Below are 69549 nucleotides of genomic sequence, written 5' to 3'. Positions count from 1 at the left end.
ACCCAGTGGATGGGCTGTTGGTGGCAGCAATTGGGAAATTAGCTGCCAGGCTGAGGAGGCAGGTCTGAGAGCCGGAGAGCAGGAAAAGAGAGGCATCAGGGAGTTGGTCTGGTGCCTTCACAGAGAGGCACTCCAGGACCGCTCTTGCCTGGGGAGGAGGCTGGTCAGCCACACAGGGGCGGCTCTGTGGAAGTACCAGGGACTCACTGCGCAGGAGCTCAGCAGAACCCCTCCTCCTCAGCATCATCAGTCCCTCCCTCCCTCCCGCCCTCCCTTCTGAGGCGTTTCCATCTGGACAAATATGTTCAAACACCGTGACGTGTGTTCTCTTCCAGGGGCTACCCTCACCTCTCTGCTCTCCCTCCCATGCTGGCTTCACTTCTTCCCTCCCAATCGCCTCCCAACCCAATTCTCAGAACTGCTTTTGTCAAGATCTCCCATGACCTCCATGTGGCCCAGACCAGTGGGCATTTCCCGCAGTGATATTTGGCACAGCTGACACTCCTTCACTCCTTTATTGGGATCTGTGATCACACCCTCTCCCCGTTTTCCTTCTGATCCCTGACCACTCCTCTGCACTGCTCAGAGCTGCTCCTCATCCGATCTCCACACATTGAGGGTCCCCAGAGCTCAGCCCTGATCCCATGGTTGAAAATGCTGCCCGTAATTTGGTCATTTACAAAGGTGTATGCTCACTCTTCTTCAAGTTTCAGTCATCTACCTGAGGTCAACACGTGGGTGTCACATAGAATACAGCCAGAACCAAACTCTAGGGTCTACCGATTCCAGAATGTGTTTCCCATCTTCTCCACCCCAGCAAATGCCACCATCCATTGTATAGCTCTAAACCCGGCCACCGTCTTTTTTTTTTTTTTGCGGTACGCGGGCTTCTCACTGTTGTGGCCGCTCCCGTTGCGGAGCACAGGCTCCGGACGCACAGGCTCCGGACGCACAGGCTCAGCGGCCATGGCTCACGGGCCCAGCCACTTGGCGGCACGTGGGATCTTCCCAGACTGGGGCACGAACCCGTGGTCCCCTGCATCGGCAGGCGGACTCTCAACCACTGCGCCACCAGGGAAGCCCCAGCCACCGTCTTTGAACTCACTCCCACAGCAAGTCCTGACATTTCTACTTTCAAAACAGCTATCGAACCCATCCACTTTTCCTTGTCTCCACCACCATCTCTCACCTAAACTACTTTACTCCTAACTAATCTCCAGGCTTCCACTCCTGCCCTTGGTAAATCTATATGCTGCACATCATCTAAAAACATAAACCAGCCCCAGCCCCTCCCTGCTTGACACCCTTTGCCAGCTTCCCATTGTGCTTGGAATAATACCTAAGCTGCAGCCCAGCCTGTCCCCTCAACATCATCTAAACCACCCTTCCCCTCGCTCACTAGGCTCAGACGCACTGTACTTCTTTCTGTTCCTCAAATGTGCCAAGGACTTCTTGTTTCTGTGAATGACATCATCTCCATCACCCAAGCAGAAAAGCTCACCAAGCATCTTGGTCTCACCCCTCTATCCATATCCAGTTTTGCCTGAGTCCTGTGGACCTCCTCCTGACACTTTTATTCTTCGTCACCTTTCCTCCAGTGCTCCTAGCTATAGCCTCCAACAGGCCTGCCTCTCCAGCTTGACTTTTCACCACAGCCTCCTGACTGGTCTCCCTGCCTCCAGCCTCAGTTGTGACCTGACCCCAGCCACAGATTGACCCCGATCGCTAAGCCCAACCTCAGCCACTGGTAGCCTGGTCTCTGAGTGAGACTGGGGCTCAGCCATCACCAGGTGTCTCCAAATGCCCCTGTGTCCTAGTGACAGGCACAGAACTGGTGCTTGATACATATTTGTTGGATGAATGAATTCTAGGGGAAGGCTCGGTCAGTCCTACTCAGCTGTGCTAGCTGAGATCATGTCCAAAGGTCATGCTATTAACCTACCTGCCACACGGCAGCTGGGAGAAGAGTAGGGGATTCCCAGATCCTAAATTGGTTGTAGAACATCTGACCTAGGGCAAATTAAATCCTCTCCTCACTCAATTGTCCCTTCAGTAGGATGGGAAGGAGTGAAGCAGCTAGTTTCTTTCTCCCAGAAACACTGTACTATACTCAGTATAAAATGTTTCCGCACCCCAGTTCTCCTTGGACCTTCACAGCAGTGCCATGAGGCAGTGGGGATTATCTGCCCCTATTGTACTGATTTTCAACACAGCCTGAACCACCCTTTTAAACTGCAAGTCAGATAATGACACTCCTTTGCTCAAAGCCTTCCCATGGCTCTTGATTTTACTCAGAGTAAAAGCCAAGGTTGTGACAATGGCCACAGGATCTGACCCCGGAACTTGCTGACCTCATGTCCTGTCATGTTCCACCTTAGTGGCGCCGCTCTAGCCACACTGGCCTCCTTGCTGTTCCTCAGCCATGCCGGGTGCATCCCCACTCTGGGATCTTTGTTCTGGCTGTTCCTTCTGTCCAGGGAATCCTTCAGCCAGACACGGGCTGCATTAAACACCTCAAGCCTGTGCCCAAATCTCGCCTTGTCAGTGAGGCCCAGCCCAACACCCTATAAAGTACTACAACCTGCCCCTATCCTGCTGCTGCAGTAATACCTTTCCTTTTCCCGATCTCTGGCACCACTCTTTTTTTTGTTTTTATTGGGGTACAGTTGTTTCACAATGCTGTGCTAGCCTCTACTATACAGCGAAGTGTGTGCTATACAGCAGGTTCTCATTAGTTATCCATTTTATATATATTAGTGTCTGCCATCACTCTTTTTAAAATTAATTAATTAATTTGGTTGTGCCAGGTCTTAGTAGCGGCCGGAGGGCTCCTTAGTTGCGGCTCGTGGGCTCCTTAGTTGTGGCTCACCAGCTCCTTAGTTGTGGCATGCGAACTCTTAGTTGTGGCATGCATGTGGGATCTAGTTCCTTGACCAGGGATCGAACACGGGCCCCCTGCGCTGGGAGCATGGAGTCTTAACCACTGCGCCACCAAGGAAGTTCCTGCCATCACTCTTTAATAAATAAACTTACTTGTTTGTTTCCCACTAGAATGTAAACTCCATAAGGGCAGGGATACTTGTCTGCTTTGTTCATTTATGTAGCCCAAGGACCTGGCACAAAGTAGATGTGCAATAAATAATTGTTGAATGCATGAGTGAGTGAAAGAAGTGAAGTAAGTGGCTTGCCCAGGCCAGGCATAACAGGTACAGGACTGTAGCCCAGGCCTGCTCCTTTCCCACAAAGAGGACCTTTTCCAACCCCTTGTTCATGGCCAAGGTGTGCTAGGGTCCCCGTACAGAAAGGATGGCCAGGCCATCCTGGGGTGGTAGATAGGGCTGGACATGCACTGCCTACCACCTGGGGTGGCTCTTTCCTCTCAGGGACTTTGGGACTAAGGAGGAAAACAGGATGGCAGAGGTCCTGGGGGATTCCACCTCCTGGCTCACCCTGGTGATCTGGCAGGAACTCACACCTCTGGGTCTTGGAGTGCCCAGACCAAGGGAGAACAGGCATCTCAACCTAGACTAGCTTAATGGGGACACCACAGGAGGAGACTCCCAGGATGATCCAGAGTGGGAGGGGGAGGCCCCCTCTGGCTCTGTTGAGCAGCTCCAAATCTCTGGGTACAGGCAGGGTCCCGGATTCAGATGCAGCAGATTTGCAGAAAAAAATTTATCACTGAACTACCTAACATTTATTGCACACTTAGTCTCTACATCAGGCATATGTATACTAATTCATTCAATACTCCTAACAATCTAATGGTTTAGGTTCTGTTAGTATGCCCATTTTACAGGTGAGGAAACTGAGGCATGGTGGAGTTAAGTAATTTGCTCAAAATCACATCCTGTAGTGGTGGAGCTGGAATTTTTTTCTTATCAAAACAAAACTTTTGATAGTTTCTGAGAAATTTCAAGGAGGCTTACAACACACATTTTGTGCTCATGCTGTGAAAGAGCCCACTGTCAATGTAATAATGTGTCAATAATGTGATGGGAATATAGTGTCGTCTTAGCAGCTAGCACAGTTCTTATATAGGAGGAAATTGGATTTGTACACAATTGCCTTTATGTTTTTTCTAAACAGTTATTATTCAGAATTTCAAACATACAGAGAAAATGTACCATATACCCACCACCTAGATTCACCTATTGTTAATTTTATCTATTATCTTTCTTTTTTTCCTATTTTGAAAATAACTTGCAAACTTCATGTCATGTCACCTCCAAGAACTTCATTCAGCCTTCGGCCTCTAAAAGTATATTTTTCTAGCAGACTAATGTTCCATTATTGCATCTAAGAAAAGCAGTAATAATTCCCAAGTATCAGCTAACATTCAGTCCATGTTCAAATTGCCCCAGCTTCTTAAAAATATTTCTTACAGGGACTTCCCCAGCGGTCCCATGGTTAAGACTCTGCGCTTCCAGTGCAGGGGGTGCGGGTTCGATCCTTGGTCGGGGAACTAAGATCCCACATGCTCTGCGGCACGGCCAAAACCCCCCAAAAAACAGGGACTTCCCTGGTGGCGCAGTGGTTAAGAATCTGCCTGCCAATGCAGGGGACACGGGTTTGAGCCTCGGTCCGGGAAGATCTCACATGCCGCGGAGCAGCTAAGCCCATGTGCCACAACTACTGAGCCTGCGCTCTAGAGCCCGTGAGCCACAACTATTGAGCCCTGCACGCCACAACTATTGAAGCCCGCACGCCTAGAGCTCGTGCTCTGCAACAAGAGAAACCACCGCAGTAAGTCTGCGCACCGCAAAAAAGAGTAGCCCCCTCTCGCTACAACTAGAGAAAGCCCACGCACAGCAAGGGAGATCCGATGCAGCCCAAAATAAATAAATAAATAAATAAATTGTATTTTAAAAAAACCCAAAAAACCAAACCAAATAAAAATCTCTTACAGCTTTTTTCCCAACCAAAATCTTGTCAAAATTTACAAATTGCATTTGATTGTTACGTTTCTTCAATCTTTTAAAATATAGAACCCTCTCCACACCCACACATGCACGTTTTTTCATGACATTGACTCTTCGATGGGTACAGTTGTTGTTTGTAGACTGTCTCTGAATTTGTCTGTTTCCTCATAGTTTTATTTCATTCGTTCTTCTGTGTCCTGTAAACTAGAATTTAGGTCTAAAGGCAGATTCATTTAATGATTTTTTTAGCAAAGATACTCCCCAGCTGAGTATCTTACCCCATTAGGAAATACATAATGTTATGTTGCTCCACCACTGGTGATGCTAAAAGTTTGATCATGTGGTGGTGACAGCAGGGCTGCACCATTGTAGACTGCCTTTTTCTGTAAACAACCAGCAAGGACTTTGGGGATGATACTATGGCATGTGGATATCCTGTTCTCCCCCAACCCTTTGTCTCATGGTTTGGGCATCTATTGGTGGTCCTTGCCTGAGTTAATTATTACACTGGGGGTTACAAACAGGTGATTTTCTAATTCTGTCTTTTCTTTTACATTAGTTAGCTTGCATTCTTCTAGAAACAAGGGTTTTTCCTCATCAGCTGGGATTGAACTGTATAGTTCCTTTTAAAGAGGCGGGGTAAATTATTCTTATTGATGCTGGAATTGTCTCATATGTGGTTGGCAGGTGCCTCTTCAAGTTGGCTCCAGGGTCCTTCTGACAAACTCCAGCGGTCTTTGAGCACTTCTTCGCTTTCTGGGAAAAAGAGATGTCTCCGACTCACCTGTGTTTTCCCTTTCTCAGCCCTGGGATCTGCCATTTTGGAACTAGAATGTGAATCCAGCAAGTTGGCCTCAGAGCTCTTTTGTTTAGACCAGTCCCAGCTCTTTGTGACCTTGGGCCAGCTCCTTTCCGCTTTCTGAGCCAGACTTTCTTCATACGAACAGTGGGGGAGCAGAATCCTGCCTTAACCCTGGATACCCCTCAGGGTGTGGCAGATACCAAGCCTTCCTTCTTCCTGTCATTCTGTCTCCATCCCATGCAGGAGGGTAGGTAGGATGGGGCTGCTCCACCGGGCAGCAGGGCCTGTGTGACAACTGAGACCTCTTACCCTACTAGAAGCAAAGGAGGGAGCCATCATCCAGCCCACCCTCCTAGCTGGAATCGTCTCCAGCCTCCTGTGGGCGAGGACAGGATGACCCTTGGGGTCACCCTCAGCTTTGGCCTAAAGCTGCTTCGCAAGGAAAAGGCATTAGACTACCATTTTGTTATCACAGTCAGTTTAGAATCAACTGACTTCGATGTTGAATGGAGTTTTACTTCATATCAAAGTTATAAATTCACATATTTAAATAATCAAATCCTTCTAAAGGGCTGGCTGTGAAAAACAGCAATTCTTTACCTTCCTTTTCATACCACTTTAAAACGTTTTTAGCTGATTCATTTGGTATTAACCTCCATATCTCTAAATGACTACTGGTATCGTTACTTCCAGATTGTTTCAGTTTTAAACATTATCTTGTTGGCTTTTCACTGTGGAAGACCAAGATTTAGCCCTCTTTTCTCCTCTAAGTGACTTTTCCTGACCTCTCGTCCTCCCAAATGCCTCTATTGTATGTTTAGTTAGGTCAGTATTCAAAGTTTACTATATTATGACAATGTAAATGCCTTTTATAGCTGCATTATGTAGTATAGTATCATGACTATTCATTTCCTATATAACTTTTGTTTTCCCAAGAGTTAATAGTTGTCTTGGTTTTTCATTTGCTTAATTTTCTGTGAAATTATCATAATTCAACCTCATACTCTCCAAAAAAGGATCTAAGTCACCTCTTAGTATGTTCAGACCTATCAGCTATCTATCAATTTTATCTTGTTGAAGAAATGTCTTTCAGAGCCTTTGGGCCTGATCCAATATGGATATGTTGCTTTACTCCTGGGATTTTGCTGTACCATCATTCTGGGGATCCCCATTCCCTCTTGTGAGCTGAATTTCAGTTTCCTGTGTCCCAGGTCTTCCTTTATTTTTAGTGAACACCTTCATTTTGGTGGAGCATACCTTCCTGAAGCTTTCTGAGGAAGAAAAAATTTTTGAGATACCTAATGTCTGGAAATACCTTAATGAGACCCTCCTACGTATTTAGTAATTTGGCTCAGTAAATATTCTAGGGTGGAAATCATTTTCCCATCGAATTTTGAAGGTGTTGCTCCGTTATCTTCTGGTTTCCAGGGTTGCTCTTAAGAAGTCCAAAGTCATTCTGATTCCTGGTCCTTTATATCTGTCTTGTTTATTTCTTTCTGTGGAATCTTCTTTTTGTCTTTATTTTTCTGAAACTTCACTTGATGTGCCTTGGTGTGAAATTATTTTTATACTTTGGCCCTGGTACTCACTGGGCCCTTTCAGTTTGGAAATTTATGTCTTTGAGTTCTGGGAATTGTACTGAATTTTTTCCCCTCTATTTTCTCTGTTCCCTATTTCTGGAACTCTGATATTTGGCTATTGGGCATCCTGGACTGGTCTTTAATTCTCTTATCTTTTCTATTTCTTTCTTTTTATCTTTGTGGTATACTTTCTGGGAGGTAAAACACACACACACATACATACACACAAAACCTTTATCTTTTACCTACTGGTTGTTTAATATCTACCCTCATATGTTTAGTCTTTAAGAGCTTTTTTGTCGTTCTTCTTCTAACAGTACTTCTATCTTTATAGCATACTATTCTTGTTTCATGGGTGCAGTATCATCCTTTACCTCCCTAAGGCTATTAATGAGTGTTCGCTTCCTGCATGGTTTTTGGGGTTTGGTTAGTTGTTTTGTTCACTCTCTTTTATGTTAGAGGTTTACTTCAGATGTCCCATGACCCTTGATGGTCTAAAAAATCAAGTGGAAGCCGTGACCCATGTGAAGGGCTTATTCACTGAGGGCTTCCCTATAGGGTTATCTGGCTGGGTTGTTTCATTGTTGAACCCCAATATCAGAATCTTTAGGTCATTCCTTGTGGGATGGTCATACTCTCCAGGGAAGCCTTCTCTCATTTATTGCCTGGAGAAAGAAGGTCTGGCTTCTGGCATTCTGTGAACTGGGTCAGAGAGAAGGCTGGGACTCTCAGCTTTAGAACTGGGCCCATGCCCTGCACTGTGCCTAGGGATAGACTTCCAGTCCTCTTTCAGGGAGGGAGGGATAGTTGGGGAGGGAGAGGACATGGATATCCAACTGTTTTCATAAACAGACTTCCAACGAATCTTCTTTTTAGCCCCACCTGTACTCCCACCCAGTGTGCCTAATACCTCAATTCCTGAGCCTGTTCTATCATGTAAATTGGTGGCTTCTCAGCTTTTCTAGCTGCAGGTTTAGGATTAAGCTTTCTGGGGTCTGTTAATGACTACCTCCAATCCACCTGCTTTCCAGCTTCCAAAATTTTGCACTGTTTTCTCCTGTTCTCTTTGTCCTTATAGATTTACACTAAGAAAAAAAAAAGGCAACTCTTCGCCATTTTAGTGACAGAGCCAAGTGAAAGAGGAAGCAAAGCTATATATGTGTTCTAGCGATCATTACCAAGAAATCTGTTTTTAAATTGAGCTATAAATTTCACATAATAGTCAAGCTTTTAAAATGGTACAATTCAGTGGTTTTTCCATATATCCACAAAGTTGTGCAACAATCACCACTGTCTAATTCCAGAATATCTTCATCACCCTGAAAGGAAATCCCATACCCATTAGCAGTCATTCCCCATCCCCTTTCCCCCCCAGCCCCTGGCAACTGCTGATCTACTTTCTGTTTCTATGGCTTGCCTAGTCCAGACATTTCAAATAGATGGAATCATACAATATGTGGCCTTTTGTGTCTGGCTTATTTCATTTAGCATGATGTTTTCTTTTCTTTTTTTAAAAAAATAAATTTATTATATTTGGCTGCATTGGGTCTTCGTTGCTGCATGCAGGCCTTCTCTAGTTGCGGCGCATGGGCTTCTCACTGCAGTGGCTTCTCCTGTTGCAGAGCATGGGCTCTAGGCATGCGGGCTTCAGTAGTTGTGCCACGCAGGCTTCAGTAGTGTGGCTCACGGGCTCTAGAGCGCAGGCTCGGTAGTTGCGGTGCATGGGCTTAGTTTCACCATGGCATATGGGATCTTCCTGGACCAGGGCTCAAACCCGTGTCCCCTGCATTGGCAGGCGGATTCTTAACCACTGCACCACCAGGGAAGCCCAGCATGATGTTTTCAAAGTTCATTTTGTGCCATGAATTAGTACTTCATTCCTTTTTTAAAAAATAACAGTTTTATTGTGATATTAATTCTTCTTTATGGCTAAATAATATCCCACTGTACGGATAAATCACATTTTGTTTACTCATTCATCAGTTGGTGTATATTTGGGTCGTTTTCACTTTGAGGCTATTATGAATAATGGTGCTATGAACATTTGTGTATCCACTATGAAGTTTTTGTGTGGATACGTGTTTTCATTTCTCTTGAGTAGATATCTAGGAATGGAATTACTGGGTCATATGTAACTCTATTTAACTTTTTGGGAAATCGCCCAATTGTTTTCCAAAGTAGCTGCACCAGTTTACATTCTTGCCAGCAATATATGAGTTCCAATTCCTTCACATCCTTGTCAACACTTGTTATCTGTCTTTTTGATTATAGCCATTGTGGTGGATGTGAAGTGGTACTTCACTGTGGCCTTGATTTGCCTCCTAACGACTAATGATGTGGAACATCTTTTCATGTACTTATACCATAAATTTGTTCATTTATTAATGAAAATTTAAACACACACACAAAAGACATAAAGATTAATAAAAAAAAATAAGGTCTACAAGCCACAGATAGTCAGAAATAAAACCATGCCAACACAGTTAAACCTCCCCTGGGTACGCTTTCCCAGTCCCTCCTCATTCCCTCCCTGTAGAGGTACCTGCTTTCATGAATTTGAACGACACAATTTGAGCATCAGGAGGGAGAAGGGTAGAATGGTTAAAATCATGGGCTGCAATTCCTGGATGCACGATCCTGGGCAAACATGTAGCCTCTCAAAAGCCTCAGTGTGCCTATCTGTAAATGGAGATAATAAAATAAAACAGCCCTCAAAGGGTTACTGTAAAGATTAAATGAAACAAAGCAAGCAAAACGATTAGCACAGTGCCTGGCACAAAGGAGGGCTTGGTAAGTGGTGGCAAATATTAGTACCAGAGCCTTAGAACCATGGACTCAGGTTCATAAAATGCTTGAGTTAGAAGAAAGCAGAGCGAACAGTGAATCCAACTTTCCTCCTCCATTTTGAGATGACATAACTGAGGACTGAGAGAAGGAGAGGAACTTGTCTAAGTTCACAAAGGGGGCACAGCCCCTTTCTGCACCCACTCATCTATAGGTGAGAGGGGAGACAAACAAAGCATTTTGGGTATTTTTTGCTTCAAAGTGATTTCCTGTCTAGGGAGTGAACATTTGCCTGTTTCTCAAAACATCCAAAGAGCCTTATGAATCCACAGGTCTGCCCAGAAACAAGTGATGAGGGCCCTGGGCAGCCAGTGGAAGCATGCTGGCCTTTCCACCTGCCTGGGGGACCTCCCCCGACTCATCCTGCCCCCTTAAAGGAAGCTTTGCTCAAGTGGGGGGTATTTCCAGCTTTGTGGCTTTCACTTCCACTTCTACTAGGTGGGCGGAGTGCCCTCCTGTGGACGAATCAGATTCCTTCTCAGCCCCAACTTCAAGAGGTGAGCCAGGGGCTCAGCGTCCTAGACAGGCAGGAGGCAGCAGCAGCAGCAGGAGTGGGGAAGACCAGAGGCCGGAACCATGGAAGACCAACGCGACCTCATCTCCAACCATGAGCAGGTGCCCATGCTGGGCCAGCGCCCCGGAGCCCAGGAGAGGTATGTGTGAACGGCAGGAGAGCGCACACAGACCTTGGGCCGCACAGAGTGCGCAGGTGCTACAGGAGGAGCAGTAGACCGGGAGTCAGAGGAGGCATGGACTTGGGCTCTGACCCCAGTGCTAACTGGGTGATTTTGAGCAAGTCTCTAGCCCGCTCTGGGCTTCAGTTCTCCCTCCTGTAAAGTGAGGGAGCTCCTCTAGGACAGGGGTTTTAACTTTCTATGCATCATGCACTTCTCTTCTGAAAATCAAGAGAGCTCTGGACTCCTTCCCTAGAGCTTCACACAATATCAGCAGCTTCACAGAGTCCCCTGAAGCTGGGCCATGAGGCCTAGGTTAGAAATTTTGGACCAGATTTTGAAAATAGTATGGATCCTAGATGGAGCAGATTTTCTAAAAGAGATTGGTAGAAGCAGCTCATCACAGAGGAGTTTCCTCCTAGTTACCACAAATTGCTATATGTGTTTATATCAAGGGAATTATCGTTGCAGGTGTCTGTAGAGTAGATGGAGACCTCCTTTGCCATCACAGGAGGGAATGAGAGATGTTGGAGGGGGATCAAAAAAGGGTGAGGGGGTCTCTGGCTAAATTTCTAGAAGGGACTGTGGGTTGATGTGGGTGGTACCCTGCCTGTTCCCCTCTCCCTTGCAGCAAGGGGCCAGCACAGCCATCCAGAGGACCCCTTCCCAACTCCAAGATGGCCTCATCCATCTGTTCCCCTGAAAAGAAAAGGCGTGGTTAGAATGCAGCTACCCTAATGCCCCTGCTCCCCCAAATAATTCGCAAATGACAGGGACCTACAGTTGTGATGTCAGCTGTTGCCAGGCAGAAATGGGTTTGGGAGAGACTCTCAGAGGTGTCATGAGGAACTGCATACTGTGGGACAGGTAACTAGAGACCTTTAGAGACCATTTTCACAGCCTGTGAAAATCCTGGGGAATCCCATGGCTAGGAGGGCCGACTCTTACGAGGGCTGGATTCTGGTCCAGGTTCTGCTACTGTCATGTGTGACTTGGATAAATCAGTGTCTCTCTCTGGGTCTCAGTAGTAGTAATAATAACTACGACAAGAGTTATGATAATAGTTCCTATTCACTGTATACCTGTCACCAATCTTCAGTCACTGTTAGTCATTACTATGATTAATTTTGTGCCAGACATATAACTAAATGCTAAACTCAATCGTAATTCTCTTAGAAACCCTATCAGTTGGGTACCTTTTTTTTTTTTTTTTTTGCGGTACATGGGCCTCTCACTGTTGTGGCCTCTCCCGTTGCGGAGCACAGGCTCCGGACGCGCAGGCTCAGCAGCCATGGCTCACGGGCCCAGCCGCTCCGCGGCACATGTGGAATCTTCCCGGACTGGGGCACGAACCCGTGTCCCCTGCATCGGCAGGCGGACTCTCAACCACTGTGCCACCAGGGCAGCCCAAGTTGGGTACTTTTATTATTCCCATCTTTACATAAGAGAAAGTTGAGACATATCAGTAAGTGACTTACTTAAGTTATCGCAGCTACTGAATACTGGAGCCAGAATTTGAACCCCAGGACTAGTCTGATATCAAAGTTTGAGTTTATTCTACCATCTGACCTCCTTCTAGAGGCACGATTTGCAGGGAGGGAAGATGGGTCCCCCCTCTGAGCTCAGGCCTCCCAGTGAGTTGCAGACCCAGCATGGGCTCAGTGAGCAGAAAGGGTGCCCCCTCGTCAAATCCTTGTCTAATTTTCCTTTTAGTTCAATTACTGCTTCTAAAAACTGTCCTGGCCTGTTTTGGACCCTTTTGTGAACACTTCTGCCTGGCAACATTTGTAGTTCTGGTTGGCTAGAATCAGTTCTGGTTGGCTAGTTCTGGTTGGCTCCCAACTTTGGCCAATTATTATTACTAGTCAAGAAAGAGGCAGTAGAAAGGAGGAAGTGAAGAGAGGGGTGACAAGGGCTTCCCTGGTGGCGCAGTGGTTGAGAGTCCGCCTGCCGACGCAGGGGACGTGCCCCGGTCCGGGAAGATCCCACATGCCGCGGAGCGGCTGGGCCCGTGAGCCATGGCCGCTGAGCCTGCACATCCGGAGCCTGTGCTCCGCAGCGGGAGAGGCCACAACAGTGAGAGGCCCGCGTACCGCAAAAAACAAAAAACAAAAAAAAGAGAGGGGTGACAAGAATTGGCCTTTGTCTAGAAGCAGGAGACAGGCAATCAAGATGCATAGATAGGAAGGCATCTAGATGCTCAAGTTAACTGTTAACTCCTTTGAGATTCGTGCTCAGTGTTACCTATGGGGTGCTAACCACACGCTGGGTATGGAGTCGAGAGTTTTACCCCCGCTCTTGTTTTATATAACAACCTTTGAGTAGAGTAGATGTTCTTACCTCAAGTTACTCACTCAGAGAAGTTAGGTGGTGACTTGCCCCTGGTCCCCGAGCTAAGTGAGTGGCAGAACCAGGATTCCAATCCAGGTTACATGGTCTCGTCTTCATTATGACTCTCTAGAGTCTCAGGCCTTATGAGAAACTGAGGTTCAGAGAGGGGATGGCGGGAGGCAGAGCTGGGGCTAGACTGGGTGTGGGGCTGCTGAAGGGGTGAGACTGTAGAGCTTGAACTCAGGCAAGACCCAGACTTGGGTGGACTTTTCACCACTTCAGAGGCCAGGCCACCCCTGTTCCTTGGGAAGGCCAATGAGTAGGATTTGTTTTCCCCTCCTGTCGGTTTTTCTCCTTTTCTCCACACAGGCTTTTTACTTTCTCCTTTCAGAATAATAATCCCTTGGGCTGGGCCTTGGCCCAGAAATCACAGAGGACTGACAAGCAGAGAGCCAGTGAGAATGAGCCATGTCTGTGATGTCATGAGTTACTAGGCAGCAGGGTGTTCCTGCAGGTTCCTAAACTATCCTTGCTGATTGCTGGAGTAAGCAGGGTGCAGTCTCGTCCTCAATTTCCAGTGGGGTCCTAGTAGTTCTACCCCTGGGGTAGGTGGGAGAAAACAAACCGGTCAGGAACTCTCAGGGTCCTGGGGTGGGATCCTTACTTCCCCGGCACGTAATATTTACATGTGCCCTCAAAAGTGTATCCAAGGCCAATAGCTCCAAGGGCTGGCCGAGGTCTGGCCACCCCTCCCTGTGCAGCCAGCCGGTCCAGAGAGCGTGAGACGTTCTCCCAGGTCATACAGGCTCAGGCACCAAAATCCTGCTGAGATACGCCCCACCCTGCTTCCTAACCCCCATCCCCGGTAGATATTACCATTCATAATACTTCTGTGGTCACAGACAGATCTTACTTCAGATGATGACCACCAAATTCTAGAATTGCTGATGTGAGAGGTACCCATGAAACAGGCCCAGAGAATGGCAGAGATGTGCTCAGAGGCACAGGGAGTGTCTTGGGCAGAGGATGTATTCCCACAGGGGGTGGTCCCTGGCCCTGCTCCAGCCAGACATTGTCTGATGCACCCAACCCACTCCTAAAAATGGCAAGGCCTCACTTCTCTTTTTCAGGTGGGCTGCATGCTCTGCTGTCCAGGCCCTACTTCCTTCCTTCATCTCTGATTTCACTACAGGGGTTGGGTGCATAGTGGGGGCTGCCTGGAGGGCAGCCCTGATCCTCAGGAGATCCTCTGGTAGAGGGAACCTGGGGAGACCCTCCACCTCGACCCATCATTGCACAGGTGGGACCAAGGTCTGGAGAAGACAAGTACTTGTCACCGCTTCTTCCCCACGCAGCCTAGGCCCAGGGGCAGCTCCAGGATTTCCACCTGGGAGGGCTATAGGGGCAGCACTGGTTGGAGGTAGGGGGTCAGGGGAACGTCTTCAAGCTGTAGGTTCATAGGCACCTGTTTGTGTTTAAAGTGTGTGTTTGTTAGGGGTAGCTGAGGGCCGAGGGCTGGAAATGGGGGGCACACTCCCCACTCCCTGCTAGTCCTCGGGGCAGCCACCTCCGCGGACCCTCTCCTGACCTATCTTCCCTGCCCCCAACAGCAAGTGCAGCCGTGGAGCCCTGTACACAGGCTTTTCCATCCTGGTGGCTTTGCTCCTGGCTGGCCAGGCCACCACCGCCTACTTCCTGTACCAGCAGCAGGGCCGCCTGGACAAGCTGACAGTCACCTCGCAGAACCTGCAGCTGGAGAACCTGCGCATGAAGCTTCCCAAGTGTGCGTGCCCCACCTCTATCCCCACAGCCCTCACCCCCCCATCCCCACAGCCCTCACCCCCCCGTCTCTCACCTCAGAAGACCCCTCATTCCTGTACCCAGCTGCGCCCGCTGTCCCTTCTCTCTGGTCTGGAATTCCAGCCCCTCATCTGGGTCTGAGATCTCGGTCCCCGGAGCTGAGTGCCCTCTTCCCTGGGGCCACGCTCATGCTGTACCTTCTGCCCCACAGCCGCCAAGCCTCTGACCAAGATGCGGCTCAGCGCCCCGATGCTGTTGCAGGACCTGCCCATGGAAGGCCCGGAGGTAAGGCCAGCCCCAGGGCGGCGGAAGAGGGAAGCATTACCTAGCCTGGATGGAGGGCAGGTGCCAAGGGACAGGGGAGGACAGCTGGCCCGGGAAAAGTAGAGCTGGAGAGGGGGTCCTGACTGCTGGGGGAGGAGGAGGAACTCCAGAGGTGGGGGAGGAAGGAGCCTCTTGGGGCCCTCCCTGGGAAGAGGGCTTAGTCCTCCACAACTTACGAAATACTTCTCATTTCCCAAGCATCTCACAGTCCCTCCTATTCTCAGATCCCTTGATATCATATATGGATAACGTTTCTGTTCACTAAACGATCTCCCGTCCACAAAGCCTTGGGCAGGAAAGCTTATGCAGAGTTGACGAATAGGATATTGAGGCAGGAAGGTAGTGACTTGCCCGAGCCCTCACATTTGGAGGTGGCAGAGGTGGGCCTGTTGAACATCTGGGAATCTACACTCTCACCCAGACCCCAGCTGCTGGCTCTGCTCTAGGGCCCCTCCTCCATGGGCCAGTGCTGGGAAACACCCTATTCCTTCCTTCCACAGCCCATGCAGAACGCCACCAAGTATGGCAACATGACGCAGGACCATGTGATGCGGCTGCTCCTGGTGAGTGGAACCTGGCCAGGCATCCCTGAGCTCCTGCCCCATCCCCATAAGCCCCCAGTGAGGCTATGCTTCAAGACCTGCGCCATGCCTGGCTCACAGCAGACATCCAATATGGGATCACCAGATTAGTGAAGGAAGACAAGTGTGGCCCTTAAACGTTATATGAAGTCCAGACCCACCACTCCCCGTTTTGTGTCTGGGATGGAGAAACCAAAGCCCAAAGTCTGGAAGTGACTTGCTGAAGATGCCTGTTTTTTCCTTCCCCAATTTTTGCTGCATGTCTACTCAGTGCCAGGCACTGTGCAAGGCTCTGGACCCACAATCGGGAGCAATCAGATCCAGCTCCTAGTCCCACGGAGACCTCAGGCTAGCATGGGAGACAGACAGGTGACCAGGTGATGAGGGGTGTGCAGGGGACTTTGTGAGGAAAGAGGCCGAGAACCCAACCTAGCTGGGCGGTTGGGATGAAGTCAAGGAAGTCCTCCTGAAGGAGGTGAGACCTGAAAGATGAACAGGAGCCTGCAAGGAGTAGAAGACTGAGGGTTATTGGTAGAACTGGGCCTGGAACTGGGTCTCCCAACTCCTAGCCCTGGGGTCTTGTAGCTGTGTAGCCGTATTACCCAGACCACTTCCCCTCCCCACTAGCTCCAACATGCTGAGGTCTGGGGTCCAGCCCTCAGAACGGAAGACCAGGGGAACATGGGCTGCACATTAAACCTTGCCTGCCAGGAAGCTTTTTAACCTTCCTTCCTGCCTTGCCACCCTGCAGAAGTCTGACCCCCTGAAGGTGTACCCGCAGCTGAAGGGGAGCTTCCCAGAAAACCTGAAACACCTTAAGGACACCATGGATGGCATGAACTGGAAGGTCAGCAGCTTCCCCTGCCCTGGTACCCTCCCTCTCCTGACATCTAGAGCAGCCCTGGGAAGAGGCGGGGTGAGCAGGGAAGCCATTCTCAGGAAGCTGGAGGTGGCTTACCAGCACCCAGAAAACCACAGCCATGGAAGAGTGACCAAGCCCTGTGGGGTCTCTAAGGAGGAAGCAGGCTCCCGCTGGCCCTCCATGTCTCTGTCCCCAGGGACAGAGTCAGGCTGGGTTGGAGAGGGCTACTGAGCCTGACTCTCTGCCTTTATCCCCATTAGCTCTTTGAGAGCTGGATGCATCAGTGGCTTTTGTTTGAAATGAGCAAGATCTCGCTGGAGGAGAAGCCTTTTGAAGTTCCACCAAAAGGTAGAGGGAATGGGAGCCTTGGGGAGGCAGGGTTTCTGGGAGCTCCCTCAGGGGTAGAGCCTTAGGCACTCCCTGATCCATGCACAGGACTCTCCCAGCCTCTCAGCTCTCACTCCTGTCTCTCCTGCCTGCTCTTCTGGGCTTGGCTGCCCCCAGCCCCCATCCTGTCTGGGGTACCGAGTCCTCCCTTCAGGAGGTGACCCTCGTTGTGGCGGATGGTACTGCACAAGGGGGCCTGGAGCAACAACCACCCAAAACATCCCAGGAGTCATGGCAATGACCTTCCCCACCCAGCACTGCACCCTGCAGGTTCCCATGAGAGGGCTGGGCTCATGATTCTCGCCCTTCAAAGGGACCTCTCCCAGGTCACACAGCCAGCAGGTAGTAGATAAGAGGGCCTTGGGGTTTTTCCATCTCATGGACAATGTATACCAGGGTTTTCAGCCCTAAAGCCTTTATGGGTCCTGTGTTCTCATCCTGGTGCTAATTTGTTGTGTGACTTTGGGCAAGTCTCTTCCCTCTGGGCTTCAGTTTCAGAAGTGGAAGATCAACGGTCCACCCCTCTCTGGGCCTCAGATTCTCCATCACAGAGTCATAGAGGGCACACTGGATGCGATCTCGACCAACTCCCAGCTAATGTCTGAATCCCCTCTATAACATCCCCATCACATAGTAACCCCCACGTCTACTTGGATACCCCCAGTAATGCAAGCTCAGACTTACCAAGGTGTCCATTGCTTTTCTCTAGAAGTCAGAATCACAGGTGCAATTCTAAACTTTAATAGGCATTGAGTGTTTGAAGAAATCATGTTCTGGGATGAATTAGCCACACAGCCATTCACTTCCTCTTTGATCCTGGACCTTGTTGGTTCAGGCCTCAGTTTCTCCATCTGTGCAATGGGTAGAGCAAGTACAGCCATTTGGACAGAAGGCATTAGGCCCACAGCAGTGGTATGTGGATCTCTGGTTCTGCTGAGACCCTGGCCCAGAGCTTGCTCACTCACTGTGTTCACCGTGCCTGTCGCTTCAGTACTGACCAAGTGCCAGAAAGAGGTCAGCCGCATCCCTGACATCCACCCGGGCATGTTCAGGCCCAAGTGCGACGAGAATGGCAACTATATGCCGCTCCAGTGCTATGGGAGCATCGGCTACTGCTGGTGCGTCTTCCCCAACGGCACCGAGGTCCCCCGCACCAGGAGCCGTGGGCACCATAACTGCAGCGGTAAGCAGTGGCCGCTGTGCCAGGAGCAGGAAGGACCAGGAAGGCTGAGGGGTAGGAGGTCTCTCCTGGCGCACCTGGGGCCAGGACACTCGAGGTGACAACTCCTGGGGGGCAGCCACTCAGCCATGCATCCACCCACCTGTGCATTCCTTATCTGTTTGTGCATTTATTATTTCTCTCCTCTGCCCACACTCATCTACTTACTCATTTACCCTTCAGTCCTTCCACTTTACCCATCCACGCATGCATCCAGGCGTCTCCAGATCCACCCATCTGATTGCATCACCCCCTCCTTGGCCTTGCTCACTTAACTCCCCGGCCGCACTTCATTGCCGCTTGCAGCCATCCAACAAGCATCCTTCCACTCATGTCTGTTCTACCAAGCACCAGGCTCGTGGCGAGGTTGGGCAGAACTAGCCCATCCAGGCCCCTTGTCAACGGGTGCGGTAGTCTGGGCTGCAGCTAACACGTGGACACTGTGCTCCTTTGCAGACCCACTGGAAATGGAGGATCTGTCGTCTGGGCTGGGCATGTCCAAGCAGGATCTCGGTCAGGGTAAGGGCCCCTGCAGGGGATCTGGTCCCTAGCAGCTTAGCCCCCGAGGGGCCTACTCCCTCGTGGGTAGATGACCCTGGGCCATTCTCCAACATCCGTTTCACAGATGAGGACCAGGGTTGGGGGTTTCAGGGGCTATGACGGTCAGTACTTGTACCCAAGCGGGAGGCAGTGGAGGGTAGAGTCCTCGACTGCTCTGAGGCCACAGGATGCTGGGAAGGGGCAGCAACAGGTGACTCCAACCCTAACCTGCTGTGTCTCTCTCCGCAGTCATCCTGTGAGCACAGCAGACGCAGACGCCAGCACTCAGCCAGCCCTGCATGGCCACAGCTTCCCTGGCCCCCTACCCTAGCCCCTCTCCCTCCTTTACACACCCCTCCCCTTGCCGTCTCCTACCCTGCACCTCATTCTATGAGACTCTGGCGCCTGGCTCTCCATCATCCTTGGACACATCAAATAATCAGAACAGCACAGATTAACAATGCAGAAGGGCCCTGCTGCTCAAAACCCCATCCACTAGCAGGGACATAAGGCCCGGGGAGACGGACCATGAACCAGGCTGACCCCCACTTCTGACACCACATGGTGCTCCAAGATCTAGGCCCATGGAAGAGGTGGGCAGGTGTAGGGAGAAGGGATGGCACTGACCCAAGCCCCAGAACGAACACCTCTGCTGTCCCCTCCCCCATTGGCCTCGGCCTTCCAGCCCATTTAACTGTGGGGGAGGAGCCACCCTTTCCCTCTCCCCAGCATTACCCACCCAGGAAGAACCAGCCTCTCCACCCGCAGCCCCTCCTTTCTACCAACCCCCAGTTCCGTCTGCACAGCCAAGCTTGTCATCGGCCCTCAGGGCCACGGCGCCTGTGAGAATAAAAGGTAGTGAGTAGAACACTCCCAGTTCCTGGCTGCTCTGTTGGGTCCGGTTCAAAGGGGGTGAACTGCAGACCTTGCATCCTGTGGTTTGGTGGGAGGACACAGCCCGGAGAGCCCAAATACAGATGCCTGTGGGGCGGGGCCGGGCCGTGGGGAGCAGGGCCGGGCCGTGGGGAGCGGGGCTGCAGTCTTTGGATGCGGACACGCTTGGTCTCCATGTTCCACACACAAGATACATTCCCTACTTCCAAGAAGAAACAGGCTCTTGCCCACAGTTCTTTAAGCACAAGCTCCTCTGGGTCCGGCTTCTCACGTCCCCATTTTCTTTTCTATACTGAGAACAGTACAAGTGTGATGACAGATGGCAACAACATGGGCCCTTGTGTCGGGATCACCAGGGAGTGGCGGCTGTGGAAGTGGGGGGCCTATGTCCTAGTTAAGGGGCGGCCGCTGCAGTGCCCCAGCTGCTCATTACCAGGAGGAGCAGAGGCCCCTGTGGTCAGATTTCTGGACTTTTCAAGAGGAGCCCCAAATGAAGAAGTTCACTGAAATCTCTATTTCTAAGTCTGAAGACTTGCTGTGGGTCAAAGGAGCCCAATAGGACACTGCTCTGCGGCCTCTGTTCTAGATCAACACACTTAAGGGGGGAGAGGCTCCCTAGGGGAGGGCCTGGCCCAGGAGCCCCAAGTTAGGGTAAATGTGGATGCCACCCTGGCTCGCCCAGACCTCCCCAGCCCAGTGTTCTGTTTCTGCACGGCCTCTTGCTGCCTTTAGCAGAAGGCTAAAAGCCTTGGAGCGGACTCCATGACCTTGGGTGCTCCACACTACTCTGGGCTCAGGGAAGTGGCCCTCTGCATCACTGGCCATCACAAAGTCCTGCGGACGTCACCCTGACACATCTTTCACGTTCCTCCACTTCTTGCCTTCATCATCGCAGAACCTCTGTTACCTAGACACGTGGACAACTCAGTCCTAAATGGGCGTCCTGCTCCTACTGTCCCTGCCGGCTACTCTCCACCAAGTACCTCAAGAGAGCCTGCCCGCAGCTTGTCCTAACTTCAAAAGGTGACTTGGAAGACCCCCTTCCATTTCTTGCTTCTGGGTATCTGCCTGACCTACCTACCACAGCAACCAGCCATGACCATGCCTGAGCTCCCCCTTAGCTTAGATGCCACCTCCTCCAGGAAGCCTTCCCCACCCCAATTCAACACCAGGGCCTTTTGCTGAGTCTCCTTCTCTGGCAAACAGTGTGTCACTCACCACAGTATCACAGAGCCTTGATACACGGTCAAGAATAAATCCTGAGCGATGGTTTGTTCATCTGCCAAGTGTCAGCCAGACTCTCCCTTCCAAGAATCAATCAATGGCAAAACGTTTGCCCCAGATGCAATGGGAACTTGCACCTTTCCTTCACGTCTTTTATTTTCTGAGTTATTACAAAAAACACACAAACAAAATGGGAGAAAACTGACAAAAAGGACAAAGCCTCAGCATAGCTGGAGACCAGGGGCATGGAAGGAGTCGCAGGCTGAGCCTTACTGGGTCTGCAGGGCAGAGGTGGCAAGTCCCGAGACCTCTGGGCATGTTGGGTCTGAGAAGGGAGGGGCAGGTCACTTAAAAAAAATATATATGTATTGTACATGTCCATACGAGGCATCCTTTGTCGGCACAGAAGTCAGGCCAGGGTCAGTGAGTGGAGGTCACGGGAGCTGGGCGTGGTTCCTCCTCCCGGGACCAGCCTTTCTGCAGGGCTCACTGGCTTGGCCAGCACGGACACCGCAGCTGGCCATCATCTTCTGGGGAAGGAGGGGAAGTTAAAAATTCAATTCCAACCCTTGGTGGGCAGAGGGAAGAGGCACGGGGCTGGCCACCACTTGGCTAAGAAATCCTTGGGAGAAGGAAACGTCAGACTTCCTGACCTGTTTCTCCACCAAGGAGAACAAATTCAAAATCTGGCATCTCCTATGCAGGGGAGGGGCATTAACTAACCACGGTGGATACTTGTCAGTGCTGACCATGTCCCAGGAACTGGGCTGAGCGCTTTAGAGCTTAATTAACTGCACTGAATCCTCACTACCAGCCCAGGCCTGTATTACCCCCATTTACAGCAGGCTGGGGCCGGCTCAGCCAGGCGGATCACTTAACCACTTCACCACTACCTGGGAAGCACAGAGCCATCAGAATGGCTTGTTTTGAGCAAATCATCTTCCTTCCCATGAGGAAATGCCCTCGAATTACAAAATCATAAGGAAAAAGAACTGGCAGTGGCAAGGGAGAGACTGAGCTGTCCCCGACCTCAAGCCTTATCCTCGTGTACAGAGGCACCAGACCAGCACCCACCTCCCACTGCACACTCAGTGTCGGTCACTGCCAGGACTGTCCCGGACACTTCTGATTCTACAGCTCTGGTTCCCGGCATCACCCACTGACCCTGAGGAATGCAACCTCTTTCACCAAACCCCCTTCCCTTCAGGGCCTACCCACGAAGCCCAGTCTAGCTCCCCGGAACCACGGTGAATGCTGGGCCTGCCCTCCCACTCTTCCCGGGGAGCAGATGGTCAGCAGGGGTTCCCGGGTCAGGAAGTGCACCTGCCGCCTGGCGTCCCTCAGACAGTCTGCTCTGCCGTCTTCTTCTGTGAAGAGAGGAGTACGTATGAGAGGCTCCTGTACCTGAAGCATCTCCCCACCCACGCTGCCCCCACCAGGAGGGGATGTGACAGTTGTCTCCTGAGGATTCGTGGCTCCCCCAGAACAGATTTTGGGCATACAGAGATCCCGAGGGTAGGGATGGAGGCCCCCGTGTGCTCTGGAGGAAGGAGCTCAGGGCTTTGCAGCAGCAGATGCTCAGCTTTTCTGACCACAGCTGAAGCCCTGCTGGCCACGGTGAGAACTGCGCCTGAGTATAAGGTGCTGAGGGCCCCCTCGCCAGGCGATCAGCCCTTGACATGCATGAAGCAGACTGTGTGTGTTTCTGTGGTGGGGATGCCCTGCCCGCTGGGGCACACACATGCCAGGGAACGTTTCCTCTCACCTGGAAACCTGCAACAGCCTACCTGGCCTCCCTGCCCACCTGGGGGGCTCTGCTTTCTTCACTTGTCATAAGACTATCCTTCTATCTCACAGGCAAGATAGGGCCACTCCGTGGTGCCCATGTGCACAGACCTCGTGCCCCTCAGGGTGACGCCCCACCCCTAGCTCTTCTCTAGTGTATCATAACGCACAAGCCCCCGTTCTGGACCCTGAGAATGGAAGGGGCACAGTGACCAGGTCTGGCCCACACGAACCCCTACCCTGACGTGCAGAGGCTGGGGCTGATCACATTCACCCTGGGGACTGGGTTTGGGCCCCCTTTTCGCGCCTGAGACTCCTCAGGAACTCACTCTACCTTTTTCTTCTTTTTCTTCTGCAATGGTGAGTCAGGGTCTTTGGTTGAGGCCTTTTTTGCTTTCTTCTTCTTTTCTTTTTTTTCCTTGTCTTTTTTTTCTAAGGGAAGAAAGTGAACTTGTTAAACAACAGGTGCTAGTCTTAAATGTTGGCGTCAATGTTGAGAGACACAGGGGGCGGGTCTCCAGGGGCCCTGGAGCTCTCCCCCCCCAAATGCCCCACACCATGGGGAGCCGTCAAAGCACAGGTCCATAGGCCTTTGTGACCAACTGCCCTGGCCCTCGGGCCAGCCTCGTGATTTCTGCTCCATCCGTGGACCATCTGGACTATTACCATTTTTCTTTAACTCACTCTGTAAAACGTCTACACATTTATTTTAAAAAGACCCTTTCAACCTGTAAATGGGAATGAGTTATCACCCATCATACAGGGCCGGAGTGAGGGTTAAAGGCAGCCCTGCCGCAGGCGGAGACCAGTGCAGAGTGCGCTGAGGGGCGGCTGCTGTCCAGGAGCCTGGATCGCAGGGGCCTGAGCTGCAAGTGCGCGTGGCGGTGGCTGCTGTGAGGGAGCTAGGGGCTCCGTGGGCACATGCCCTGGAGCCGTGAGCACCTTCTCAGCAGTAGTGGCCCCTGTGCTCCGGCACCTGGTTCTGCCTTTGCCCATCCTGCCCACCATGGACAAGCCATGCTCAGCCCCATCTCTGTGCTGGCTGGGGGCTGCCTGCCCGGGAGGTGACCGACAGCGCTCGGCGGGGCTGGGGAACGCGCTCCGGGACTGCACTGGGCACTTACTCTTGTCGGCTTTCTTCTTCTCCTTCTTGCTCTTTGGGTTGCCTTGGTCTCCCCCCTCACCCTTCACCTTCCCCGGCTCCCCTTCTGGCTTCTCCTTGGCCCCTTGGGAGCCGGGAGACTCCTTCTCCTTCTTCTCCTTGATGTCACCACTCGCTTTGTCCCTCTTGGATTTCCCCTTAGAAGTCCTGGGGGCCTTTTCTGGGGAGACCGCACGCTCCCCGCCATCCCCGGCCGCCAGCTGCTTCTTCTTCTTGCTCCTGGGGGCACCGGCGGCTGTCTGGTCTTCGGAGAGCTTCCGCTTGTTGCCCAGGCGGCCCTTCCGGCTGCCCTCCTTGGCCGCACCCATGGCCTTCTTCTTCTCCTGCTCCAGCAGCTCCGCCAACACCTTCGCCACCGACGCCTGCACCTGCGCCTCACTCAGGGGCCAGGGCTCGCTCAGCAGGCGCCGGGTGATGTCGCTCTGCAGCGCCTGCATGGAGGCCTGGGGGCTCCTGGGCCCCTTCCCGGTCTTCTGAGGTGTGACGCTAGCCTCTCTTCTGCCTATGGAGAGAGGACCCGGGGTCACGGATCTGAGAGAATCAGGAAATAGACCACTCGTGGAATGAAAGTCAAGGGGCTCCAGCACAGACCTGACCTCCTCTGGTGCAGTACAGAGGGGGACAGCGGGGCCCCACTGGGTCTCCGGCTCGCACCTCTCTGCCAGCTTCTAACTTAGAGCTCTCTTCTTGTTTCCCCACACTAAAAACTCAAGCTCAGGTTGGGGATGGAAATTAACTCCAGAATGTTCGTCAATGGGCTTGAAATCTACCAACAAATCAAAGAATCTAACCGTCAGGATAGGGATAGTATCTACCAGTCAGGAGTCCAGCGCTGGGAGGCAGGAGACCTGGGTTCTGGGTCTGACAACCAAACTCAGTTTCCCCATTTGTAAAATGAGGGGTTAGATGAACTGTGAGCCCCCTCACCCCCATTCTAAATCACAGACTCGTAATAAAAGCGAAGGCCACGCGGTCAGTCAACTCACGGCCACCTGTGCACAGTGGGCCCAGGCCCTCCGTGGTCAGGGGTCCAGGTGGTGTGGCCTGGGGGTGCTGGGTGCAGTGAACATGCACATGGTGGCTGACTAAGCAGGTTTACTGCCTGCCAGAGTGACTCCTGCTGCAGCCTTTGTTTAGAACTTTCCACGCCTCTGCTCTCCTTTGATAATTGTATGCTGGCTACACGTGTGAAAAACCTTCCACAGCCCCCTCTAAAACGTCTCCCTGTCACACCCGCCTCTCACAAAGAGAAGAACGCTGGGGAAGAAAGTGAGCAATGACTCCTCTGCTGACCCGGCACCAGGCAAGCTGCGCGAAAAGCCCAGGGACTGGGGGGTGTGGGACTCAGCATATGTCCTGACACCGCCCCAACTTCACAGGTGACTTGGCGGGTCTCAGCCCCATTCGGGGCCTCACAGCACAAGTGCGCCGACACCCTGGGCTCGGGGGGGTGCTGGTGGCTTGGCCCTGCTCCACGTGGGGAGGAGAGGGCTGTTCCCGGCAGTGGGCCCTGCAGCAGCTCTGGCTCCAGAGGCCTAGTGGGCCAGGGGTGGTGGGCAGAGCGGGTTGCAGGACAAACGGAGGCCCAATTCAGTCCTCTGGTGCTTCTTGGCAAGGACAGGAGTCGGCTAGAGAAGGGAGCTGAGGAGGGCACGGGTGCCTCGGCAACCTCTCTCCCTGCAGCCCACTTCTCTGCTTCCTGTCTACCAAACACCTTAGAACACCAAGGCCAGGGAACCCCTAGAGCTGTCCCAGGTGTACCCTCTAAATGTCCCATAGTGCTGGCACAGTCAGCGGTGGCTGATGCCCTAGGCCAGGTAACCTGAGCACTCCAGTCTGCCCTCCAAACACTGCGTGACCATTTTCCACATGTGCCATTTTCTACGTAACATCAATGGATGCATCGACCCCTGCCCTGTCTGGTTAAGGCGCTGAGGTCCAGAGAGGCCAGGGGCTCGTCTGAAGCTTTAGAGAACGTCAGTCCATAGCCTGGGGTCATCGCCATGTGCTGAAGACTTCTCCAAACGTGGCCCCACCTTCTGTCTGAGCAACCCTGAGTCCCGACGTCCCGCACCATGAGCCTACCTGTTAGGAAGAAAAGTCAACACGGACAGCTAGAGAGCGCCAAGGCCTGCCCTGAAAGTCAAGGTGCACCTCCTCTAAGGCAGAGGTCACCCTACCAGGTGCACCAGCATCCCACAGGGCTGGATAACCCAACCTCCAGGCTGCCCTAGACCACAGCAGCCAGCCCCGTGGGCGCAGGCCCCTGCCCTTTCATGAGCACCTCCAGGCCTGATGCAGGGGTACCAGGCCTCACTTGGGGAGGCCCTGCTGGCAGACAGGACCATGTTGGTGGGACGGCTCCTGAGGGAGGGAGAGAGGCCCCTGCCTCGTCCTTCCACATCCTGCTGTGTCCTTCCTGCAGCCCTCGACTCACCTGTTTTAGGGGACATGGTGCCTGCTGCTTGTTGGGGCTCCACTTCCTGCTTGCCGTCTGGGGCATCTCTGGTGGCCGGAGTAGAGGAAACCGAGGGGTTGGGGTCTGGCTTGGGAGTGGCCTTTGAAGCCTGGGAACTGGCCGGAGTTAGCCCAGGGGTCACATAACCTGAGAGGAGAGACTGAAGAAGCCCAGTGTGAAGAGGCCCAGCAGTGTATGGCCTGCTATGAGGACACCAGCACAGGGACCCCAAGGGTTGGGCCAGCCCTACTGGGTGGTGGGCACACCAGCCCTCTGTGAGTACCTCCTGCACTATTTTAATTAATACATAGTTTTAACAGGCACATTTAAAAAGGAAACTTCTTATTACTAATGCAAATGGAAAAGCACTAGCATTGGCTACGTACAGATGATAACCTTAAAAGAAACCCCATCTGTTAAAGAGCGTTTTTATATGGGGATCACCTAAATCAAGGTAAGCCCTGTCTACAGACTCCAAGAGTCCGCTGCTCACGACTTTATGTTGAAAAGGGGCCTCGGGGCAGGAGCCAGCCTGGCTCCACACGGACAGGACCCTGCCCAGGGCCCTTGGGAAAAGGAAGAGCCCAGACCTATGAGCCAGGGAGTGGCCTCGGCCTACAACTGCACAGGTGGGCAAGAGCCTGGCCTGGGGCTCCTGCCCCAAGGCCCCCAAGGTTGCCAGCCCCTTCCCTCGCGGTTACCTGGGAAGGTGCCACCACCTCATCATCGCTGGAGTCTGCTGTGGTCTCTTCCACCAACGTCTCCCTCCTGGAGGCGGCTGGACCTACTGGAGAAGCACAGGTATCCTACTGGGAGTCCCAGGTACCCTGTGCCAGCTAGACAGGCCGGAGCCCTCAGGAGGGCCCCAGGACAGCCTGGTCCCTGTGTATGTGCCTCACCCTCCCGCCCAAGGCTTCATCTGCTCCCTTCCAAGGTCTACTGCTATTCACAGCATTCCAAGTGAGACACCTGAATGCCAAAACCTAATTCCCAAGGGAGGCATGGCCCTGGGATTTTGGGGCCTCAGTTAGGGGAGCTTGATACCAAAAAGTTGGGAGTGGCCAAACAGCCTAGTAGGAAGGCCTCTAACGTCATGTGGACCAACTCTGTTATGGGGTTGTGCAGCTGGGTAAACTGAGACCCTGTGTGGGATGGCTAGACCAAAGTCGCAGAACAAGTGGAGATACAAAGCAGAGGTCTGAGGCGAGGGCTCCACCAGGTCCCCCAGCCTTTTCTTCCCAGGACCCTCACCTGGCCTGTGGGTCAATGGGGCCACCTGGGGCCCCTCAGCATCTTCTTCACTCCCTGAAGAGCTGCCACTGCTGTCCTTGCTGTCATCTGAGGTCCCAGAGGCCTTGGCCTTGGGGCGTCCCGAGGGAGTGGCTATGGCCCGCTGGGTTGCAGGAACCTCAGGCTTTCTGAGCTTGTTGGCCCCTCTGGCCTGCGCGGGGGTGCTCTGGGGACTCGTCATGGGCAGTGTTCCCCGAGCACTGTCAGTCTAATTTGGTGAGAGGAGAAAGGGTGAAAGGAAAAATTAGGGGAAATAAGATCTGGTGCTTACTGAACACCTCAGTTAAGGGCCAGGCACCGTGTTAGCTGCTTCGCACACAGGCCTCATTTAATCCTCCCACAACTCTCTAAGACGGGCAGCAGAAGCCCGGGAGGTAAGCGTGTGTGCTAAGGCCAGTGCTGGTAAGTGCTGGTGCTGGGACTCAGGCCCCTGCCTGGGCCCTGCCTTCTACCCTCTGTGATCTCTGATGACCGTCCCCTCCAGAGTGGGGCCTGGCCCCCAGCTCCCCAGCTCACCCCACTTGAAGACAGGGTCCTGGTAGCAGGAGGCTGGGCCTCACTGGCTTTCTGGGCAAGGACCTTCAGGGCAGCCTGGGTCAGCGGGAGGTGAGCTGGGTTCCTCTTTGTCACCTGTGGACAGCCAAAGGCAGCCCTGAGACTCCCAAGTTCCCAGGATGCCACCATGCCACAGCCTGGTCAGATCCTGTCTGGCTGGGGTGGAAGGGGACCTGTAGCTGCAAGAGGAACCTGGGGCTGGAGTGGAGGACTGAGGGGCAAAGGGGCAACGCCACCATCTGGGCAGAAAATGGTGCCAGGCTTCAGGTTATGAGCTAATCATAGCGTTCTCAGAGGTCCAAAGACAGCTCCCAGCCCAGGGGAGGGAAGCAGCTCAGGCTCCACCGGAGGCCCCACCACTCAATCTGCGCCTCTAGCCTCGTGGCTGTAACGGCCTCCTTAACGGTCTCCCTGGTGCCACTCCTGCTTCCCACACACGGCAGCGGCCAAGGACAGAGAACGGAACGAAACCTGGGTGTGATCCCTCGCTGAAACCTCCAGGCCCCCCGCGGCCCTCACCAGGCCCTCACCATGCGTTGTCAGGCCTGGCCCCTCCGCCCCAGCTTCTTCCAGCTCTCCAACCCCCAAGTGCTTCCCCAGAGGTCCCTGCACCTGGGTCTCCCTGCTTGGAGGGCTCCCCAGCTCGCCCAGGCCTGGCTGCTTCTCCGGCCTCAGTGCTGCCTCCTCTGGGAGGCCACCCCGGCCCGTCCTTTCTAAAGCAGGTCATCCCCCGGTTCCCTAGTTGGTGAGTACTTGAACTACTGGTCTCCTTGTTTCATGGCTGACCCCCGCCTTGGGAACTCCACGAGGGCAGGGACCCTCCTTGTCTTCTTCCTGTTGTATCCTCAGTGTCCCACATGGACAGATGCTCAGCACCATCTGCTGGCTGAACGGCCACATGGATGCAGGTTGTTGGGTGCCGTGACCACAAGCCAGCCACCCACTCAGCACCCATGCTCCCAGGAAGCTCTTTTTGAGCTGTAGCTCGTGATGAGCCCCTCTGAGTGGAGGTGCCCAAGTCCTGCTGCCGCCTCCCCAGCTCTCCCTCCTCCTGCCTTCTCAGAAAAAACGGGCGGGCACAAGGGGTCAGGGAAACAAACCCTACAGCCCCGAGAGCAATGGACTGGGAGGCAGGAGCCCCGATTCTGACCCTGCCTGATCCTGGTCACATCTGGACCGTCTTGCTGAGGGCGTGGTGCTCAGTTTCATCATTTGAATGATGAGCCATTAACTCTCCCCTGCCCGGTTTTTAAGTTCCAGCAAGGACCAAATAAATAAAAATGCACTGAAATCCGTGAAGCCTGGGAAGAACGCTCATGGTCACTATGACAAATACTGACAATGGCAAACTTTTGTTCAAACCGGGAGAGAAAAAACAAACCAAAGGCCTGACATTGTTGAAAAAGCTGCTGAGGGACTCAGGGAGCAGGGCTGGCTCTGCCCGGGCGCCACGTGCCAGATCACGCAAGGCTAATTCGGATCAGGGCTGCGCCCAGGCCAGGAAAGGCTCTGGCTTCGAGGGGGCGGGTGAAAGCAACTGCGCTGCCACCCAGAAGCCCTGTGGGGAAGTGGGGGCAGACGAGGGAGCCCCGCAGCCCTGCTAGCCCGCACAGCGCCCCTCGGTCCGTCGGGTACCTGAGTGGCTGGCGTCTCCTGTTTCTTGCCTTCAGACACCCGACTGGTGTCCTCACTGCTGCCGGCCCCCACCATGCTGGCTCTGAGGGCTGCCCTGGGGTGGGCCGTGGGCACAGTTGCCACGCTGGTCCTAATGGCTGAGACGGAGCGGGAGGGGCTGCGTCAGGGCACAGGAGCCCGTGGCCTCCCCGGAGGAGCAACACCCAATCTCTCAGCCCATCCTGAGCGGTGCCCAGGGCCTTTGTGGTAGAAGCCCGTTAAATCCCCTCCCGAGCCTTCCAGGCAGGATCTGCCACTGTCTCCACATGACAGGGAGATGACACGACTGCTGTGGCTGTCACCTCAGGCCTCGTCCTCGCCACCTTCAGCCACCCCCCCACCCCCGCCGCTGGCCAGGCCACTCCTCCTGAGCAACAGGCAGAGCACTGGAGCCAAACGTGACTCTCCGCGCATGTAAAACAGTCTCTCTTGAGGACGGCCTTGGTCATGTGCAGAGGCTCGATTACACATGTTCACTGCAGCACTGTTCATGATAGCCAAACACCCCAAACAAAACGCTCAGCTTCCTCCAACGTGGTGCTGGCTAAGCAAACTGCAGGATCCCGCCCCGGTGACCACTCTGTAGCCAGCAGGCATCATGCTGTAAATATGTAACGTCACAACACACCAAGTAAAGATTACTGAGCGTATGTACAGTGTGGTCTCACTAAAAACACATGGCGTTATCATAGGTTTTTGCAAAGTTAATAGTCGTAAAATGTTAACAGTAATTATTCTGGACAGTGGGATTCCAAGTGAGGTTTTTTCTTTTGTGCTAACCTGCATTTCTTAATTAGCCTACCAAGATCAGGTATTAATATCTTCATTAAAAAGTGTTCTAGTAATAATAATAGTAATTAACCATTTTCTTGCTATCACTGTTAGAATCACAGATTGTCAAAAGTCAAAGAAGGGCTTCCCTGGTGGCGCAGTGGTTGAGAGTCCGCCTGCCGATGCAGGGGGCACGGGTTCGTGCCCCGATCCAGGAAGATCCTACATGCCGCGGAGCGGCTGGGCCCATGAGCCATGGCCGCTAAGCCTGTGTGTCTGGAGTCTGTGCTCCGCAACGGGAGAGGCCACAATAGTGAGAGGCCCGCGTACCGCAAAAAAAAAAAAAAAATCAAAGAAATCCCAGATCTGGTCCTGTCTCCAGGAATCCTTCCCTACATGTCTCTGTTTAGGGATTACCTAACCCCTCCCCTTTACATGCCACCAGGAACGGAAGGCTCACTACCTCACAGCCCTCTCCATGTTCAGTCAGTCAGTTGTTACAAAGCTCTTCCTTATACTACAAACCTGGTCCCTGCAGCTTCTAGCCTCTGGTCTGGGATCTACCCTTTGGAGCCAGCACAGAGAAGCCCCAGCAGCTACTTCTCCTGAGCCAGCCCAGTGGGGGTGTGTGTGCATGTGTGTGTGCACGCGGGTGTGTGTGCGTGTGTCTGGCAGTTGCAGCAGGGGAGTCAGCCCTGCACAGTGGGCCTGTGCTCACCAGGAGTCAAGCACTGCGTAGCGGGGATCACGTCCTCATCCTCACTCTCAGAGGAGCTCCTGGGTGTGCTCTCTGAGGCCTGGGCCTTCCTCGGGGTGCTTGTAGCCTGGGTTTGGGCGGGGGTAGCAGCTGGGCCAGCTGGACTACGATTAGGGTCGACAAAAATCAGAGGGGTTTTAATCACCTTGAAAAACAAAAACAAAACACACCCCCCCAGTGATTAAAGGCTTGGCCAGGGGAAGAGGAAGGGGAAGGTGGGTAGGGGAGGGTTTTATAAGGCAAGGGGTCCAGAGAGCTTGGGGTGGCTGGGCACAGTCAGAGGTCATTCTAGCTGCCCAGGGCACTCCCAGCTCACTCCCAGTCCACACACCCACTAAGACCCCGCACAGCACCTCACAGCTCACAGGAGCCCATCTGACCCTCACACAAACCCCTGAGGTCAGCAGCGTTAGCTCCACCATACAGATGGGAAAACCACAAGTCCAGAGAGGGGAGGAGAGCTGCCTAAGGTCACACGGCCCAACGGAAGCAGAGTCAGGGCCAGAACGTGCAATTCAGCTTCCCTCCTCTGGCTGACTTCAGAGACACCTGCCGCATGAGGCGCTCCAAGCAGCGCCCCCCTCAGTTGCCTGGTTGTTATACATGATTCACCCGGGGAGTTGTTCACAATCTAGTTGACCCATGCCCAAGAGTCTGATGCCACCTCCTGAGGGTGTGGCCAGGATGCAGCAACCCAACTACATCAGCCCAGTATCTTCAACAAATAAAGTACACAGGAAAAATCAACAGAGTAAGACCGAAGGGACCCAGTACAGTGTGTGGCTCTTACATGGACTCCTATCTGACCATGCCAGATATAGAAAACGTCATTCATGAGACAACTGGGGAAATGGGGACACTAACTAGGTGGGTCAACTTTTTAGAGATTGTGCTTAAAAAAAAAAAAAAGGGATTCAGTGGTGTTGGGGAAGTGAGTTGAAGGTTTGGATGAAACAAGCTTGGTCACAAGTTCAGAACTACCAAAGCTGGGGATGGCACTTGGGAGCTCTGTACACTGTTCTATCTGTGGGTATGCTTTGCATTTTCCAGTGAGACACTGAAACAAAGAGAAAGAAAGCAGGACCACCTGGTATTCTACAGATGCCTGGGAACCACAGCTCCAGTGAATATGCCCACTGCACAGGAGGGCATCTGGGGAGCCTACTTTCCAGTCCCCAAAGGTCAGGGCCGGTCTGGGTTCTGGCCCCAGCCCCACCCCCACGGGGAGAGGAGGGCAGCAGGCGGGAGCTGCTCACGGCCACGGTCTGAGACCCAGGTCTCTGCCCACCTCCTGAGCCTGACTCCACCTCCTCCCAGGGTGCTGCTGGAGCGGTAAAGTAAAAAGGAAAGCAGAAAGGGGCCCGCCCAAGGGGGGAAGCTCTGCTGGGCTTGGGCCCTTCCTACCCCTGCCAAACGGCCTCCCCCATGGCTGCTCGGATCTGCCACTTCCAGAGCCTTCCTTCCCACGTGATGAAAGAGAGAAGATGGAAAGTGGGAGAAGGCTTACAGTTGAGGGAGGGGGGATCTATATATATGTGAGAAGACAGAGGAACAGATTGTCGGGGATGAAGAGAGGCAGCAAGCCCACTGAGGCAAACAATAGCGTCTGGGATGTTAAAAGCAGCTCCGCAGCAGAAGCCTCCTCCCTGTTCCACCTGCCCACGCCCTGCACCCCTCCCTCCCCCGGGCTGGGGGCTGGGCAGGGGGCCTGGCTTTGGGGGCCGGGGCACGAGGGGGACCCTGGCTGAGCCCTGGACTGGGGAGGGTTCAGAAGGAGGGCTGTGCTGCCCAGGGGTATGTGGGATGCACTTCTGATCCCACCTCTGCCACGACCTCACCTTGTAGCCCAGCCCCTGAGCTTCGTGGGCCTCACTGTCCCACCTGCTGAAACGGCTATTAGTAACCCCAGCCTGGGCTCACTCACCGGAGGGCCTCTGGTCTGCCCAGTACACACAGGGGTGACAAGGGCTTTCTTTCTGGGGTACGTCAGAAAAGACGCACTGGAAATGGAAGCAGCCCGAACATCTGGCTGGACGCCCCGTGTAGGTGCTGCGCAGTGAGGGCCCAGAGGGAATGCAGGTGTTCCTTTCCTACTACAGGGTCTGACGCCTGTAGGTACCAAACCCGGGGGCCTTCTAGAAGTCACAGCTGAGCGCATCACAAGAGTGCCCTCATTCCAGTCTGGGGCAGAGCAGGGGTCGGGTGGATTAGCCCAGGCTGCTGACTCCAAGGGACATGGCCATGAAGGTACCCGAGCTCTGGACGGTAGCACTTCTCCAAAGCCTCTCCCACAGCTGCCTGGGACTGGTTAGCAGATCCTGGGCCCACTCCACCCCAGGGAGATGAGAAATCCCACTCGCAGGGATGTGGTCTGGAGCCTCCACGGTTCACCAGTCCCCAGGGAATCTCACCCCAGGGGTTGAGAAGGCTGAAGCTCAGCGAGAGCAAGTGGCCCTACCCAGGGTGACCAGCAAACTGGTGTCAGACACAGGGCTGGAAGCTAGTCCTCCAGGCACCAGACAGGAACTCCTTCCAGGATCAACCATGCTAAGCCTCTGATTTAACACCCTCATTTAGTTTCTTACAGGTCTCTTCTTTCTTTCTGACTCAACCTAAAACTCTGAAGGCAGGGCCTAGTCTTCTTAATTTGGTACTTACCCCAGATCCCAGCACAGACCCTGGCCTGGGGTTAATGCCAGCACAACAGGGCTGAGCCACGGACCACCCCCCAAGGTGCCCCTCAGAGCAAGGGGGCAGGCCCCATCCCCTGCATGGGGGGAGGCTGAGGCACAGTGAGGGGGCCTGGGAATGGACCACATCCCCTCTCTGCCTCCCAGCCTGGGGCTCTGCCCACCACCCTGGGATCAATCCCTTTCCCGCACGGACGGGCTAATAATAAAAACAGTGAAACTCGTCAACAGAGAAGTGCCTGATAAACGCATAATAACGATAATAATAAAAATTAGTGAGCTTGGGATTAAGGAGATAAAAATGCCCCAGTTAGGAGGAGGCTGCAGCTTCCCCAGGCCGTGCCATCTTCCCTGAATCCTCCCGGGGAATGCACAAAGTGCTGACTTTTTTCTTTCCTCTTTTTTAATAGGGACTCCAGAATACTGAGGACTAACGTACCAATTAAATGGTTCAGTTTAAGCATGATGTTCATATTAATTGTGTTAGTCCACCCCCGCAGAGAAGGGCGAAGCGCCCCCCCCCCAGCTGTTTCGATCCTACTCAGAGAAGGAGGCAGCCCCCAAAAGGCTCCAGAGAGCCAGAGGGCAGTGTCCAAGCCCTGCTTCCTTCCTGCCACGGAGAGGGGAGTGTCGGGGTAGTGCCAGAGAGCGGACAGCCTGGGTTCAAACACCAGGTCTGTCCCCTTGTTACAGCCCTGTGACACCAGGGCAGCTCACCCAACTTCTCTGGGCCTCATTCCTTCCTCCTCAAAATGGGAATAAAAGAAGCACCTAGGGCTTCCCTGGTGGCACAGTGGTTGAGAGCCCGCCTGCCGATGCAGGGGACACGGGTTCGTGCCCCGGTCCGGGAAGATCCCACATGCCGTGGAGCGGCTGGGCCCGTGAGCCATGGCCGCTGAGCCTGCGCGTCCAGAGCCTGTGCTCCACAACAGGAGAGGCCACAACAGTGAGAGGCCCGCGTACTGCAAAAACAAAAAACCCCAGAAAAACCAACAAGAAGCACCTATCCTCATAGGTCTGTTGTGGGGATTAAACAGAATAATCAAAGTATGGGGCCTAGCACAGTCCTTGGCACTCAGAAAGTGACCAATGGTAGATGGAGTTGCTCATGGTTATTTTTCTAATCTAGGCTATTAAGGAGAGAAAGGCAGTGAGCACCCCAGCACTGGGGGTGTGCAAATGGCATCTGACTCTACCGATGGACTGATTAGCACGTGGTACATCTAAGGGGAGCTGGTTGTTTTTTCGGCTGCACCTCGTGGCATGCGGAATTTCCCCGACCAGGGATGGAACCTGTGCCCCTTGCACTGGAAGCGCAGTCTTAACCACTGGACCGCCAGGCAAGTCCTTAAGGGGAGCTGGTTAAGGAGACCCACTGGTCTGGGGGTTGCGGGCTCCAGCATCTCCGAAGGGCCTGGCAGAAGCTTTTAGGAACTTGGGGCTAAAGGAGGACAAAGGGCAGTGCCAGCTGCACGCGAGGCCTGGGGTTCACACAGAAGCTCAGACACTTGCCAGGTGAAAGTGGGCCTCTGGAGTTGGGCAGACAAGGTGGGCTTGGTGCCGCCCTCAGGGGTAGAGTCAGGGGAGGACGGCCGGCAGCGTATGAGGATGGGCCGCAGGTGTGTGAGTGCGGTCTGGGACCAGGCCTGTGGGATTCTGACAGGCCCTGCAGAGAAGGCTCCCAGTTCCCAACAGGAAGCAGGTGTATCAGCGTCTGCCCCTTCCTTGGCTCCTTATGGGTCACAGGAGTCTGGGGAAATCACTTCAAGTTGTTGGGCCTTGACTCCTGATGCACCACCACGTGCCCTCCTGCATTCACAGGCCCTCCCTGTCGGGCGGCACGCTGTGTACCTGTGCCAGCATGCAGAGCGGGGAAGCAGGACTGCCACCCTGCCTGTTCACAGCTGAAACAGCCGGGCCTCAGCATGGTTAAGGCAAGCCCGGGCCTTGGAGCTGGTGGGCGGGGCCGCCGGCTCTGACCCTACACCGTCTGGCCCTGCTGCCTTGGCTCTGCTGCCTGCCTCCCAGGGTTATTGTGAGGATGAACGTGTTAAAACAGAGGAAAGAGCTCAGGAAACTGGGAAGTGCTATTTAAGTGGGACAGATCTGCCCCCATGCCCGGGCCCACCTACCCAGCTCTGAGCCCGAGGGTCCTCAGAGACAATGCCTGGCCTACCTGTCTCGCTGGCAGCTCATCACTGCTGGTTGAGGACCCCTCTGCCTTCTTCTCCGGGGGCGCTGGGGCCAGGGTCTTGCTTCTGGCAGTTTTGGAGTTACCCTCCTTCTGACGGGACAAGCATATGGTGGGTGAGGGGGCATTTGTTAGCCAACGGGAAGCACAACTGAGAGGCCGGGGTGGGGAAACCACGGCCAGAGAGCAACGACCCTCAGTCTCCAGGGGAGATAGCATGACCCCCCTATATACACACGGGGGGCACAGCTGCTGGCCCGGCATGCCTCCCAGCCACTGGGAACACAGGTCTCCACTCTGTCTATCCTTCCTCCGGAGCTGACTCTGAACGTGAAAGGGATGTGTGAGTCAGACACAACTAAAACCTGAGGGCTGGCGTGCTGTTGGCCGGGCATCTGAATGAGAGGTTATAGTGGCCCGGGACGAAGTGGCAGGGGTGGGGCCAGGGGCCCCAGCACAGCTCACACCTGGCTGTCACAGCCCCAGCTACAAGCAGGAGTTGGCTGAGGGTGCTCCGAGCAGCTGTGATCCCCTCCTGCCCCCCTCCTCCCGGGCCAGGCGTAGACGAGGGGGGCGGGCTGGCTGGGAAGAGCCGTCAGGAGCCAGAGGATGACTCGGAGAGCAGTGATTAATCAGCAAGGCACTGCTGGTGACCAGCTCAGGGGAGCCCAGGCAGGTGCAGAGGGCAGCTCTGGGCCTCCCTACTGGTGCGAAGGCCCCACTTTCACCACTCAGAAAAGCAGGACCCATGCTGCCTGAGTCTCCAATTTCTTAAGAAAAGCTGGAAGATCCTGATTTGTGTATTTCCCAATTTTTAAAATGAATCAACTACAATGCACACTGCAACAGCCACACCCCCATGGCTTCCTTGCTCACAGAACCCTGACTCTGTTCTGGGGGTCCCCACCACAGGCTTTGGAGAGGGTGGCTCCTTCTCCTAGCCAGTCACAGGAACTGCAGGCCTCTCATCAGTGAGTGACATTTTTGGGGGGTGGCAGGGGGCGGGCAGAGCACATGCTTTAGATCTGGTCAAGGAGACAAGGGGAGGGGAAGTCAACTGGGGGATTTCCTAGCTCTTTAGGAGATGCTGCAGCCCTGCTGTGACAATGAGGCACACGAGGCATAGTGATGGAAGAAATCTGAGTCACTGATGATGCCGAGCTGAAGGAACCACCTTTACAGACACCTTATTCTGAAACATTGTGCACTGAGATAACCAATCCCCTTAGCATCTAAGCGCTTGTGAAGTAGCTCTGTTTTCTCCTGCAGATTAGGATGTCCCGACTGATACAATAACCTGTTTATAACTTTACAGGGACTTCCCTGGTGGTGCAGTGGTTGGGAATCTGCCTGTCAATGCAGGGGACACGGGTTCGAGCCCTCGTCCAAGAGGATCCGACATGCCGTGGAGCAGCTAGGCCTGTGCACCACAACTACAGAGGCTGTGCTCTGGAGCCCACGAGCCACAACTGCTGAGGCCCGCGCACCTAGAGCCCGTGCTCCGCGATGGGAGAGGCCACCACAATAAGGAGCCCGCACACCGCGGCGAGGAGTGGCCCCCGCTCACTGCAACTAGAGAGAGCCCAAGCATAGCAACGAAGACCCAATGCAGCCCCCCCCCAAAAAAAAAAAAATTAAAAAACAAACAAAAGAAACTTTACAAAAAGCACCACAGTCCAAAACGTGGCTGGGACCCTTGTGTCTTAGTCTGGCATTTAGGTCCCCATAAATGTTACTGGTAACAAGCAACTAGAAGTGACTATTGCCTACAGGACAGCTGGCCTTTGCTGAACCCACCTGACTTTACATCCCCCCTCCCTTTCCACACTCCCCTCCCCAACCTGGAGGGTCTGTCTCTACTTTTGTGTCTAGGGAACCCCAGGTCTTCCTCCAAGCTCAGCTCAATCATCTCATTTGGCCTCTCAGACACTTGTTTTCCCAGCACCATCAGAGCACAACCAGAATATTCTCCAATAATCCGGTCACCTTGTCTTGCCCTACAGACTATATGCTCCTTGAGGGCAGGGCCAACATGTTTCATCCTTTTGTCCCTATCAATAAGACAGCGTGTTCAGCAGTGGTCTGATGCACTGAAGGCAGAGAGGTTAGTGCTAGGAGCACTTACACTTCTTGGTGCTTGTTTACTCATGAAGAAAACAGAAATCTATGAGGGGCTGGAGCTCAGCGTGGAACAGGGATTTCCAGCTTCCCTTAAGAAATGGAAGATCAAGGGACTCCCCTCGTGGCGCAGTGGTTAAGAATCCACCTGACAATGCAGGGGACACGGGTTCGAGCCCTGGTCTGGGAAGATCCCACATGCCGCGGAGCAACTAAGCCTGTGAGCCACAACTACTGAAGCCTGCGTGTGTAGAGCTCGTGCTCCGCAACAAGAGAACCCACCACAATGAGAAGCCCGCGCACCCCAACGAAGAGTAGCCCCCACTCTCCGCAACTAGAGAGAGTCCGCGTGCGCCCGGCAATGAAGACCCAATGCAGCCAAAAATAAATGAATAAATAAATTAATTAATTAAAAAAAAAAAGAAATGGAAGATCTGGCCTTACAAAGGTCCATCTCCACCAGGTCATAACTGGCTGGAGCTGACAGGGACTGCTTTTCTAGATGAGACAAGGGCTCTCCAGTTTGTCCTAGTTGCCACCACTCCCTACTGTCTCTCCTGACACCAAGGCTCCATGTCAGTTGCCATCTATCACCCCTACCAGGCCTGAGCCTGTTGTTGCCATCACATGTCTGAGTCCTGGAGTTTGTCACCCTGAACTTCTTCTGTGCAAGCAGACAGAGGGAAAATGGTCAAGATAAAAGTCAGTTGCTCATTCCTTCCCTCTCCCCACTCCCCAGGCTTCATGTTAAGCTAGAAGAGCTCTCCTTGAGAGATACACATGCCTACAGGAGGCCCCAGGCCCAGGTGAGGGATGTGACTTCCTCCAGCTTCCCAGGGCCTCATGGTACCTGCATCACAGCCCAAGCCTCCTCATGGCCCTGTGACATCTTTGGGGGCTTGGCAGGAGTTGCTGGCCTAGCCTTCCATGGGGCTGGTGTGCCCACTCGTGCTGTGGAGACCTTGGTAGATATGGGAGTGCACAGGACACCTTTCAGCAGGGAGGCCTTGGTTAGGGGGTTTTTACAGCAGGTTTCACCTAAGGAGACATGGGGTACAGCAGCTGGGGGAAAGGATCCTGGGGTCAGAGCCTTAATCTGGTCTTAATTCCTTCTTCACCTGGCCCTGAACCCACGTTCTGATGCAGGAGTAGGTGGCTCAGAGGCCTGGCACTGTAGCTGCTTCCTCGTGAGGCCTCACCTGGGCTGGGGGCACAGCTGCTGGCGTCTCCCCGTCACTGTCTGACTCCTCCTCGCTGCTGCTCTCTGAGTCCTCTTTCCGCTTCCCGGCCTGGGCGGCTGGGGCTCCTGCCTTCCCAGGGGGTGCTGGGGCAGCCCCTTTCCTGGGGGACCCCTTGGTGGAGGCTGAGGCAGTTCTGACCTGGGGGGTCTTCCCTGAGGGCTTCGCCTGGAGTGAGAGAAGCGGAGTCAGGGAAGGGCGACGGGAGATGGATGGGGCATGTGTAGCTGTGCTGTGGGCAGCTCCTGGCACAGAGGGGAAGCACAGGGCTGCTCTCTGCCCACCCGGGCCTCACCTGAGCGGGCACCTCTCCCTCACTGTCCGACTCCTCCTCACTGCTCTCCGAGTCCTCCTGTGGGCCCCTGACCGGCCCCAGCTGGGCCTGGGCTGCTGCAGCCAGTGCCTTCCCCATAGCCGGCACAGACACCTGGCCCCTGCCCGAGACGGCACTGCTCTGGGGGGCTCTTGCTGGTGGCTTTACCTGAATCATGAGGAGGGAACAGTATTGGGGAAGGAAGAGGAAAGTACAGTTGCCCTTAAGTGAAGCCCCACCCAGGGCATGGCTGTGGGGAGATCACTCCCGCTTGTGCAGAACCCTTGTCCAGGCTGGGGCCACTGCTTGGCCTCCTCTACATCCCACCCTGGCACCTCTTTTGGCGCTGGTCCTACTTGCCTTGGCTGGGGACCCCACTTTGGCTTGAGCAGCTGCAGAAACCCCTTTTCCAGGAGCTGATGCTGCCCCTTTGGCTGAAGCCACTCTGGTGGCAGCTGGGTTGGCTTTGGTCTGAGTGGTTTTCACTGAGGTCTTCACCTGGAAGGAGAAAAGGGAATTACGGAAAGGAGATGAGATGCAATAGAGCAGGTAGCCAAGAATGCCGATTCTGCAGTCAGATGCCTGAGTCTGGGTTCTGGCTCCTCCGGTAATAGCTGTGTGAACCTGGGCAAATCATTTGACCTCACTGGGCCTCAGTTTCCTCCTCTATAAAATGGGAATAAATGAGGCCTACCCATAGGGACGGTGAGGATTAAATGGGAGATTCCCAGTGTTTAACACAGTGCCTGGCACACAATAAGCACTCAAACTTATTACTGTGAGAACTTTTCTTACTGTTAGCTAAGTATAAGACTACCCAGAGCAAAGGTGTTTTCCAGGCTCCCTTTTAGCTAGGTGGCCATGTGATTAACTTCTGGCTAATGGATGTAAGTCAAGCATACATTTGACTTTCTTACACACGTAGGAAATGTGTCTTCTTCCTCTCTGCTGCCTGGAATGCTGAGGTAATAGCTGGAGCTCAAGCAGCCATCTTAGTCTATGAGATGCGAGCCAAGTACTCAGGATGGCAGAACAAAAAGGAAAACGACTGTTGTTTGAGGTTTTCTTCAGCTTATCCTAAACTAAACTGATATTCAAGGAACCCCCTAAAAGCCTGTCAGAGTCTATAAACAGAACTATAGACATAAGAACAACAAAAAGCAAAATCCTTGATAAGAGTGTGAAAGCAAGCCTTGCTAATGTGAAATCGGATGAGGAATTTGGCATCATCTCAAGGCCCCTGTCTCCTTCAGAGATGTCATTTGAACAGTGATATGCCCTACAACCCAGCTTCCCTCATTCGCATGGGACCAAGTGAAATTATCAGTCATGAATTGAAGAAAGAAAACTCTCTAAAGCACGGACTATGTATGACTAAGGGTAAGGTGGTTAGCAGCACAGAACTCAAGTCATCCAGAGGAGAGTAATGTTTTTTACATAGACTTACAAAAACAAAACAAAAGATACCAAGTCTAAGTTGACCTAACAAGTCTTAAAAGTTTAAAAGGACTGAAATCATACAAAATATATTCTCCAGCCACACAGGATTAAATCAGAAATCAACAACAAAAAGAAATCTGTACAATTCCATATATTTAGAAGTTAAGCCACTTCTTAATAATACATTCAAAGAATAAAAATTTAAAAATACAACATTTCGGGCTTCCCTGGTGGTGCAGTGGTTGAGAGTCTGCCTGCCGATGCAGGGGACACGGGTTTGTGCCGCGGTCCGGGAAGATCCCACATGCCGCGGAGCGGCTGGGCCCGTGAGCCATGGCCGCTGAGCCTGCACGTCCGGAGCCTGTGCTCCGCAACGGGAGAGGCCACAACAGTGAGAGGCCCGCATACCGCAAAAAAAAAAAACATTTCAAAATTCATGAGACAAAGTTAATGCAGTCCTCAGACGGAAATTTATAGCTTTATATGTTTACATTAGAAAGAAAGAGATACAATCAAAAATCTAAGATTCCAGGGACTTCCCTGGTGGTGCAGTGGTTAAGAATCCACCTGCCAATGCAGGGGACATGGATTCGAGCCCTGGTCTGAGAAGATCCCACATGCCTCAGAGCAACGAAGACCATGCGCCACAACTACTGAGCCTGCACTCTAGAGCCCACGAGCCACAGCTACTGAGCCTGTGTGCCACAACTACTGAAGCCCGCGTGCCTAGAGCCCATGCTCCACAACAAGAGAAGCCACCGCAATGAGAAGCCCACACAGCACAACGAAGAGTAGCCCTTGCTCACCGCAACTAGAGAAAATCCGTACCCAGCAATGAAAACCCAACGCAGCCAAAATAAATTTAAAAAAGAAAAGAAAAAAAATCTAAGATTCCACCTTAAGAGGCTAGAAAAAGAAGAGCAAATCAAACTCAAAGTAAGGAAAGAAATGATAAAGATCACAGTGGAAATTAATGAAACAGAAAACAGGAAAATGATACAGAAAAATCAATGAAGCCAAAAGTTGTTTCTTTGAAAAGAAAGAAATTGATAAGTCTTTAGCTAAACTTACCAAGAATAGGACAGAAGACACAAATTACCAAAAATTAGGAAAGAAAGCAAGACATCACTACAGACCCTATAGATATTAAAAGGATTATAGGGGAATATTATGAACAAATTTATGTTAACCAATTAGACAACTGAGATGAAAACAGAAAAGTTTCTAGAAAGGCACAAATTATTAACTGTGCACACAACTATTAACAGGTACAAAATAGAAAGTGATTCAAGAATAATAAAATCTGAATATACCAATATCAATTAGAGAAATTGACTTAGTAACTAAAAATCACCCCCCCCCCACAAAAAGCCCAGGCCCAGTTGGCTTGATTGATGAATTCTATTAAGAAAGAAATAATACCAATCCAACACAAACTCTCAGAAAACAGAGCAGAAAATACTACCCAACTAATTTTATGAGGCAGTATCACCCAATACCAAAGCCAGGCAAAGATATCACATGATATCTACAGACCAATATTCTTTATGAACACAGACACAAAAATCCTTAACAAGTGATTTGCAAACCAAATCCAGCAACAAATAAAAAGGAATATACACTATGACCAAGATGGATTTATCCCAAGAATGAAACATTGATTTAATACCCAAAAATCAACTAATGTAACACATATTAACAGAACAAAGGGGGAAAAATCACTTCAATAGAGAAAAAGCATTTGATAAAAACCTAACTCCAATTCATGATAAGAACTCTCAACAAATTAGAAATAGAAGGAAGCTTCCTCAACTGGATCAAGGGCATCTGTGAAAAACCTACAGCTAACATCACACTTAAAGAGTGAAAGACAATGCTTTACCAGTAAGATTAAAAACAAGGCAAGGATGTCTGCTCTCCTCACTACTATTCAACATCTTACTGGAGGTTCTAGCCAGTGCAATAAGGCAAGAAAGAGAAAAGTCATCTGGATTAGAAAGAAAAAAGTAAAACTGCCCTTAATTTGCAGACATGATCCGTATACAGAAAATCCTAAGGAATCTACAAAAGCCACTAGAACTGGTAAGTATGTGTAACAATGTCACAGGACATGAGATCAACATATATCACAAGGTCAGGCCCAGAAGGCACCATACCACTTATCTGGCCATTCATCAAACACTGACTGAACATCTCTCTCCTGCCTTTCTCACACAAGGGCTGTCTTTCTATGATATTTAAGTCACGAATCATCTCCTTCCTGAGTCTCTGGCACATTTGGTTTTCCAGAACGGACTCTCTGACTTTGTTAATTTTTTTTTAATTAATCTTTTTTTTTTTTTGGCTGCATTGGGTTTTCGTTGCTGCGTGTGGGCTTTCTCTAGTTGCAGCGAGCAGGGGTTACTCTTTGTTGCGGTGCACGGGCTTCTCATTGCAGTGGCTTCTCTTGTTCTGGAGCACGGGCTCTAGGTGCACAGGCTTCAGTAGCTGTGGCACGCAGGCTCAGTAGTTGTGGCTCGCAGGCTCTAGAGCGCAAGCTCAGTAGTTGTGGCGCACGGGCTTAGTTGCTCTGTGGCATGTGGGATCTTCCCGGACCAGGGCTCGAACCTGTGTCCCCTGCGTTAGCAGGCAGTTTCTTAACCACTGCGCCACCAGGGAAGTCCTGTTAATTTGTTTTGAACCTCAATTCCCTCAATGGATGGTTTACTTTGAGCTGGCTGGGTGTTTCTGAGCAGATCAGAGATTGTGACTCATTTCTGACCCCAGCAATGCTAAGCAGAATAGAACAGCATTTTGCAGGTGAGGCCATACAAGTATTATTTCAATCCTCATAATAACCCCACAACAGAGACAGCTATTATCCTCATCCTTCAGATGAAGGCGAGGAAAAGAAGGTGGTCAACAAGACTCCTATCAGCCCTGCTTGTTTTAGCAGAAGCTCTTCAGACCTCTTGAAGCTAGGAAAGGCAGTAGCTACTGACAGAGTATCAGGCTATAAAGTCTACGCCCCTATAGAGAGGGACTGGCTGCTCAATTTTACCTGACAGAAAATAAGGCCCCAAAGTATGACCATTTCTGTGGCTGGAAAAGTTTTGGCCAAGATATAGCAGAAGGAAGTGGGAAAGGCAAAGGCTTTGGAGGCAGGCGCTGGTGGGGCTGGAGCAAGTCACCAAACAACTCCTCTAAGTTCCAATTTCCTCTTCTAGAAACCAAAGTAAATGAACACTGTCTCATGGTACAGGTGGGAGGCTCAAATGGGAAGACAGATATTAAGTGATCGGCACACTGAAACTTTTAAGGCATTGGTCTGGAATATGTCTGTAGCTTGGAAAAACAGGATAGGAGACTACTGATCTGAGACTCTGGGAAGGCCAAGAATAGTTTAAAATCTCAGTAAAGGAATGATAGGACCTTGGGTCCTACAAGATAATAGCGAGATCAGGACCAAAAAAAAAAAAAAAAAAAAAATCCATAAAAATGTGTGCTTTGGTACAAGGAAACAAGAAATGACTAATTTGAGTGGTTAGTGAAAAAAAGAGTGACAATTAAAAATGATAAATGGTGGGTAGGTGAACATAGGGAGTGAGATATCTTCACTTCTCTCCACTCTCCCAGGCTGGAAGGCACCTCTTGATTCTGCTCCCTCAGGGAGACGGAGGAGAACTTGCTGTGTGCAGGCCCTTTGCCGGGTGTGGCAGCTGAGATCTCATCAAATTCTCAACTCTGCGCAGGTTGATTTCCAATTTACAGAAGAATAAACAGAGGCCCTAATGGATTACTTCATTTGCTAGGACGTGGAGCTAGGACTTGACCCCAGGCAGCCTGGCTCCAAACCTCCCACCATTCGCCATTCACATGGTCTCCCCTAGTGATCCCACCAGAATGTTCTGCTTGGGGAAACTCACAAAGCCAGGCACTCTCCCACCCCCTGGCTTTTGCGCAGGCTGGTTTCTCTGCCTGGAACACTCCACATCACCTGGCCAACTCTTTCAGCCCACAGCCCACACTTCTTCAAGAGGTCTTCCTCTACCCAAAAACCTCTAGACACCATCACGCGCCACGCCCTGCTAGCCTAGGCACACATCCTCCATCTCAACCCTACTATCATACCACACTGAAATAATCTGTACATGTCCACGCCCCCCTATCTAGGCTGGCAACTCCAAGGGCCGGGGCCAAAGGAGCCCCAGATAAGTTGGCACCTGGCAGATGGGGTACTTAACAGAGCTTGTGTAAAAAGAAATCTCAGTGGGAGCTCAAAAGGTGATGAAGGAGACCCTGGAGCTCGACCCTGGAGCTCTGATGGGTGGAGGAGATGAGTGGAAGGTGTGGAATGAGGCTGAGCTGAGGCTGCTGCATACCTGGGGCAAGAGCAGCCTAGGTAAGTGCATCCCCAGCCCCATCCCAGGACGGTGTGGGTGGGGCAGGCTGGCTCCTCCCAGGTCTCACCTGTGCTGCAGCTGAGGCTGCCTCCTCATTGTCCGACTCCTCCTCACTGCTCTCTGAGTCTTCCTGCACCTCAGCTTTGACCTGGGCCACAGCAGGCCCTGCCTTCCCAGGGAGCCCTGGAGTGGTCCGTTGCCCTGAGGGCCCCTTGGTGGGCGCTGAGGCAGCTTTCACAGGGAGGCTTTTCCCTACAGACTTCACCTGGAATGACATGGAAAAGAGGCATGTCACAGGAGCCAAAGGACCATGTGGGGGCTAGCCCTGACCCAGCCAAACGAACTTCGCCTCACCTGTCCCACAGATGTGGCAAGAGCCGTCTCCTCCTCGCTCTCCGGCTCCTCGCTGCTTGAAGAGTCCTCCTCTGGCCTCTGGGTGCCCCTGACCACGGCTGGGGATGATGTGCATGCTGGCGAAGTCACCGTTCCTGCTTTCCAGGGGGCTGGTGTGCTTACTTGCACTGGTGGGACCTTGGCAGATGCGGGTGTAATGGGGGTGCCCTTCCTTGGGGAGACCTTGGTCTGAGAAGTTTTCACAGCTGATTTTGCCTGCAGGGACACAGAAGTCAGAAGCTACAGAAGGATCTTGGACTCAGAGCCCCCATCCGCTCAGGGCTGGAGCCCCACTGCCATCCTCCCCCACAGCTCCCTGTGGAGCTGCTCCCCCGGCGGGGGCAGCTACCTGGGCTGGAGTCTTGGCTGTAGGGGCCTCGTCCTCACTGTCTGACTCCTCCTCACTGCTCTTCGAGTCTTCCTTGGACCTTTGGGTCTTGACCTGGGTGGCTGCAGGCCCGGCCTTCTGAGGGGGGCCCTGGGTGGGACCTGAGGCAGGTCTGACCTGCAGGACTTTCCCCGAGGACTTTGCCTGCAGCGAGACACACAGGCTCAGGGGAGAGCACCCAAAGTGTGGCTTTGTGCAGAGACGCAGAGACACAGAGACAGAGAGGGTCAACAGGCATGGTGAGCGGAGGGGGATGGGGCTTCCGGCACTGAGCCGGAGAGAAGAGCCTGACAGCAGGGGCCTCACCTGGGTCAAGGCTGCTGTTCTCAGCGCCTCCCCCTCGCTGTCCGACTCCTCCTCGCTGCAGCTCTCCGAGTCCTCCTCCCACTTTGCCACCTGGGCGGCTACAGCCCTTGCCTTCTGAGGGAGCGCTGGGACAGCGCTCTTCGCTGAGGGCCCCGTGCTTGCGGCTGAGGCAGCTCTGACCTGGGAGTTTTTCCCCAAGGGCTTTGCCTGGGAGTGACAAAGGACAGGGTCAGGATAGGGGGCTTGGGAGGAATGTGTGTGAGGTAAGACAGGAGGTGCGCAGGGCGGATGGAGGGCAGCAGTTCCGGGTGCAGAGGAGGAGAGGCCCACAGGGTCTCTCAGGCGACGCACAGGGCCGGGCCAGGCATCCTTCCAGCCTCACCTGAGCCAGGCTCGTGGTGTGGGGCACGGCTGTGGACGCCTCCCCCTCGCTGTCTGACTCCTCGCTGCTGCTCTCTGAGTCCTCCTCCTGCCCCCTGGTCTGGGCCTGGATGGCTGCAGGCCCTGCCTTGCCACGGGGTGCTGGAGGGGCCCCTTTCCCAGGGGAAAGCATCTGGGCAGGTGCTGCTGCGGTGGCTCTGACCTGGGGGAGCTTCCCTGAGGGCTTTGCCTGGAGCGAGAGAAACAGTATCAGGGGAGGGAGACTAGACAGTGGGCGTGAGGAAACACAGGAGAGCGGACAGGGTTAAGGACACCGCAGACACCACACCACATGGTGAGAAGGCGCAGGGCTCTGAGCATGGCTGGGGTGCGTGTGGAGCGAGAGAACAAGCCCTCTGAAGGCCTCCTGGGATGGGGTGCTGGCTGTGGGACTCTCCCTCCCCAGGCCTCACCTGCAGCAGGGTCTGGGCAGCTGGCGTCTCCTCCTCGTTGTCTGACTCCTCGCTGCTGCTCTCCGAGTCCTCCTCTGGCCTCCCTGCCTTCCCAGGGGGTGCTGGGGTGGCCCCTTTCCCAGGGGTCCCCTTGGCAGGACCCGAGGCAGCTCTGACCTGGACAGTTTTCTGGGAGGCCTTCACCTAGTAAAAGAGAAAGTGCAGTTTGCTCCCCTCCTTCTGAAAACCCTCTTGTGACACTTTAAGAATAAGGCTCGAAGCCTTAGTGAGGCTCGCAAGACCCCCTGCTTCTCTCTGGACTCCCCACCTTGACTGGTGCTCCAGCCGGTATGGCCGGCCAGCCAGTATGGCCATACCTCCTCATTCCCGGGGCCTTCACAACCCCTGCCCATTTCACCTGACCACTACTGCCTCATCCCCTGTGTCCCAGTTCCTTATAGCAGTTCTCCATGATGGCCCTGCCCCAGGGTAGGCAGGCTCAGGGCTCCCAGGGGCCTTTTACCACCTGTCTCACCCCTATTCCTCCCTGTTCTCTGATTCCAACAGCTTCCCAGCCTCTCTGGCTTTCCCTTAGGACATGCCCAGCTGCAGCTCTGGCTACCCAAGCGAGGAGAAGGGGGTCCCAGCAGATGGAATGGAAGCGGATTCCTGTTTGCTAACAAGCCATGGTTTGGCCTGAGAAGCCAGAGGACCAGGTAATTAAAACTTCTCAAGTCCCTTCACAGCAGGACTAGCTGGGACAAGGACAGCAGCCCATTTACTAGACAGGGAAACTGAGGTGAAGGGAGTGGTTATTGACTGGGTGGGGTGCAGCACCTGCCCTTTGGGAAGCAGCCACTCCAGGCCACTGCTTGGACAGGAAAGGTCATTTCCAGAAGCGGGTGGAGCAAAACCAGGTGCCCTTGCCCTTCAACTCCCATAGCCCCGCCTCCCTCTCCCCAAACTCCAAGGCGAGTCTCCTCTGGCAGGGAAGGTGCTCATTACACAGTTTCTCCACCAGTCTCGGGGCCAGGGAACCAGGGAACCCTGAGGAGCAGGCCTCCCTTGGGCCTCACCTGGCTGGGTGTCCCCGCAGGGGCCCCCTCCTCACTCTCGGACTCCTCGCTGCTCTCTGAGACCTCTTCTGGCTTCTTGGCCCTGCTGGCTGGGGTCATGGCACCCCCTCTGACTTGGGGTGTCACACATCCCGCCTTCCCTGGGGTCGGGGCTGCCCTTCTCCTTGGAGACTCCTTGGCCGCAGCTGCCGAGGCTTTGACCTGTGGTGGTTTTACTGCAGGTTTCACCTGGAACAAGGTGATGGAATCAGAGAATAATCGTCTCCACCCCTGAGGAGTATAAGATGCTTCATAGTTTGTAAAGCTCTTTCCTAATGTCATCTGGTTCTCAAACAACTCCCTAAGACAGGTACTATCTTTACACCTATTTTCCAGTAAAGGGCAAAAGGCTCAGAGAGGTTAAACCACTCAACACCAGTACTAAGGGGCAGAGCTGTGACTTGAACCCATGTCTATATGGCTCTAGGGGCAGAGCTCTCAACCACGATGCTCCTCTCCCACCTGGCACACAGGGCCCAGCAGAGGGGCAGCCACTCTCAACCAGGACAGCTCATGACTGTCCCTCCAGCTACAGTATCTTGTCATGGTGGCCACCCCAAGGGCCAGGAGGCTAGGCTCTGAACCCCAGTCTTGGCACTGGCTTGCTGAGATTCCTGGGGCACATTCCTTTCCTCTCTGGGCTCTGGCCCACTGAAGCTATGTGTTTGGCTGCTGGTTTCCCAGGGCCAGGAGTGTCGCTCGTTCCCTTGGCAGGGCCTGGGGGATGGGAGCCCAGGGCGTCCCTACGGCTGGCTGTAACGAGGGCCCAACGGTGGGACAGAATGTGGGGAGCAGCCCACAGCTAGGCCCGGGGTAGCTGGGAGCAAGGTCTCTACCTTCGTGGGTGACTGGCTAAGGCAGGAAGGCAAGGTAGGAAGCACCGTGGGGGCCAGGGCAATCCATCCCTGAATGCTACTTTTCTCCCTCTGCAACACCTTTCCCCGGGTGTCCTGGCGCCAGGCACCAGCGTCTCCTGCCAGCACTCCTCCAACAGCCCTCAACCACGTCATTACATCTATTCAGCACTGTCCTCCGATCCAGGCCACAAGCAGCCATCTTTCCGAACCGTAAGTCAGGCCACCTTGCCGCTGGGCCTGTAGCCCTGCAGTGGCTTCTCCCAGCCTCCAGAATAAAACCCAAATTCCTCTCAGCAGTCCTCGTGGTCAGGCATGGATCTGGCCCCCGCCTACTTCTGACCTCACCTTGTATCACTTTATGCCTCATTCATGAAATCGCAGATCACCGTTGCTTAAAAGCACCAAACTCATTTTGTGTCTGCCTCTGCCCCTGCTGTCCCTCTGTCTGCATCACATTCCTGTTACTGTGCCTCAGAGCTCTCCACACCACATTTCCCTTTCATAATAACCATCACCACGGCAGTTAAGTTTCTGAGGGACCCCTCCACTTCCCCACAGCAGCAGGAACCCCACCCGTCCTGCTTACCACTGTTTCCCCAAGGCCTGGCGCTTGGAAGGTGCACAATAAGGAATAACCAGCGGGGACTCCTCCCAGGTCACGGTTCACAAAATAGACACGGCCACTGACTAAAAGACCTGCCTACCCCTGGCCAGTGCTGAGGCCTGGCATTCACCAGCAGGCCCAGAGCCTCCGCAGCAGCCTCACCCACACCCCAATGCCCTGGACAGCCATGCTCCTGCCCCGGGGCCTTTGCCCCGGGGCCTTTGCTCGTGCAGTTCTTCCCGCTCGAATACCCCTCCCCCTACCTCCCTCCTGGGTGAAGCCTCCTGTGCGTCAAGGCCGCAGTCCAGTGCCACCTATCCCAGGAAGGCTTCCCCCCACCTCACAGGCAGGATGGCGTCTCTTCCCCCCAGCCCCACACCTTCGCCTGCCTAGAGTGCAGGGAGCAGTGCCTGGCTCCCCGCCTCCGCAGGCCTCAGCCTTCCCAGCTCCCGGTCACCCTGACACCCTTGCTGAACTGATCTGGTGCCCCTGGTAGGTGAGGCCCCGGCCAGGCCCCCAGGAGGGTTAGAGGTTTGCAGAGGGCAGTTCCTGAGGATGGGCGGCAATTACCTCCACGTCCGTCTCATCGCTCGAGCCGGAGGTGTCTTCGCTGGAGCTGGCGGCCTGGCTGGCGGCCGCCATTCCTGAGGAATAAACAAGGAGGGACTGAGGGCCTTTCCAGACCCGCCCACCCCTCGCCGGCACCCTCCACTCCAACTACTCAGGGCCAGGTGCGAGCGCTCCCGCCGCAGCTCCTGCGCGGCTCTGAGGCCCCGGTAAGGCCTGTGATGTTAGGTCCCAGCACACGAGCGCCAGAAGCTGATGGCTCAGATGATCTCCTTCCACCAGCACACAGCAGCAGGCAGGGCAGACGCCTATTTTACATGGGAGATGGAGGCAAGCCCAGGCCTCTCAGCTTAGCCTCTGAGCCTCTGCAGCAGGCCCTGCACCCACCTGAGAGCAATAAGCCAGAAAGGGCTCCAAGCCCACCCCGGCTGCTCACACTCCCTCGCAAGGCCTGAGGTGTCCCTGCAGCTGACTCTTCCTCACCCGGGGAGGGGAAAATGGCCTGAGGTGGCTGTCCTCGCTGTCATAGAGACAACCTCCTGAATTCCAGAGGGTCCCAGGGCCTGACAAAGCAGCGCCCAGGTCTGCTTCCTCAGCCCGCACTCGGGGGGCCTGGTCCTAGGGGCAGGGCCGCTCACCAGGCTTGACAGTGGTTCTGAGGGCCGAGACACCGCCCTCCTCCTCAGTTTCTGAGACCAGGATGGTATTTGCAGAGGGCCCTGCCGCCTTCTGGGGTGACTTCCTGGTGAGGAGGTGGGCCACTGCCTTCCCGGAGGCAGGGTGTGCCGTGGAGTTCACTGTCTTGCTGGCTTTCTTGGTCTTTGCCTACACAGAACAGGAGTGACAGACAGTGGGTATGGCCTGGCAAATGAGAGCACAGACCACATCTGAGCCCAGCTCCACCACTTCCTAGCCCTGTGAGCTTGGGCACACTACCTCCCTAAGCCTCAGTGTCTTCATCTGCAAAGTGGGGCTAAAAATGGTACCTCCCCTCACAGAGGTGTGGAGAGAACCGAATTACAGTTCTTGGGACACAGCAGTTTTGCTCAGTGGTAAGGAGCATCTTGTTGTGGACATTACCATGGCCTCATAATTCTTTCTACATATTTTTTGCTAATGCTACAGGCAATATCAGGGACATAATCCTTTACGTGCCTGTGACACTGCTTTGTGGATGACCAAAAAAGGATATTCTACTTTCCAAGTAGTTTCCAGCCTAGAAAGTGATTCTTGAGGGAGTTCCCTGGTGGTCCTGTGGTTAGGACTCCACACTTCCACTGCAGGGGGCACAGGTTCTACCCCTGGTCGGGGGACTAAGAGCCCACAAGCCCCCCGGCACGGCCAAAACCAACCAAAAAAAAAAAAAAACCCAAAATAAAATGCTTCTCAAGCTTTCAGAGCCACCAGTGTCTTATCTGCTCTGGTGTCTCCACTGCCTTGTGCAGTGCCTGGAACATAACTGTATTGGTAACGATTTGCCGAGTGAACAGGTGAATGCAGGGCTGGAGGAGGAAAGGAACTGTCTCTTCCAGGTGTGTAATGTGCCCAGTGGCCCATGGCGGTAGGTATTATCCCCATCTTACAGAAAAAAAAAACTGAGGCCGACAGAGGTGAAGGGACAGACCACAATCACACTGCGACTGAGGCTGAGATCTGAATCCAATCCAAGGGTTGGGCAATTACCCACAACCCTATCCTTCTCTGACACAGGGGACTGTGTCCTACAGGGCACTTCAACTCCCACGGGCGACAGCTTGGAAGGTGGTCTCACTCACCTTGGCTTTTTCTTTCACACTTGAAGGCAAAACCATCCCCGTGGCTGAGGAGTTGGTAGATGCTAGTGCCGGGACTGCAAGACACAAACACTGGTTGGGTGAGCCAGATGAGCATGTTCTCATGGGTGAGTGGCAAACAGGCTCAGCTCACCTAATAATTCGACTGGTATGGCTGCCTGGGGCTGGCATGAGATCTGAGGCCGAGCCTGGACTGGGAAAGAGCTCGGTGGTGCATCAGCCACATCCCCCAGGAGCAAGAGAGGAGAGTGACGACATGAAAGGCATGTGTCTGCATCCCCGATGGGGTCCCAATTCCCTGGTGGCACGAGATGCTGAAGCCCCCAGAGGAAAAGGGATTGGCTCCTAGTCCTGCCGCATACTACCCCGGAGGTCCCGCACAACTCCAGGGGTGCCATTCCCACAGGCTACCTGCCACACTGCAGCCCTAACATCACTCAGTGAGACAGGAGCAGGTCAGGCAGCCCCAGGTCCACAGAGAAAGCTGCTCGAATTAAGCGGTTTCTCAGTGGAGAAGTAGCTGAACCATGAGACCGGGACCCTGTTAGATGTCGAGATTTCCAGATTCTTGTTGCTTTTACACCGGGGTATCGTCTCCTTAGAGCTCAGATTAGGGAAAGATTTCTAATGTATGCTGTGAAATAAACAGGATGTTGTTGAGATGAATGATATGATCTAATTCTTTTCCTGACATTTAATTCCATCTCTCTCTATTTTTAATCACGGAAAATGTTAAGCCCGTTCCTACGTAGAGAGAAAGTGTATAAAAGCACCCTGCCCCAACCGTTATCAACTTGTGGCCAATCTTATTTCAACTGTCCCCCCATTCGCCCTTCCCTGCTGAGTATTATTCTGAAGAAAACATCAGACATCATACCATGTTGCCCACAGATATTTCAGCATGTTTCTCTCAATGAGGACTCTTAAAAAGTATAATTATAATTCCATTATTAGAGCTTAAAAAATTTATTAATATCGAGTAGCCCGTCAGTAGGAAACTTTACAATTTTTGTTTTAAATAGTGTGTAGGTATGGACGTAGGCAAGTATGGATGTCTATCTGTATGATTTCAGATACAAAGGAGAGCACTGTAAGGCTCCCCTCCAGGAGATACATTTAGGGAGTGGAAGGGGAGCAGGCGAGGGGAACAGGAAACCTCCCACTTTTCTTCTGTATGCTTTTGTACAGTTCACAGTGAACTTGCTTTGCATTATAATTTTAAAAGATTAAGCAAGGTATAAAATGCATATTCAGTATGATCTCAAGTATTTGAAAAAACATGTTCAGGAAAAATAAATGGAAGAATAATTTGCCAAATTATATGTGGCAAGAATATGGGTAATTTTTCCCTACCTTTCTGAAAAGTAATTTTCACATATTCTATAATGAATACTCCATAACAAAGCCTGTATTTCTTTTACAATCAGAAAACATATTTAAAAATTAAGAAATTATCTTCTATGTAAGTAAAAACCAATAATGCAAAGAAGAACGATAATTCCTCTGTGGAGCTATGACCACTGTTGGTTAAAGTACAAACTGCCCTGAGAACATGGGGAGAAGGGGCTGTGAAGGCCTCCCCGGGTCACCCCTGCCAACACCCTGAAACCAGAGTGCCCGGGACGGCCTGCCAGTGCTAACCTGCACACTTCCAAAATAACAGGAAGATCGGCAACTCCTGAAGCAGCCCGTAAGCACACAGAAGAGGTGCCCGCCAGCTGCCCTCTCTGAAATCTCTCTAGCAGTTCTTCTGAAAATGTGGGCTTCTATCTTTACCAGAATCACCTGGAGGGCTTGTAAAAATGCAGCTCCTGGGCCCCACTGGAGGGGCTGACTCCACGTACCCCAAATTAGACTGTAAGGGCCCATCCATGTTTTTGTTCACCATTGGATTCCTAGCCCCTGGGACACGATGTCTGGCCCAGAGGAAGGGCTCAAATCAAGACTGAAATAGGTATGTGGGACCCTTCCAACCTTCCCTCTAAAAGGGCCGGTCCTCTGAGGGCTCACTGAAGGAGAAGCTGGAGGTGGACCCTCCCCTGGAACAATCCAATATACAACAGCCTGTTCCTGAAAGGTGCAGGGCACTGAGCTGAGCCCCTGGCACACAGCGCTCTTACTGGCTTTGGTGGTTCCTGCTTCTGCCTCCTGCGCCACCTCCTCCTCCTCTTCTGAGCTCTCGGAGCTGGTAATGGGGTCTGACACGCGGGTCTTCTTGGCCTGCAGGGCTGCATCTTCCTCTGCCTTCCGCTTCTGGCCAATCTCCGAGGTTCTGCAGGACAAGGGTGACTGGCTAGTTCAACCGGGTGACAAGGACAACCCCAGGAGAGTTGAAAAGGAAGACCTCCCCACATCCTCCCTGCCCCCAAAGGAAACGTGCATGAAGAGAGTTTAAACAGTGATGAAACACAGTGTTAGATACAATTTTGTGTTCTGCATTTTCACTCATTTCATCGTATTTTTACAATTGTCTATGAGTCTTCAAATATTCAGGAAGGGTGGACAATATTATATAACAGCTGCTAAGAGTCACTGAGCGCTAAGTGCCGGCACTACAGACACTTCACAGCACCATCCAGGCTCCTCCTTCCTCCAGAACTTGTGGCACCTGCAGTGCCCTCTTCCTGGAAGAGTCTGCCCAGGTCGGTCCCTATTGTCCTTCAGGCCTCAACTCGAATACAGCCTCCTCAGAGAGGCCCTCCCTGATCACCCCCCCTCCCCTAAGACATTCTCTGCCCTGCCATCCTGTTTCATTTTCTTCAGAGCACGTTCCTCTCTCCTGTTATTTTACCTACTTCCTGCTTGAAGCCCCCACTGCACAGCCAGGCCCCTGGAGAGGAGGGCTGGCAGGAATCTTTTCCAGCTCCCTCAGTACCTTGAGCACATAGCATGAGTCTCACGGGCAAGTGAGTTGCCCAGAGTCAAAGAGTAAGTCTCAGGCACTGGGGAGGATAAGCACCCAGATGGCTGAGTTGCTGGAACTTTCGAGCATCATCTCCCCTGACCCCAGCCTCCTGCCCCGAGGGAGTCACTGTCTGTGCCCCATGTTCTCCAGATGGGACGGATGCTGCTCTGCCAGTTTGGGATGTGCTGCTTGGGTCCCTTGTTCCCAGGGAATCTTCTGCAAAAACAGGTTTCATTTACTACATGTATCAGTTCACTCTGCCTCTCTCCTCCCAACAGAATGTAAGTTTCACAAGGGCAGGGATTTTTCTCTGGGTTGTTCCCAGCTATATCAAGAACAGTTCTGGCTCACAATAAGTGCTCGATAAATACGGAGGTGAGTGGGGGTGGGAGGGGGATGCCTCCAATGGCTAGGTTTAGCACTTTACCATTATTATCTTCATTTTATGGATGGAGACAGACTTGGGGAGGCCAAGTTTGTCCAAGGTCATACGGCTAGTTGCTGGGTTTGAACCACTAGGTTAGGCTGTGAGGTCCTCATCCCAGTCAGTACTCCTCACCCACAGAAGGGGCTGGTGGCGGGGCAGGGCGTGTGCTGCGGCTCACTGAAGGAGTTCTCTGGGGAAGGAAGTGCTGTGCAAACACACAGACACCTAGGCAAGTGCGAAAGGAAGTGGGGGTGTGCCCTGTGCTCACCTCAGCAGCAGAGGAGAGCCAAGAACTGAGGGTTGATGGGGCTCTCAAAGACCTTAGCTCTCTACTGGAAGCTCGGATCCCTTCCACACCATGCCTGCCTTTGTTTACACACCTCTGATGACAAGGAACTCACAACTCCACTGTAGCCTACCTCATTTCTGGAGAGCTCTGATGACCTGACCCACTGCTTTTATTCAGAAGCTGAAACCTGTCTTCCTAAAGCAGGTACATGTGGGTCCCACTTCAGCCTCTCGGGCCCCAGGGAACACCCCACTCCCTTTGTCTTCAAAGATGTGCATACAGAGGTCCCTTGCCTGCCCCTCTGACATCTCTTTCCCATCCCAGACGGTTCAGTATTCACTATCATTCCTCATGGGACATGACTGCAGGTCCTTCACTCCCGTAGCTGGCTGTGGTCAGGCCAGTTCATGGAGAGAACGATTATCCCTCCTTCATTTTCAAACCATTCCTCTGCTGATACGTCCTTAGATTATTCCCCTCCTTGTTTCCCAGGTTTTACAGGCATTTCACATTCAACATGTCTTTGAAATCTTTCCCTCCAAATTGGGTTCCTTCCATTCAGGTGTACAAGTCAGACACCTGGGAGTGGACTAGAATGCCTCTCCAAGCCATCCGCAGACCCTCATCTCATCCTCTCACATTCCTGGACTCTACTGTCTCCCTCCCATGTTATTACTGCCTCAAGCTCCGTCAGCTCTTGCCTGGATAATGATATCCACAGCCTCGACTGGTCGTGCCACGCTGCAGTGATCTCACCACTCTCTGCTTCACCCTTCCATGGCTCCCACGGCTCTTGGGGCAAAGACACAACTGCTCCCCATGGATGATCAGGCCTTGCATGGAGTGGGCCCTGCCTACGGTCCAGCCTCGTCTGCACTGTGCCCGCAGCTACAGGCCTCAGACCAGTAGTTCCCTCTGCCAGGTACGCTCTACTGGCCCCTCCACACCTATTGCCTCGTTCACTCCCCTACTACCTGCAGCTCTCAAATCAAAGGTCACTTCGGGGAAGCCTCCCCTAAACCCCCAAATGAGGCTAGGCTAACCTGTTTAGGTAGTTTTGGCACTGGGCACCTCTTTGCATAACCCTTACTACCACTATAATTTTACACTCATTTGTTTTTTCTGAGGTGTGCTTACCTCCCTGGACTCCAATGTCAGCTCCAGGAAAGAAGGAACCATGTATGTCTCACTCATGACAATACCTTTGTACTTAGAACAAAGCCTGGCATTCAGTAGTTACTCAATAAATGTTTACTGATTGAATGAATAATAAAAGCTGCTGAGAAGCTTTTGTCCTTAAGAGGCACTGATCACAGCTCAGTGTCCTCTCCATTACCAGACACCCGTATCTGTGACCTGGCTTCCTGGAGGTGATAACAGTATCTACGGTGGGCTATGGGGACAGATCTTAGACCAGGTTAGTAACCTAGCTGATCCCAAGCTGAGGGCTTGCAGTGTCCCTGCTGTACTCTCTCAGTCCCATTAGACTTACTGTTGCCAGTGTGTGTAGATGTCCAGAAGGGTTACAGGCTGAGTCAGGAAACTTTTCTGCAGAGAAGTAAAGAGAAAGCAGCAATCAATCCCCCAAGCACAGTAAGGGTCCTCCTTGGGCCCCACTCTCTCAACGTCATCATCTACAGAGAGGTGGTTGAGAAGGGGGTCTTTCTGCTCTGGGAAGTATGTCTGCTTGACCCTTCCAGTACCACCCAAACCTTCCAGAGACAAGCAGGGCAAGTATTTCCAGCTAAAACCTTTTAAGACAACATGTTGGTGAGGAGTACCTTTGAAGATTAGAGTTGGAATGTTCCAGGCTAGCATTTATCCAGCCCCCAGCCTCCCTGGCACTCTCCAGGCTTAGATGCCACGAGACAGGGCTTTTTCTACCCCTGACCTTTCAGAAGGCTTTCAAAAGCCAGGCTGGTCAATCTCGCCAGGACAGTACGAACCACAGCCCAGACACCGCGCTGTCAGCTCACCCGCTGGGAAGAGACTGGAACCAAATGGTGCCAGTCCTTTGGTAGAAGCAGAGGCCTTTGGAGCCAAGATCAGAAGCCTATTCTCTCTGCAAATATCAAGAACCTGGGGTGTCAAGGCCCTGCCTTATTTTTATAGCTAGCACCTACCATCACCCCACACACTGTATCATTAACTTTAAAAAAAAAAAAAAATCAGTCATCTTTCGGCTCCTGCTGGAACGTGTGCTCCATGAGGGCAGGATGCTTTTGCTTAGGTAAATGCCCCAAAGCAGATGGGTATTCTCCTTCACCCCCTGTAGCTGTTAAGTCATGTTAACTGGAGTAAGAAGGGCTACCGAGGTCCAAAGAAAACTGGAAAAAGCACAGGTAATGTCGTAAGGCCCATCAGCCTTTAGTTTCTCCAGGAGGTCCTGAGAGCAAGCATCATGACCACAGCCTCCACCACAGCCAAGGGGTACTGATTAACCAAGTCAGTAGCCACCATACCAGCTTAAAACTTCCCCGTGGCTTACCACTGCTCTTCAGATGAAAACCAAAGTAAGCCAACTCCCTGCCTCTGTCTCCCCAGGGACCTCTATCACCCTTGTACTCCACACTTCAGTCAACTTTCTGGGGCAGTACATATGCAACCATTTGCACCTCTGCTTGGAATATCCACCTCCCTTCTCTCAGATCTCAAAGCAACATCCACTTCCTCAGGAAAGCAACCCTGGATATCCCTGACGAGGGCAAGCTGCCATTCTTGTCTTAGCACCCTATGCCTCTCGTTCTTGGCACTTAAGACAGTGTTAAGTGTACGGGTGCTTTTATGGTTCTTTGATTTATGTCTATCTCCGCTACCAAATTCAGACTGTAAACTCTAAACAGTGAATTGAGGGACCGTGCTCACTATTCTGTCACCAGCACTCTGACCGCCAGATTAACAGCTGCTCAAAGAACGGATGAAGTGAAATGACTGCACCACGAGTTCGAATCCCAAAGCTGTCCGACTCAGTACAGAAGGGCTGCTAAGGGCTTGAGCTCCAGCTCAATTAAGGGGCTTCAGACTCCCTCTCTCGGCGCTCTTTCGCCCCACCAGAGCTGGTCGCAATCCACCTCTCAGACTCGCAGCAACCTTCTCGCCCCAAGGAGCCGCGCCGAGCCACGTGGCCCGAGACTTCGGAAACTTTAAACTGCCGCTCCCAGGAAGGGCGTGGAGGTAAGGGGCGCGGAAATTATAAAGCCCTGAGAGTCATATCTCACGTCCCGGCCCGCCCAGTGCACAGACAGGGAAACTGAGGCCCATAAGAACTGGGAGCCGCAGGGGTGGGGAGCAGAGGCTGAGCCTCCTTCGGCACCCCAGGCCGCGTCCCGGATCACCGCGGGTATCCGGCTCTGGGCGCCCTCCAGGCCGCCAGGGGAGGAGGCGCGGGCCTCCTCTCTTCAGATCTTGCACGCGGCCCTCGCACACGGCCCGGGCACGCTTACCTGGCCGCTCTGCTCCTTCACTTCCCGCGCCGCGCGCACAAAGCCCGCCTGCAGCAGATGCTGGTAGATCAGGGGAAGCAGCTCCCGCCGCTTCCTGGCCTCGGCCATGCCCGCAACCCACGGCTTGTCGGCTTACCTGCACGCCCCCCTCAGTCCCCGCCCGCCACTTCCCTCTTGCCCTTAGACCTCGCGCCTCCCACTTCCGGCTCCTCCTTCACCCGCCGCGCGGCACGCCGGAACATGTAGTCTTATCTCCAGGAGTGGCCGGCCCCTCTCCGGTGGGTGTAAGGGGCGGAGGCAGGGAGGACAACAAGACCTCCCATTGGCTGGGAGGGCGTGGTCAGACCCGGATACGCCTCCTGGGCCGGCCACGATTCGAATGACTTCCTCTTAAATCCTTCGGACTCGTTCCTGGAGATTTGTCTTCCACTTAGCTGTCTGACAGCTGCGGTCAGGTTTTACTCATCTCTGAACATCCTAATCTCCAGCTCTCTCTAGACCCGAACTTGCAGTTACCCACTCATTTATTCATTTCACAGGTGTTTTAGAACCCATAAACCAAGTACTATTTGTCATTGTTCATTCATTCACTGAACAAATACTTACTGAGCACCATACCTTGGGCTAGCGCTAGGCTAGGATTGGGGGATAAAAAGATGAATAAGATATGGCAGCCGCCCTCAAAGCTCACAGAGAGGAGAGAGACAGTCGGTAACCAAGCAACTATGGTTCAATGTCTTCTGTGCATTGTCCGGGACAGATACAGCCTGTGGGAGAAAGAAGGAGGGGCCCCTGACCCCAGGAAGATATCTAAGCTTAAGCTTAAAGATGGAGTAGGAATTTCTAGGTGCAGAGGAGAGGGATGGCATCCCACGCAGAGGGCACTGCATGAGTATAGACAGGAGAAACCACCCTGGTACAGGCTGGGAAACTCAGATATAAATCCAAGTCTGTGCTGCTGGGCTGTAGAGTTGGAGGGTTAAGGGAATGAGTGAGGACACAAAAGGATGGAGAAGTTAGCAGGGCCTAGTGCACCCCCTCCCCCCAGCCACAGTTTGCACCTTTGCTCCAAGGACAATAGATAGTCTCTGACGGATTTTATGCAGGAGGGTGACCTGGGTTTATGTTTTTAAAAGATTGATATGACCAAAGCATGGAAGATGGATTTATGGAGAACAAAACTGGACGTGAGGGTGTTGTAGTTGTGGAGGGGAGGTTGGCAGGGAGAGGGTGACCTAGGCTGGGGAATATTTGAATCAGCTGTTCTTAACTTCATGGATCCATCGAGAAACTGGAGACAGCACGAACCTAACCTTTGCTGTAGAAAAATTTGAAGTGTACAGACACATGACATTTTGCCTCCAGTTTTAGGACATGGATAAGCACATACCTGAACCTCCTAGGCTTAGAAACTGCTGCTCTAGGAAGAAACAGGGACAGGACCAGGTGACTGATGGAATGTGGTGAGAGAGACTAATTTACATTCAGCTATTTAGCAAATATTTATTGAGTACCTACTATTGGGGATAAAACTGTCTCTACCCCAATAGAGCTTATAGTCTAATGGGGGAGACAAAAGCTAAACAAACAGTCATACAAATACATTGTTACAAACAGTAGTAAGTGCAGAAAGGAAAAGGATAGTGTTTTCTTATGGAAGAATTGGAGACTTCCCTGGTGGCGCAGTGGTTAAGAATTCGTCTGCCAATGCAGCGGACATGGGTTCGAGCCCTGATCCGGGGAGATCCCACATGCTGCAGAGCAACTAAGCCCGTGCGCCGCAACTACTGAGGCTGCGAGCCACAACTACTGAAGCCCGAGCGCCTAGAGCCCGTGCTCCACTACTAGAGAAGCCACTGCAATGAGGAGTCCGTGCACCGCAATGAAGAGTAGCCCCTGCTCGTCTCAACTAGAGAAAGCTGGTGTGCAGCAACAAAGATCCAACGCAGCCAAAAATAAATTAAAAAAAAAAAAAAGCTATACTGGAGTCATGCTGCCTGTGTTCAAATTCCCACTTTGCGTCTTATTAACTAGGTGACCTTGGGTAAGTTACATAACTTCTTGGTCCCTCAGTTTCTTCACCCATAAAACAGAGATAATTATAATTTCTACCTCATAGGGTTGCCATGAGGAGTAAGTGAGTTCTAAGCAGAAATTCACAGAAGAGTTCCAAAGAATAGTACTGCGCTTGTGTGTACGTTAGCCATTACTGTGAAAGCATTTGACAGGATGGAGGGACCTATCTCTTCTTGGGGAAGGATTCCCTAAGGAAATGATCTTTGTGAGGAGATCTGAACTATATGCAGGGGAGGATGAGGTACGGGGAAAATCCTAGGCAGAAGAAAGAACCTGTGCAAAGGGCCTGAGGCAGAAGTTACAGCTAGAGAAGAGGTGAGAAAAGGCCTGTGTAACAGGGCCAGAGGGAAAGCAGGGGGATTGGGGAGTGCAGAAGGTGGGCAAAGGATCTTTCTTTTCATCCTCCGAGTGATAGGAAACCACTGACAGTGTAGGCCCAAGAAGGACAGGATGACATTTGCATTTTATTGTGACCCGTGTGAATGCCTAGTGGAGAGTGGGGTAGTGTGTGTATGAGTCGCTGCAGGATAAGTTAGGGTTAGGAGTACGGGCAGGCATCCAGGGAGAATATCACAGAGGTGGTGCTGGTGGCAGTGCAGTTGGAGAGCAGTGGAAGGTTCCAGTTATCAGGAAGTAAAATCGTCACAGAGATATGTGGGAATGGAAGGTAAGGGAGAGACAGTGTCAGGATGGACTCTGAGGTTTCCCTGCAAACAGGCAGGCAGTAGTTTCCACTGAGATGGGGAAAACTGGAGACCACTGGGAGGCGGTGTTGGGTGAGCAAGGATGGGAGGGTGTGGAGGGGGACGTGAAAAGTGCAACTTCCACTTTAGATGTGTTGAGCTTGAAAGGCCTTTGGGACACTGAGTGTAGATGTTGAGTAGGCGCTTGGAGGCCTGGGTTTGGAGGCACGTGAGGATGGGAAGTTGTCAGGAGACAAATGATCACGAGGCTGTGGATGAGGGCTGGATTGTCCAAAGAGAAGGCGCCCCAGGATGGAGCTGTGAGACACACCACAGGTTAGAGGCTGTGCAAACGAGGATATACCTGCAGAGGCCGAGAAGGAGGGCCTGAGAGGTGGGAGAAAACCCTGGAGGGTGGGCGTAGGGAAGGTAGCCAAGGGAAGGAAGCTGAGAGTTTCAGGAAAGTGGGAGGAGTCAATGGGGAATGCTCTGAGAGGTCAGAAGGATGTGGATGGAAGCAGTGGCTTTGGTTAATGACAGACACGGGCAGATGCTGGTGGCTTTAGGGAGCACTGTTTCTGCAGAGTGATGAGAGGGTCAGATGGCAGCGGGTCTGATGAGTGAAGGAGGGGTGAAGGAGGCAGTGGGTCTTTTGAGAAGTATTTGTGTGAAGGGGAGGAGAGAGATGCTGTGACGGGGTCAAAGAATATGTGGGGGTACGGGGGGAGGTGTGTTAGAAGGTGGAAGAGACCTGAGTTTGTTTACAGGCTGATGGCAGATCAAGGGGAGAGATTAATTAAGGGTGTGGGAAAGAGGGGAGATAATCAGCGAGGGATGTTCACGAGCATGTGCGAGGGGATGGAATCAGGCATGTAGGTGGGGAGGTTGGTCTTGGAAAGGAGGAGGGATGACTTCTCTAGAACCAAAAGAAGGAACAAAGAGAGGATGGGTGCAGATGTAGATGTAGGTTTGTAGTGGGATGTTAAGGGAGATTTCATCTTGAGCTTCTATTTTTTCTGCAAAGTGGGAGGCAAGGTCTTCTGCTGAGAGTGAGGAAGAGGTGGTGAGGAGTTTGAAGGAAGGAGGAGAGTGTGCATTCAGACGGTTGAGGAGCAAACTTGCCCACGAAATCCCCAAATGTCCGACAGTGCTGACAACCCAGCGTGTCCTGTCCTGTCGGCTGGGTGATTTCCCCCACCATGGGTCACCTACCCACGTGCAAACAGGGGAAAGTACTTGGTGGGGTTTATCCAGGCCCAGGGCTTTGCCAGATGGGCGGGGAAAAGGGCAGAGCGTTCTAAAGTGTTGGCAAAAGAGATGCCCAATCTTTCGGCCCTGGAAACTAGGCTGGGCAGGGTGGAAAGTGAAGACAGATGGGGTCCATTTTCAGGGAGAGAGTGGAAGCCTTCATGGACTAGGCAGCCACAAGATCAGTAACCAGGAGCCTGAGCTCAGGGTTGGCAACTCGAATTGATGACCGTGCCCTGGTTACTGACTGGGTGGCTGGTAGGGCTACTCACTGAGACAGTGAACATTAGGAAGATAGAAGTGTTTTTACCCCTCCAAGAACCACTTTTCATCCCCTTGGGGCATTATGGCCCCAGTTGAGAATGCCTGCCTTAGTAGAATGTAAATTCCCTGAAGGCAGACTGGTGGTCCGCTTGTTGCCCACATTATTCCCAGCCCCGGTGCATAAATACTGGCCAGTGCAAGGGTGGTTACAGCCTGTCTCCTGAAGAAGAGAGGAGAGCAGAGCAGGCCGGGCACACACCATGAGTACAGGCCTGGAAGCAGAAATGTGGAAGTCTTCTAGAAGACAGTGGAGAAGGAACTAGGTCTTCCATCCTTGGCTGACCTTGGAAGAAATGGAGAATTGGTATTAAATTAAAAAACAAAAACCAAGCCAAACCAGGATGATCTAATACCTTTGGTCTGGCAACAGGTTGTTGGTTTTGTTCCTAATGAAATTCATTTTAGGCGTTTATGGTTTATCCTTGGCTTCCGGGAGGCTGCCTCTTCTGTGGGCAATTTCTCTGTTTCCTTGATTTTCCAAATCATACCCTTCGCCGCATTGCCTTGGGGCTCAAGCACAAAATCAAAACATTAACCTGATAAAATATAACATGGCAACAGTTAAGACAGCAACAAACAAAAGAGTGCATTAAAAAAAGAGCAAAACAGCAAACACAAAACAAAACAAAACACACACAAAACTGGCCTCAGAGCATTTTTCTACCACTTAGAAAAAGATGTCTTTGTTAGTGTTAGAAGCCAGAAGCTTCCAGGCCACTCGACTGTGAGCGCCTCTCGGGTAAGCAGTATGCCTTAGTCATCTTGCATTCTCGAGCAGGGCACTCAGGAAATGAGTGAAGGAAGGACTGTCAGTAGAAGGAAAGGAAGCTAAGCAGGTAGGGTTCTATCCCCTTCTCTTCCCAGCAGGAGTGGCTCCTGCACAGAGGTGGGAGGTAGCTTGATACAGGGGAGAGGTTACTGGGCCAGGAGTCAGGAAACTGCTTTTTTGGCCTGGCTCTACTGTGTGACCTTGGGTTAGTCTCTTGCCCTCTCTGATCTTCAAATTTTCTTTTCGTTGGAGAAGCTGGACAAAAGCCCTTCCAGCACAGACACTCTCAAGAGAGGAGCCCATGTGGGAAGACTGCCTTTGCCCCCAGCACCCAAAGTCGGTCCCTTCATCCACTGTGAAAATGGATTCTCCCTAGCCAAGTCACTTGGGCCAGCTGTGTTTCCCACAGCTTCCTTCTCTCTCCTGGGATGACAATTCCTCTGTTTCTTTTTTCTTTAATCGCACTGGAGATTTTTTTAAAATTAATTAATTAATTAATTTTTGGCTGTGTTGTGTCTTCATTGTTGTGTGCTGGCTTTCTCTACTTGCGGCGAGCAGGCGCTACTCTTCATTGTGGTCCATGGGCTTCTCATTGCAGTGGCTTCTCTTGTTGCGGAGCATAGGCTCTAGGCGCGCAGGCTTCAGTAGTTGTGGCATGTGGGCTCCATAGTTGTGGCTCGCAGGCTCTAGAGCGCAGGCTCAGTAGTTGTGGCGCACAGGCTTAGTTGCTCTGCGACATGTGGGATCTTCCTGGACCAGGGCTCGAACCCGTGTCCCCGGCATTGGCAGACGGATTGTTAACTACTACGCCACCAGGGAAGTCCCCGCAATGGAGATTTTAAAGGTTATAAAAGATTGAAAAGTTATTACTGCAGTAACAAATAAAACAATTCATAGATATATAAAGACTGAGTTAATCTTCCCTTCTCTCATCCATTCCCAGCCCACTCCTCAAACCGAGTGAGGCCCTTTGGGGCCCCCGGGCATGGGGCCCTTTTGTCCCCAGTTTCTTGTCAAGACTCCAGCCTCCATGACCTTCCCTGAGTTCCAAAGGGCAGATTCGGGGCTTCCCTGGTGGGGCAGTGGTTGAGAGTCCGCCTGCCGATGCAGGGGACATGGGTTCGTGCTCCGGTCCGGGAAGATCCCACATGCCACGGAACGGCTGGGCCCGTGAGCCATGGCCGCTGAGCCTGCGCGACCGGAGCCTGTGCTCTGCAACGGGAGAGGCCACAACAGCGAGAGGCCCGCATACCGCAAAACAAACAAACAAACAAAAAAAAGGGCAGATTCGAACAGTTGCTAATCAAGTTGCTAATCCTTCTTCCGCAGCTAAGAAACCACCTGAGGAAAGATTAAAGGAACCAAAGGGACTACCCTGGTGGTCCAGTGGTGAAGACTCCCATTCTGGGACTTCCCTGGTGGTCCAGGGGTACAGAATCTGCCTTACAATGCAGGGGATGAGGGTTCCATCCCTGGTCAGGGAACTAAGATCCCATATGCCGCGGGGCAACTAAGCCCACGCGTGCCACAACTACTGAGTTCGCCCACCTCAACTAGGGAGCCCGAGTGCTGCAAACTACAGAGCCCACGTGCCCTGGAGGCTGCGTGCCACGACTAGAGAAGAGAAAACCCGCACTCCACAGCTAGAGAGAAACCCACATGCAGCAACGAAGAGCCTGCGTGCCACAACTAAGACCATACGCAGCCAAAAGTAAATTAAATGAATACATAAATAATAAAATACATCTTAAAAAGAAGAAGACTCTTACTCCCAATGCAGGGGGTCCGGGTTCGATCCCTGGTCCAGGAACTAGACCCTGCTGCAACCCAGAAAAAAAAAAAAAAAAAAAAAGATGGAAGGGACGAGAGAAGCTCATGAAGATTAGACGACCGACCACCTGAGACGAGATGAAGGGAGCGCAAGCCCTCCTCACCCTTAATCTTGTCAGAGACCCCACCATTGAGCCATTGTTATAGACCCCCCTCATCAGATCCTCCCCAGTTGGGACGCATAGTTTTTCGAGGCAGGAGCCCCCCTTTGCCTGGTAAAGTAATAAAGCTATCCTTTTCTACTTCACCCAAAACTCTGTCTCTGAGCATTGATTTGGCACCGGTGTACAGAGAGGCCGAGCTTTCGGTAACATTCCCGACCCTCAGCCCCTCCCTTCCCCAACCTGTCTCAGGGGCCTAGTGTCAGATCCCTTCACGTCCTTCTTCCTCGCAGACACAGACATCCTTCACCAGGTTTCAACCCCCTTTTCCGTTCTCTCTTCTTTCTATTTTACGAAAGGGGATCATACTAAACACACAAATCCGCAACTTGCTTTTTTTCAGTTAATAACATATTAGAGCCATTTCTCCGGATGTTTGGATCTGCCACGGCCTTTCGAGTAACAGTAACAGCTCACATTTGTAGAGTGGGTACCATGAGCCTCTGCTGTGCACCCTAGGCGGCATATAACTGGTTATCAGCCCTGTTTATAGATGAGGAAACTGAGGCTCAGAGAGGTCAGGGCCTCAGCTGTGCAGCCAGTGAATGGCAGCATTCGGACAGGCTCCAGCGGCTGAGCGCTCTTAACCATTCCCCTGTGGCACCACTGACCGACAGAGGCGGGAGATAGTGTGATATAGGTTAGTCCCTTCTGGTTGCTTGGTTAATACAACAGTGCCGCTCAGAATAGCCTAGTAAATACATTCGTACAGACCAGAGCTTTAATTTTCATAGGATGGAATCAAAAGGGGGCCAGAGGAGATGAATAGGTTTATTTTAATAGCTAAAGCCAGATTAACTGCCAAAAGGGTTATAACAATCCAGTCTCGTCGGCATAATTTCTTCTTTTTTTTTTTTGACTCAAATACACTTTATTTATTTATTTTTAATTTTTGAATTTATTTTTTTTTTTTGCGGTATGCGGGCCTCTCACTGATGTGGCCTCTCTCGTTGCGGAGCACAGGCTCCGGACGCGCAGGCTCAGCGGCCATGGCTCACGGGCCCAGCCGCTCCGCGGCATGTGGGATCTTCCCGGACCGGGGCATGAACCCGTGTCCCCTGCATCGGCAGGCGGACTCTCAACCACTGCGTCACCAGGGAAGCCCGGAATTTTTTTTATACAGCAGGTCCTTATTAGTCATCCATTTTATACACATCAGTGTATACATGTCAATTCCAATTTCCCAATTCATCCCACCCCCCACCCCCACCCCCTGGCCGCTTTCCCCCCTTGGTGTCCATACGTTTGTTCTCTACATCTGTGTCTCTATTTCTGCCCTGCAAACCGGTTCATCTGTACCATTTTCCTAGGTTCCACATATATGCGTTAATATGTGATATTTGTTTTTCTCTTTCTGACTTACTTCACTCTGTATGACAGTCTCTAAATTCATCCACATCTCTACAAATGACCCAATTTTGTTCCTTTTTATGGCTGAGTAATATTCCATTGTATACATGTACCACATCTTCTTTAGCCATTCATCTGTCGATGGGCATTTAGGTTGCTTCCATGACCTGGTTATTGCATAATTTCCTCTTTATGTTGTTATTTCTCAGAGCCGAAAGGATCCTTGGAGGATCCTTGGAGGGCATGGAGCCCAGCTCTCCCCTCTGGCCCATAAGGAAACAGGCCCAAAGGTAGGAACTGACTTGGAGAAGTCCCCAGTGGGGTCGAGGCAGAGGTAGGCCCTGTCCCTCTTTGCCTGGACCATTGCCACATTGCTCTTCCCTCCAGGCAACCTCTGCCCTCATTCTCTTCTCCCCATCACTCTCCCTTCCCCTGTGTGTTCTTCACACTCCATTTGGCATTGCACCACTCTGCTGCTTACCAAACCTTCCCCAGATGAACCACTGACCGTGGGATCAAATCACAGTTTCCTAATCGGCATTCAGGCCCATCCCGGTCTGTTCATCCTTCAAAACCAAGTACAAATGCCACCTCCACAATGATGCCTTCCCTGACTACCCCAGCTTCTCATCTCAGCATCACCGTCTGCAGCAAGGCTACCTCTTCCGGCTGCTCCTTCCAGGAGGAGCCACATTGCAGAAGAACGGGCCAGGAGGGGGCAGTGCACAACCAAAGAAGGTCTCCCTAAAGGTCAAGGTCACCAGGGTGCCTGGGGCCCACTGAGGGCCCTGTGGTGTGTACTCCTTAGTCTCTCCAGTGTGGATGCCTGTGGAAAAATGAGGTTCCACCCAGGACTGTGGCCTGTGGCAAATGCCACCTCTGCCTGCACCTCAGTTTGCATCTCTGTAAACAAGAGGGATGGACAAGTTTAATGTTTCTGAAAAGTGCGGTGACTCACAAAATGATTTCAGGAGATACATAGATGGACATTTCAAAATGGAAATCATTATGTATTTATTTTAAAGTGTATTAGACAAAAAATAACCAGCCCATCAAACCTGTTATTTCACAGGTATCATTGCTTAGAGTGGGGCTAAAGCAGGCATTCAAGTAAAAATAAAAACAGTGAGTCAATGTCAAAGAAAGTATCAATTAAATAATAGTACAGGTGGTAAGACAGCCGTGAATGGCTGCAATTGGGAAAACTTTGGTCTGCCTCTGACATTCTAGTTCTAGAATTCTGTGATTTGCGTTGACTCTTGCCCTCGCCCGGGTGTGGAGGGAGGGAGGAGAAGAAAGAGCTCTCTCTAGGGGCTGGGGTGCTGGTTCCTGGGGGCGGAGGGGCAGGAATTATGCAGCTGGGCCATGTCCCTACCACCAGCCCCTCCTCTCCCCATGGAG

The 69549-nt window shown here is 52.5% G+C and overlaps 2 protein-coding genes across 21 annotated transcripts; one reads left to right on the top strand and one right to left on the bottom strand.

The window, feature by feature from the left end:
* The first annotated feature begins 10545 nt into the window (after window positions 1–10545).
* Window positions 10546–19734, top strand: CD74 (CD74 molecule). Of its 2 annotated transcripts, XM_030834112.3 has the most exons (9): window positions 10546–10801; window positions 14764–14936; window positions 15165–15238; window positions 15778–15840; window positions 16610–16705; window positions 16981–17068; window positions 18099–18290; window positions 18783–18845; window positions 19116–19734. In XM_030834112.3, the coding sequence occupies exons 1-9, from the start codon at window positions 10725–10727 to the stop codon at window positions 19124–19126; spliced, it is 837 nt and encodes a 278-aa protein (XP_030689972.1). In that variant the 5' UTR covers window positions 10546–10724; the 3' UTR covers window positions 19127–19734. The 2 variants fall into 2 exon arrangements, with proteins under 2 accessions (XP_030689972.1, XP_030689973.1); XM_030834113.3 differs by lacking the exon at window positions 18099–18290 and having other exon boundaries at window positions 10554–10801.
* Window positions 19735–21045: 1311 nt separating this feature from the next.
* TCOF1 (treacle ribosome biogenesis factor 1) lies at window positions 21046–59861 on the bottom strand. 19 transcript variants are annotated; one of them, XM_030834088.3, is made up of 27 exons: window positions 59708–59861; window positions 57757–57812; window positions 54764–54915; window positions 52626–52699; window positions 51489–51675; window positions 50854–50927; window positions 48784–49011; window positions 47729–47911; window positions 47278–47505; window positions 46896–47102; window positions 46551–46733; window positions 46163–46417; window positions 45876–46073; window positions 40347–40484; window positions 39969–40154; window positions 39635–39841; window positions 36303–36410; window positions 31398–31581; window positions 29870–30006; window positions 28196–28309; window positions 27641–27887; window positions 27091–27176; window positions 26369–26549; window positions 23894–24433; window positions 23104–23201; window positions 22308–22351; window positions 21046–21511 (listed from the first exon to the last, which is right to left on the bottom strand). In XM_030834088.3, exons 1-26 carry the CDS (start codon window positions 59813–59815, stop codon window positions 22325–22327), a joined length of 4386 nt encoding a protein of 1461 aa, XP_030689948.2. In that variant the 5' UTR covers window positions 59816–59861; the 3' UTR covers window positions 21046–21511; window positions 22308–22324. The 19 variants fall into 19 exon arrangements, 18 of the variants coding, with proteins under 18 accessions (XP_030689948.2, XP_030689949.2, XP_030689951.2 ...); XM_030834089.3 differs by having other exon boundaries at window positions 21046–21514; window positions 27091–27173; XM_030834087.3 differs by having other exon boundaries at window positions 21047–21514.
* Window positions 59862–69549: the final 9688 nt, after the last annotated feature.

Source organism: Globicephala melas, chromosome 3 (assembly GCF_963455315.2).
Source record: "Globicephala melas chromosome 3, mGloMel1.2, whole genome shotgun sequence".
Taxonomy (NCBI): domain Eukaryota; kingdom Metazoa; phylum Chordata; class Mammalia; order Artiodactyla; family Delphinidae; genus Globicephala; species Globicephala melas.
This window is presented reverse-complemented; position numbering and strand designations above follow the sequence as displayed.

Excerpts from the sequence above, each read along its gene's own strand:
- CD74 (XM_030834112.3), top strand. The coding sequence starts at position 10,725 with ATGGAAGACCAACGCGACCTCATCTCCAACCATGAGCAGGTGCCCATG. Across the intron at positions 15,239-15,777 it reads TGCCCATGGAAGGCCCGGAG|CCCATGCAGAACGCCACCAA; the intron begins GTAAGGCCAGCC and ends TTCCTTCCACAG. Across the intron at positions 16,706-16,980 it reads TGGATGGCATGAACTGGAAG|CTCTTTGAGAGCTGGATGCA; the intron begins GTCAGCAGCTTC and ends TATCCCCATTAG.
- TCOF1 (XM_060296442.2), bottom strand. The coding sequence starts at position 59,815 with ATGGCCGAGGCCAGGAAGCGGCGGGAGCTGCTTCCCCTGATCTACCAG. Across the intron at positions 57,813-59,707 it reads TGAAGGAGCAGAGCGGCCAG|AAAAGTTTCCTGACTCAGCC; the intron begins GTAAGCGTGCCC and ends ACTTCTCTGCAG. Across the intron at positions 54,916-57,756 it reads ATCTACACACACTGGCAACA|AACCTCGGAGATTGGCCAGA; the intron begins GTAAGTCTAATG and ends CTTGTCCTGCAG.